The sequence below is a fragment of the Canis lupus genome, chromosome 23 (assembly GCF_011100685.1).
Source record: "Canis lupus familiaris isolate Mischka breed German Shepherd chromosome 23, alternate assembly UU_Cfam_GSD_1.0, whole genome shotgun sequence".
In the NCBI taxonomy this organism is placed as follows: domain Eukaryota; kingdom Metazoa; phylum Chordata; class Mammalia; order Carnivora; family Canidae; genus Canis; species Canis lupus.
In genome coordinates this window covers 51,960,642-52,032,730 of record NC_049244.1, presented here as the reverse complement: position 1 = coordinate 52,032,730, position 72,089 = coordinate 51,960,642, and the positions used below count along the sequence as shown (strand labels likewise).

The 72,089-nt window shown below is 44.5% G+C and overlaps 1 long non-coding RNA gene across 1 annotated transcript; it reads left to right on the top strand.

Annotated features, from left to right (window-relative positions):
* Positions 1 to 31,407: 31,407 nt before the first annotated feature.
* LOC119865451 lies at positions 31,408 to 69,238 on the top strand. Its single transcript, XR_005377281.1, has 2 exons — positions 31,408 to 31,799; positions 66,444 to 69,238. It is a non-coding gene; the product is annotated as an uncharacterized LOC119865451 (long non-coding RNA).
* Positions 69,239 to 72,089: the final 2,851 nt, after the last annotated feature.

The window sequence follows — 72,089 nt, the reverse complement described above, 5'->3', positions numbered from 1 at the left end:
TGGCCCAAGGCACCATCCTGGAGTCCTGGGATCGAGTCCTGCATTGGGCTCCCGGCATGGAGCCTGCTTCTCCCTCTGCCTGTGTCTCTGCCTCTCTCTCTTTCTGTGTCTATCATGAATAAATAAAAATAAATCATTAAAAAAATAAAATTAAAATAAATAAAAATAAAAACTTAGTCTTGCCCGATGCTCATTTAAAAGGGTCTAGGACCCCGTCTGGGAGAGTTTTGGGTCCAGACCTCCTTCCAAAACTTTTTAGACAAGTGGAATGAGGTGGAACTAGGCATCAAAGGAAGGCTTGGAAAGAGAGACTGGCCCTGGTCCTCCAATTGCCTTGGGAGTAATAGGAAAGTGTGATAGAGTAAGGCTTCCCCAAAAGTGTCTGCGTCCTAATCACTGCAATACATAAATATGTTACATGGCAAAGGGAAGGGAAGATTGCAGTGGAATTAAGGTTGCTAATCAGCTGAGGGAGAGTATCTGGGACCATTTAAGTGGGCCCATTGTGATTAGAAGGGTTTTTAGAAGTAAAGATGGGAGGCCAAAGCAGAGACTCAGAGAGACAGGACCAAGGAAGGAGAGCAAGCGCGCAGCACGGCTGTCTCTGAAGCTGGAGGCATCAAGGAAAGCCGTGGCTCTAGGAGCCGGGAGAGGCAAGGACAGGGATTGCCACAGGCAAATGCGGCCCTGCCCACATCTCCATGTCAGCCCAGTGAAGTCGGTGTTGGGCTTCCAGCCTGCGAGCTGAGAGATAGTCAACTTGTGTTGTAAGGCACTAAGGTTAGGGAAATGTATTACTGCAGCTAGAGGAGACACGTCTAGGAGTTTCTGAGCTATTTGTATGTGTAAAAGCCTCTGGGGGACCTTCTGGGCCTGCTCAGGAGCAAGAGTCCCCCCAAAACTCAGGGCTGGGATGCTTTGCCACACCCTCGAGCATGCTCTCCCTCCGGCAGACAGACCCTCACAGGCCATCCAGCAGAGTCCCCCACAAATCTCTCTTCTTATAAAACGGAGCCTATAGAAGCAATCTGCAAAATCGCGTGTTTTCCCGCATGAAACGTTAGTCAGCAATGAAAATCTTTTATTCTCCTTTGTCGTCTTCTCGTTATTATTTACTTTTTTTTTTTTTTTTTTTTAGTATTCAATGTAGAGGAAAGGACCATTAGTTTCAAGCTCTTGAAGTTGTTTGCTAATGCACTGCAAGGGAACAGCCTGAGCAATTTGAGCTTGTCTGTCAAGTTGGCCAAGGTGGAGAGTAATGTGGTCTGGGGTTCCCAGAGCCCATTGGACCTTTGACCTTTTCTGTTGAGACTATTGATCTAGGTTAATAGTCAGCACCCGTTGTGCTGTTTGAGGAGTTGTGTGCCTGTGTGTGTGATTCCTCATTGAGTACAAATGAGGCTCTGACTAACTCAGAGGGTAATTGGTCCTTTTTGTAGTTCTCCAAGATCAGGGTGGAGAATTAGAATAGATGGGTCCTGACAGGCAGGGGAAGATTCATTTCTAGTGTGTTTGCAGTTGTATCAGTGACACGGCAGTGGACGTGGGCGTGGAGCTGATTCTACCTTTCACGCCATGGACTAGCCTCACCAGAGCTGCCCATGGAGTCGAGTGCGGCCAGGAAGGGCCGGATAACGTAACTTCTGAGGTGGGTGGAGCAAGGAGGTGGGGGTAGCCCTGATCCACCACCTGTATGCCCTGCCCTGCCCACCACCTTCGTACTTTTCATGCCATCTAATTGGGTACAGGATGAGCTACACAGCAGGTCAGTGAACTGAATAAATAAAGAAGCGTGGTCACACTCTGACCTACTGAAATGCAGGCTACACAGCGGGGAGAAAATTCTCCTCAACGGTGTCAATTCCCATGACCGTCCCCTCTCTAGCCCTTCCTTACTTGGGGGAGATGTTCTCTTTTTCTACTCACTCTCGGAGAAGCGTTTATGTTGTCTTGAGCAGCTTCCCACCTCTCCCAGCGCATCCTTCTATCCTCCTCCGATCCTCCTCCCGTCTTCCAAGTGACTCATTCTAGAAGTCTAGCTGCACGTGACTCCTTCATTCACTCACCCAGCAGATACTCATTAAAAACCTACTATGTGCCTTGGACTCTGTCCCCCTTTCTACTTTCACTTGTCAGAACTATCCTGCTCCGACTCCCCCTTGGAGTCTGACATTGTGGAAGGCAGTGGTAGCTGAAAGGGAGGGAGGGGTATGGTTGACATGGGATGGGGACGGGATGCAGGGCAAGGGGTAAGTGCTAGAAAGACTAGAGAAAGGGGGATGAGTAGGTTGGCTAAACTTAGGAGACCTTTACTCACCGAGCCCTGTGACATCCACATATCACATGCTCCAACAGTTGCTTTAGTGACGAATAAACCTTGGAATGATTTGGGATGCTTAATATATATATAATACATATATATATTATATGCATTCTTTTTTTAAAGATTTCATTTATTTTATTTAAATTTTAAATTTAAATTTTATTTTTAAGATTATATTTATTTATTTGAAATATTTTACTTATTTATTCATTTAATTAATTAATTAATTATTTGACAGAGAGAGAGAGAGAGCACACAAGCAGAGGGAGCACCAGGCAGAGGGAGAGAGGGAAGCAGGCTCCCCACAGAGCAGGGATCCCGACGCGGGGCTCCATCCCAGGACCCCGGGACCACGACCCGAGCTGAAGGCAGACACTTAACTGACTGAGCCTCCCAGGCGCCTCTCTCCATATACACATTCTTAAACATATTTTTGAATCTTAAGGAGAGAAAACCAATTACAGTTAAAGTTCAAAGTATTCAATAAACAGTTGAGCATCTGGTGTAGGCCCGGCGCTGATAGTTAATGAGAGATAGAGGGAGACGCAAATGGTCAGGGGAGGTAGGGCACCTTGGGACTATCTGCAAAGCTCGGAGGGGAGGTAGGCTTTTAGGGGGAAGCAGGCGGCACCATGTGGGGCACATCCGGGCGGGCGTTCAGGAAACGCACAGACTGGAGACTCAAATTTCCTTCTTAAAAAGACAAATAACACTTGGCAATACTCCAATTTTCTTTCCTAAATTATATCTCCGTGCTAATAATGATATAATACGTAATTAGGACAAATGCTTACATTCTTTAATTTATTCATGACTCCCCCCCCATTCTTCTTTTCCTCCTTCTGATTTTGTTTTTCTTTGTGGTTTAGGTAACTGGTTTACTGATGCTCCTCTAATATATCCAAATCTAAACCTTTTGTTTCCGTTTATCTCCTCTGCATTCACTTTTTAAAAAAAAATTTAAAGTGATTTTATTTATTTGTTAGAGACAGAGAGGGCAAGCAGAGCAGTGGGGAGGGGCAGAGGGAGAAGGGGAAGCAGACTCCCCGCCGAGCAGGGGGCCTGATGTGGGGCCAGGCCCTGAGCCGAGCTGACGGCAGGTGCTTAAACTGACTGAGCCACCCCCGCACCCCTGTATCTGGGGTCACTCCTTTATGTGGGTGCTTGCAGGTTACACCTTTACCTTCCTATATCTGCTTTTTATTCTCCTCTGCTAAGATTCGCTCATACTGCCGCAGGTCCCTGTGCCTCACTGGCTGCGAACAGTGCCCCGGGTTCAAATACCAATGTATGCACCTGCTCTCCCACAGACGGACACCTGGGCTATTCCTAGGCCGATGGAAAATGCTCTCAAAGTCATGAGGCTGCACGTAATCACCGAAAGGCTGAGTCGGGAAGAGGAGCAAGGATTGAGGCCCGGGAGCTCCGTCTTTAGGAGCTGGGGGAGAAGGGCGGAGAGCAGCAAACGGACACTGAGGATGGCCTCCCCGCACGATGGGGAGAAAACCAAGGGAGCCCAGGGTCTTGGGGGCCCTGCGCAAAAAAGGGCATCGAGAGGAAGTGAGGACTGAGAAGCCACTATTGTCCGGGTCGTTGGTGACCCCAATAAGGCGGTGCGGGCCGAGTGGCCGAGGCCCAGGCCCTTGGAGTGGGAGCAGGCCCTGCCCCTCTTCTCTGAGATCCTTGTCTCCCCCTCCTCAAGCCCATCCTTCATGTCACGGCCCCTAATTACCTTCCTAAAATCAAGGTCAGATCACGGGACTCCCTGACATGTTTTTGGGAGCTGCAAACTGCGTGCCGAGCAGCGCTCGGACTCCCCAGGGTGACCCTAAGGTGCCGTCCCCGCCTGTGCCTGCGGGCCGCCCTCCTGTCGCCGGCGGTCCCCGACCACCCTCCCGGAGCCGAAGCCGGCCTCCCTGACGGCGCCCGCAGGCCCTGTTCCTGTCACGGGCCCTGCGCCCTGGGCCACCCAGCTGGGCCCGGGGGACCTGGGGGGGGCAGCAGGACCTGGGGGGGCAGAAGGCCCAGGGGACCTGGGGTGGGCAGCAGGTGCATACATTGGTATTTGAACCCGGACCTGGGGGCGGGGGGCAGCAGGCCCTTATCGGGGCAGCCCTGGCAATAGTCTGCAGCTCCTCCAGATGTTCTGCTGGACACAGACCTTGGGTCCCGGACGGTGGCTTGAGGTTTGGCAGTAAGTGTGCTGGAGAAGCTGGGGAATATAAATTTTTATGACAAATGAAGTGTGGGGGAAACTTGAGCGTGGCTGTTTTGCGATGACCCCTTGTCTACTCTGGCTCACAAGGGCACCAAAGGTCACGGGCGGGGTTCGCTGCAGGCAGTTCCAGACATGAATTCCCCAAAACATTTTGCACGGCGACAGTATTGGGACTAAGGCTGGCTTCTAGGGTGGCGACTTCAAGGGACGAGATTCACTTGGATCTGTAAGTTCTGGTATCTGGGTTAAAAAAAAAAAGAAAAAAGCAAGCCAGTATTCTTCTCTTGTAGTCACATCTTATTTTCCGGAGTGAATTTTTACATGCTAAAGTCCACATTATCTCCCGAGTATTTAAATCCTTTCTTTGTGACTTTATGACTTTCAATTCTTTCTTTTGTAAGCATTGTCTTTCAAGGCAGCAGCACTTGAAAATTCTATTAAAATTGTTTATTTAAAAAAAAAAAAACTATTCATAAGACCATTAACCAAGACCAGATTTAACACCAATTCCAGTGGCTGATCCCTACCCCAAATGGATATATGGCCATTTGTTATGATCTTTTGTTTACTGATTTTCAAGCAGTTTTCAATCTGTGTGACACTGATCAGATCCAAGCCAATTTGGACTAATTTTTCGAGTCACTTTTCATGAAGCAGTGCATCAAATGCTTTACAAAGTCCAAATGTGTAACATCTGCTCTCCTTTCCCTGATAATTTTACAGTTCTCTCAAGAAGTCAACCGCCTTATCAAGCGCGGAATGTGTTTTATAAGTCTCGGTTATTATTGCCCATGATTCTCTCACCTTTTAGAATTTCCTTTCTCAACTTTATTTGCCAAGTCTTGATAAAATACTTATTAGTTAGCCATCTGATACAATTATTCTTCCAGTAGTAACACGTTGTGACTCCAGGTTCACTTGGATTAGATCTATATATAATCTTTTCAGTTGTTATGATTTAAAAGATGCAAGCAATAAAATCTGTGTTAGTCATTTTTGTTCATATCCTGGGAGAGATGTTATTCAGACTTGATGATTGCTATATGTTTTGAGGTTTGAAGTATTCACTTACCTGCTCTTTGTCATTAGCTTTTTTTTTTCCCTATGTGCATTTTACAGTTCCCCATCTCTACCATATGTTAAATGGATATTACGCTTGCAACAGCGTGCCTTACAGAACAGGGAAGTGGCTGTGCACGTTCAGTAAGTCGACTCAGGCAGCCTTGGATAGAGATTGAAGTTCTTGACGCTTCCATCATCTCATTGATGTAGGTGAGCAGAGTTTAATAACATTTGCTTTCGAGGGTTTGGGGGTAATTGCTATGTACATAAACGGAGAAAAGTTTGCTTTATAATTAGTTTTTGAATCAAATTCAAGAAGATTCCATGTAAATAATGCATTTTTTATGAGTTAGGCCCCGAGGTCATTGTGTTTACTGATAGAGTTCAGTTAATTGAATAAATATGAAGATCTTGTATTGAGTCCCCTCGCATTGGTTAAAAGGTAGTGTTCCGATATCTTATTAACTTCTACACGTAAGTTACTGAATTAATAAACCGTATGAGAATATAATGATTCTATTTGATAGAATCACATAAATGAAGACTTGGTTATGATTTATCAAGGATTACTCAAGGATTAATTAACTGACAGCTAGAACTGCTACTTTCGACATTCTCAAATTTCCTTTGGTTAATCTTATATGCATTATAGATTAGTCAGTTTCTCCCTCTTTATATAAAATATTTAGCTTTTGAAGTGTTTTGACATATGGTAAACTTCAATAAGAAGGCAGACTTTTTCAGTTTCGAGAAATGTAAATATATCATTCTGTAAGAAATTCCAAAATGTTGGCTATGGGACAATGGAAACCACATGTAGTTTTCTCCCAATCTCAATATACAAGTAACTGCTTTCAACACATCTTTTCTGTCTCCAGTTTTAATATTAACTACTTGATTAAATGTTAAACAGAGCAAAGGCCATTCTTGTCAGGCGTCACTAATATTCATATTTTTTCCAGAGGATGGAAAACATTTATTTTTGAATATTTACCACTCTTTTGTTGCTCAGTGACGACTGGTAGTGGAATTCCGCTTCTCTATAATTTTAAATTCTCGAGTTGGGATTCACTGGCTGAATAAAAGCTATGGTGTTTTGTTTTTAATTACTAAATAGCAATTTTACATTTTTACTGTTAGAGCCACAATTTAGGATACCAGTTTTGGAAACAGATTCAAAACTTTTTCTTAAATCCAGGATAGAATTCTTCTGTTTTCAATGTTATATTTATAGATATTATAAATGTTCTGTTCATAACATTATAACAATGCACTGCTGACCATTGCCTTGTATGTCTACAAATAAAATAAATTATCGACATTTTAAACAGAGGTGAAAGGAATTCACATTTGTATAGCTCATGCTTTTCTAAATTTAAAATTTGATTTCACCTAAAAGGTAAATCTAAATCTAGAAAGTTTTTTCTAAGGGTAAATGATTCAAAGTTAGTAGGACATAGTTTATAAATGAATGTACATGCCTTTAGAGTCAAGGCCTCCAAGTCAAGAAATGGTATTATGTTGGAGGTCAAACAGAGAAACTCAAAGAGTAAACGTGTTTAGGAGTTGCTTTCTTTGTATAAATATTTAAAATGATGCATCAATATATATATCAAACAAAGAAGAATGCATTATTCTTTGTGAATAAGTAAAATCCAAAGTTTGCATTTTGCACCATAAAAATATGGTGACTCTGTTTCTCAAGATGCTGATCATATACGTGAAAGTTTTTTAAAAAGTCAGTTTTCTGTGTAGTTCTAAGTTTCTTAATTTACAGTGATACATTTCTGTTGCTCTCTTGTTATTTACAGATGTATATGTGTTGTTTAAAATTTTTCTATTTCAGGACACCTGGGGGGCTCAGCGGTTGAACTACCTTCTGCTCAGGGCGTGACCCGGGGGTCCTTGGATCGAGTCCCGCATGGGGTCCCCGCAGGGAGCCTGCTTCTCCTTCTGCTTGTCTCTGCCTCTCTCTCTGTGTCTCATGAATAAGTAAATAAAATCTTAAAAATTTTTTTCTATTTCTATTAAATCTATGAATCATTGACAAAGACATGGAAATACTATTAAATCAATACATTGTAACAGATGACTTGTATTTCTGAAATTTTAGAATTATTTCCTAATTAATTATGAGCTAATGCACTTTATTTTTCATTTTTTATATTTTTGTGGCTTAGGCCCAGCTGGGAGAGCACAAGATCACCACACAGATTGAACTAAAGCACTTTAAAAGAAGATTATACAAATAGCGTGAATAGATACGGTCAAATGAGAGGTTGAATATGGGCTGAGAGCTTTCTGATTTTTAAATAGAAAGTAAGTGAAAATTTGTGTCACAAAAATATTTCCATCTTTATGATATAAAACACGGGCAACCTTAAGATAAAATAATATTTAAGTCTATGCATTTTTTAAACATCAGAGGATTCTTTATGGATGGTGGATGAGCAACAACTCTGTTCTAATTACTTCACCAGACAAATTCATTCACTCTGGATTATTCTCAATCAAGATGTTTTTCTAGGACTTCGGACTAAATGCATCCTCCTTGTGACGTTAGCCTATTACTATTTATATCAATACTCACGTACCTTGTCATTTGTTTCCCTCTTCTGTTCTTACTGCTTTCAGCCATTTATCTATGCTGTGGAGGGAGGGTAGGATTGTGATGTGAAACGAGGATGGCATTACTGTGTTTTGACCAGAATAATTTGGAACTTTTTGCCTTCACGCTTTTCAAAGCATAGGTTTTGTCAAGATGTCAGGTCCGGTCACATCAATGAAGAAAGCAGCTTGTAAGTGATCAAAACTTTATTCTTATGAGATGTTTTGTAAGATGTATGTTGCCGCAAGGAGTTAGGTGAGACTCAAGGTGTTGATCAAGTCTAAGAAATACATTTTCAAGTAGGATATCCAAAATAAAAATAACAGTACATCTTAGGCTTTCTAGTACCTTTCAAAAAATAGACTCACATGCATTACTGCCACACTCATCTTCATATCATTAATTTGTTTTAAGTACATAAATTTAGAGAGATATATAAATATGTATATGTATTTATAGAGAGAGCGTGAGCAGGAGGTGGGGGAGAGGGGCCGGGGGAGAGAGAATCTTAAGCAGGCTCCATGCTGGCACAGAGCCTGATGAAGGGCCTGATTTCATGACCCTGAGATCGTGACTTGAGTCAAAATCAAGAGTCAGATGCTTAACCGACTGAGCCACCCAGGTGCCCCTAATTTGTTTCATGTATTGAATCATTCAAAATTATTTGGTTTTAAACTAATAACTTTGAGAATAATTATTCTTTCTGTCCTAGGTAAGATATATAGGTATTTGAATCAAATTGGTTGAAATCAAAAGAAACAAAAATCTCTATTTTTCTTTGTAGAGTTTAAAGTTCTTTTATTATGTCTAGTGGTTGCTGTAAATAGACTTTCAATTTTCTTTAGCGTCTTCATAGGGTAGGGACAGGAAAAATGAAGTCCTTTTTTTTTTTTTTTTCTCTTGCGCACCTCATTTATCTTAATAGTTAATCTTTAAGCAAAAATCTGACTGCAGCAAAATTTCTTAATTTGCAATTTAGGAGCCTCTGGGGGGTCATGTGAAGGTTCCCAGGACAAGGGGGAAGTCATATTCATTGATATGCCATTCTTACTCTCCCCTATGTGCTCCTGCTCGGGTCACCTCCACAGGTGTAAGACTAGAAGAGGCGGATGGGTAGAGAGCAGTACACAAGAAAGAGAACTCTGTGGAGTTTGGAAAATGATGGGAACGTTTGTAAAAGGGACCCACAGTTATCCTGTTTGTAAAGGACAGAGTGTGGTACCGTGCACCTTTATAGATTTAGGAGATGATGGTTGTCACTTTTGCACGTTGACTTCAAGATTTTTTTCTCTGTGGTATGCAGTACTAACGTGGAGTAAATGTATAAATTCAAAGTGTGTTTTATTTCCATGTTAATCAAGTCTCTCGAGTTAAAGAGTGTAAATTAGTGCCCAATTACCTATTTTGTATGCCTGTGGTATTTCCATGTTCTACTAATATGGTAATGAATCAGAATATTGATTAGATGGTTTTAAATCTCTCAAAGAATTGAATGCCATTCTCATAGATTTAAATTGTAAAGAAAATTTAAAAACATAGAGTGTGTACAGGAACTGATTTCTTTCTTACGATAGTAGTAATACACTTTTTTTGGGTAAAAACAGTACATGTTCACTGTAGAAAACTCACAACCTGTTAACTAGAGAAACCACAGTTAACATTTAAATAGAAATACTTCTTGTCTCTTTTTTCTATATCTGTGTACATACATTTTTACCATATTGAGCCCATGTAGTTCAACAGGTTCTTGTGCAATAAAAATAGCTTATTTAATAGTTGTTTAAAACTGAAACAAGAGTGTTGTAAAAAAAATTCCAACAGTACAGAAAAGTAAAAAGAAGAAAGTAAAAAAAAAAGTCATTTAAAACTCACCTTCTGAAAAAAAAAAACTCACCTTCTAGAGAGAATCACTGGTAAATTTTAGGGCAGTTATGAGATATGCCCCCAAATGAGGAGTTAATAATATTAATAACATTCTTCCAGATACTTGTCAATGTATAGATACTCATAAAATATTATGTACATATTGATGTTTGAAAATATACACTTTTACTCAATAATATGTGGGTATAATTCTGGGTCAAACAATAAAGGTCTATACCATAATTTTTGCTGAGTCATATTCTTTTATATAGGGAAACTTTATTTAAAAATTTTATTGTTAGATACTTATATTAATTGCCATTTTTTCTATTATAAAGAGTACTATAGTAAGTGTTCTTATAACTAAATATTTGTGTACATCTTTGATTAATTTCTTATAGCAAATCTTAGGAGTGATGTTGTTGGATCAAAGGCTGTACTTGTTTAAACTCCTACCTGCTATGTATGAAGGAGCCTATTCCCTAGAAATCTTACCAACATTGAATATTATAATTCAGTATATGTATTTACTTGCAAAGACATCTTATTTCTGTTTTATTTTGAATTTCTTTGTCTTCTACTGAGAATAAACAGTTCTCAAATTTTTATTGGCTATTTATTATTCTTCTATTGTGATTACCTATATGTATCATTTGCAATTTTAAAATACAGATATTCATCATTATGTATAAGTATATAACTCCTTTTTGTCATGTATTTGGCATTTTTCTTTAGTAATTTGCATTATACTTTTCAATTTTGTACACATTCTTTTTCAGTATATATAAAGATTATAAAGCTTTAGGTGGTTGGTTATATCAATATTTGAGTTTACGATTTTTGCTGTTTTTAAAATCATGCTTAGAAAATCTTCTCCTACTCAAAGATTATGCAACCATGTATTAAAGTTTTCTCCTAAAACTTTTGTCATTCATTTATTATGTTACCTGATTAATGTATCTGGAGCTCATTTATATGCAAAATGTGAGATAAATCCAACTTAATTTTTTTCTGACATCACTGTATTGCCTTTGAAATACACTAATTTTTTTGAATAGTTAAATTCAGCATTCTTTTTCTTTATGGCTTTCATCATTAGTGTAAGAATTAATAAAAGCCTCCTATCTCGAGTATATATGTGTATGTATACACATATAGGTATATGTCTGTCTTTATAGTACATTTATGGTTCCATTTTTAACACTGACATCATTAATTTATCTGAAATTTATTTTTATGTATTGTGCAAAACAGTTAATTTCCCCCTCAATGGTTGGTCAGTTAAATAAATATAATTACCAGACAATTCATATTTTGCATTGATTTTAAATCTTGACTTCATCACATAACACATTCTTACAACTATTTGTGCATATTTCTGGATTTTCTGTTCTATTCCATTATCTGTTTATTCTTGTACTATTTTCATGCTTTAAAAATTATAATAGCTTTATAATACACTTAAAAAACTCACGGCTTGGGACACCTGGGTGGCTCAGGAGTTGAATATATGTCTTCAGCCCAAGGCGTGACCCCGGGGTCCCGGGATCGAGTCCCACATCAGGTTCCCCGCAGGAAGCCTGCTTCTCCCTCTGCCTGTGTCACTCCCTCTCTCTGTGTCCCTCAGGAATAAGTAAATAAAATCTTAAGATTTATTTTCAGTTTGGGGTATAGTTTAGTATTGCACTGTCCTTTTAAAAAAAAGTTATTATTTAAATTTGAGTTAGTTAATATTAGTTTCGAGTATAATATTAGTTTCAGCTGTACAATTTTAGTGACCCAGCACTTCCACACAACGCCCAATGCTCATCACAAGGGCACATCTTTTTTTTTTTTTTAAAGATTTTATTTATTTATTCATGAGAGACACAGAGAGAGAGAGGCAGAGACACAGGCAGAGGGAGAAGCAGGCTCCATGCAGGGAGCCCGATGTGGGACTTCATCCAGGGACTCCAGGATCATGCCCTGGGCCGAAAGCAGGTGCTAAACCGCTGAGCCACCCGGGCTGCCCCACAAGGGCATTTCTTAATCCCCATCACCTATTTCACTTATCTCCCCAACTAACTCCCCTCTTCTAACCATCAGTTTGTTCTTTATAGTTAAGAGTCTGTGTTTTGGTTTGCCTTTCTTTTTTCCCCTATACTCATTTGTTCTTTTTTTTTTTTTTTTTAAGATTTATTTATTTAAGAGAGTGAGGAATGGCAGTGGGAGAGGAAGAGAGAGTTTGAAGCAGACTCCACACTGAGTGCACAGCCCCCATGTGGGGCTCAATCTCACCACCCTGAGGTCGTAACCTGAGCTGAAATCAAGAGACAGATGCCCGACTGCACCGTGCAGGTGCTCCATCATTTGTTTTGTTTCTTAAATTCCACATACGAGTGAAATCATACGGTAGCTGTCTTTCTCTAACTGATTTATTTCACTTAGCTATTTTCACTTCACTCCCTAACTTCAACCACATGTTTGCAAATGGCAAGATTTCATTCTTTTTATGACTGAGTAATATTCCATTATGTCTACATACTGTATCTTCTTTATCCATTCCTCTATTTTAATGGGCTATTTCCATACTTTGGCTATTATAGATATGGCTGTAAAAACGGGGAGGGGTGCACGTATCAGTGTTTTTGTATAGTATGTCCTTTAATTTACATTTCTTTGTAGTGATTTGGAGCATTTTTTAAAAAGTAGGCTCCATGCCCAGTGTGGAGCTCAGTGTGGGGTTTGAACTCATGACCCTGAGCTCAAGACCTGAGCTGAGATCAAGAGTTGCATGCTTAAACCGACTGAGCTTTCCAGGTACTTCTGGAGCATTTTTCCTGCTTGCTGACCATTTGAGTTGCTTCAGTGTGAATTATTTACATATATTCTTAAATCTATTTTTCTCTTCAGTTGTGTCTTTTTCCATAATTGATAAACATTAACCCTTTGTCATCTGTATTGCAAATAGCTTTGCAACTCTACTATCTATTACCTATGATATATTTTATTGTGTTTTATTATATGAATCTTTAAGTTTTAAAGACACTTGCAAGGTCTATGTTTAATTTTACAGCTTCTAGATATCCTGTCTTAGTAAAAAAAAGGTCCCCTACTAGTGGCTGTACCTATAATCTCCTACATGTTCTCACAAGATATGTGTTGTTTAAAATATTACATTTAAAAAAAATAAAAAAAATAAAATTTTACATTTAAGACATTTACTCATTTAATTTTCATATGTGGTATAAAATGAAAGTCTAATTTTATTTCTTCAGAAGTTTAGCCCATATGCCAACACTATTTTCATGAATACAAATATCACTTTTATTATATTTAAAACTTTTACGTATACTGAAATTAAATTCTGGAGTCTCTATGCTATCCCATTAGTCAATTTGTGTACCTTGTGTGAATACAATATTATGGTACGTATAATACAATACGATATTTGGACTAATACTGCAGTTATTTGATTACAAGAGTGAATGACATTCTCACACATGCAAGCATATAAGTAAATATAGTAACTTTGAGTTCTTGGGACAAAAACACTTAAGAACAAAATTCAGGCAACAAAGAAATGAATAAATAAATTAGCAAATGTGAAGTCAGGTCATAACAGAGCTCATGGGGAACATTAATTCGTTAACATTAAAAAAAAACTGTGACCAAACAAGTGTGGAAAACATGTTACAAAACAATGTGTATGTAAATGTGATTAATATTGACAAAGTAGAAGGAACAAAAACAAAAAATCAGTTGAGGGCTATTTGGTGATTTGACAATAAGTATAAAATGCCATCGGCCCAGCAATTCTACTCATCCATATACATGGAACAAGTAATTACAAGTTCCATCAGTGAACAGACCGGAACACAGTAAGTATAAAACGGGTACATTTAGCCAGGTGGAGGGAGTTAGAGAAGGCTTTGTGGAGAAAGGGACATTTTAATTGAAACATAAAGGATATTCAGGAGTTAGGATGGGAGCGGGATAGTGGGTGGGGAATATTCCGTGTAGGCAAATTATGAACATGAAGGCTCTTTGCGGGGGTGAGGAGGAGGGAAAGGCCTTGCATGTTTCAGAAAGAGGCCCAGAGCGGCTGGGGCTGGAGCACGGGGCGTGTGACCAAGAGCAGTAGGCGGGATGAGCCAGGCACGAGGCCTTGAGCAGGTTGGGTCACTCCAGAGGACACTGGGAAGTCGCTGTGGGGGAAGGAAAGCGTGGGGAACCCTCCTGAGATATGTTTTGAAAAATCACCCCAACGACTGCCCTTTGAGTAGACAAGAGCAGAAGGACCAGCGGAGATGGGGCGGCTACTGCGGAGTCGGGTGAGGGACGAAGCGCTGACAGTGGAGGGAGCGATGGATGGACTCGGGGACATTGGGGCATCCGTGGGGATAAGATCTGCTGATAGATGGAGCGCAGGCAGAGAGGAGGGTGGAAGAGCCAAGGAAGGCCTGATAGGGAACCCCGAGGGCGGGGGTGGGGGGCTGCTGTGCTGAGATAGGGACTCCGTAGTGAGAAGATAAGCGGGGAGACGACGGTCAGCCTTGGACCTGTCAAGATCAAAATAGTAGGTGGCAGATATGGCCGTGGGCACACAGTCTATGGGTCAGCGTGGGGCGCGGAGACGAGCGCGGCCTTGAGATAGAGTCGGGGGCTGCTGGGGCACAGAGGCAGCTGCGAGCGCCCAGCCCAGCGGTTGCCTCCGAGTCCTAAGCTACAGAACCAGACCAGCAAACCAAGTGCAGAGACACCCCGATACCCCGATGGCTGGGGGGGGGCTGGGGACAGGGGAAGGGCGAGCACAGGGACCACGTCACCGTCGCCGGCTGGAGGTCAAGCTTCCTGGGGGCCCATGGAAGCTTTGCTGGTGGCGGGGGGTGGGGGGGCGACACCCATGGACGTGTCACCTGCTGTGTTGTTCACCTGAAACCAGCACGACATTTTGGGTCAAACTGTCCTTTAATTAAAAAAGAAAGGGTGCATGGTGCAGAGAGGCGGGAGTCTGGGGGCGGCAGGGGCGGCTGGGTCCTGGGGGGCGAGGGCGAGGGGTCCTGAGGAGACAGCAGGGCCCGACACGCCGGGAGGTCAGGCCGGGGCTTGCCCACCAGGAGGCCTCCGCGGGAGGCGCCAGGGCCACGCGAGGGGAGGCTATGGGGCCTGCTCCCTCCAGGCCGCGGCTGCGAGGGAGGAGACAGAGACCCGGGGCGGGGGTCCTGGAGGGATTTAGTTTTGACTTTTCAAACCGGCCGATAGGAAGGCTCCAGAAGAGCGGTTAGAGATGCAGGAGGGGAGCCACCCTGGATGCCTGGGGCCTGGCGGCGCTGGGGTCAGAGGAGGGCAGGCTGAGCACCTCCGAGCGCAGGGCTGGGCCTTGAGGGCCAAGGGGGGCTGGGGCCGAGGGCCGCGACCATGCAGGGCCTGGGCAGCCGGGGCAGCAGGAGGCCCAGAGGCCGGGGCGCCGGGCAGCTGCCGTAGGTGGGAGCAGGCTCCGGAGCTCGGGGCGCCCCCCCCCAGTTACTGTCGGTGAAATCCAGGTGAGGACGCCCAGCAGCGCTCGGTTTGCGGGCCGCCTGGCACACGGGCCACAAAGCAGGGCAGGGCTGCGACGACTGGATCGTCCTGCTCGACGGTGCTGGGAAGCGGGTGTCGGGGCTAAACCCCTGGAGAGTGGGGTGCCACCCACAGTCCTCGGGCCGGGGCACCCGGACCCGCTGGCACAGGTGGCCTGGGTCAGAGGGCCCGGCCCGAGCTCCCGGACTGGTGGCTCTGCAGGAGGGGAGGGTGCGGGCGTGGGGTCGCCCAGGGTCGGGCTAAGTCCAGTTTCATTCACCACTAGGACGACCTCGGGTCAAGTCCCTGCCGGGCTCCAGGCTTCTCGTCCTCAAGGTTTCAGGTCCTGGGCGCCTTGGGATGTTGGAGGGCGCGGGGAGAGGCCGGGCAGCTCGCCCAGGGAGCGCGGCACCGGCAGCTCGGAGAGGACTCTCTGCACCCCTCCTGCTCTGTGGGGCCCGGATGGGCCACTTCTGGGGCGCGCACCAGCTCGGGTGGCCCCTGGCCAGCTGGGTGCCCCCGGCCGGTTGCAGAAGCCACGGCTGCAGCAGGTGCTCCTCGAGCTGCACCCACACGACGCTCCGGGCGCTCCTGGGCCTGCGGCCTGCTGCCCGCCCACCTGTGTGGATCCCTCCAAGCTCCTTGGAACAACTTTTCCCCTTCCTAAAACCCGCACTTTAACGAGTCTTTCTTCGGCTCAGTCAGAGGACACACGTCCCCAGAGTCCCCAGCAGGCCGCCGCCGGCCAGGGGACGCCAGGTGCGTGGTTCCTCTGCTAGGCCACCTCCCAGGGAACTCAAACGTCCTGCTTCATGAAGTCCAAAAAAATGCCACGAATGCATCCTCACTGTAAAAAATTAAAACACGAAGCCCGGGTGTAAGATGTGAAATGCCCCATTCTTTTTCTCATCCCTTCCGCTTCTTCTGGGTAACACCGTTAACACTTTGGGGAATAATTTTCCAGATGTTATTCTACGTATTTCCACACACATTGATTTTTGTATGGAGTATGTACATTCACATCTATATTTTAGATAAAAATGGGATTCTAGGACACCAGTTATTCCCAAACTGGCTTTTCTCACTTAGTAAATGTTGGAGATGTTTGACACGATGCATTTAGATCTGTCTCATTCTTTTTTTTTTTTTTAAAGATGTATTTGGGGATGCCCAGGGGTTGAGTGTCTGCCTTCAACTCAGGGTGTGACCCTGAGGGGTCGAGTCCCCATCAGGTTCCCTGCATGGAGCCTGCTTCTCCCTCTGCCTGGGTCTCCTCTCTCTCGTGGATGAATATACAAAATCTTAAAAAAGTAAATAAATAAAAGTAAAGACGTGTTTGTCTATCTGAGAGTGAGGGAGCGAGCGTGGTGAGGAGAGGCAGGGGGAGTGGGAGGCGACTCCGCGCTGAGCGTGGGGACTGACGCGGGCCGGGTCCCAGCCCGAGGCCACGGCCTGCACCGCCGGGCCCTCCACAGCCGCCTCCTCCTGGTTTGGCAGGTGCACGGGATCCTATCTAATCAAGAAGCAGGATTCCCATCTACGCGGAGCCAAAGCCGAGCTCCCGAGTCTCCTCCCAGTTTGCCCCCCATCAGCTGCAGCTCTTGGGGCGGCCCAGGCCTCTTCTCCTGCCGCCTTTCACCGGCTGCCTTTCCTTCTCCTTTGCAGCAGCTGCCATGTGACAGACGCGTGCAGACACCACCTCGTCCCCTGGGAGCGTGACATCCATTGGGACCAGGGATGGGCAGCAGGTGAACCTGCTCAGCCAAGGGCCAGGCGGCCGACCAGCCTTGGCGCCGACTCCGGGCCACAGGCCTCCCATGACCCTGCCGGGAGCCCCCCACCCGAAGTCGCCGGTTGTCCCCGTTGCCCTGCAGGTGTCCCGGACCTCGTTTGCCCTTTTCTGCCTCTTACATGCCTGTACAGCCTGAGGCTTCGCGGCCTCCCTAAGCACATCTTGCACTACACGCGTCCTTCTGTCCCAGGCTGCGGGCAGCGTGCCCAGGCTGGCCTCTGTCGCCCCGGTGCCCAGCTCTGCTGTCACCCCACCGTGGGCCCCACTCCGCCCTAGGACAGGTCTTCCCACAGCGACACCATAAGCCCCCGGGGCTCCCCTAGCCTCGGCCTGGGAGTCCACCCTGGGGTGTTCTGCTGTCCCTCCCGCCTCGCCGCACTCCATTTGCCCCCACGCTCCCTGAACTTCAGCTCCTTCCTTCCTGTCTCAGGGCGTTGGCACAAGCAACTCCTCTGACAGGGCCGCTTGCTCCGTCCACCCTCCAGCCTCCGCCACTCAGGTCCTACCTCATGTGCGTGGACGCCTGTGTCCCACTCGTCCGACTCGCGTGTACCTGATTCATACCTGTTTTCCCAGGCAGGCCGCATGGCCCGTCTCCGGCTTCTTCACTGCCAGGCCCACGGGGGCTTCTCGTCCAGCGTGTGCTCAACAGATGAAGACAGTCTATGCTTTGGAAGAGTAAAAGTTCTCTAAAATCCCTGCTGTGATGTGGAGCTTTTTCTCATGTGCGTGTTGGCCATGTCTGCGTCTTCCTCTGTGAAATGTCTGTTCATGTCTTTTGCCCATTTCATGATTGGATTGTCTATTTGCTGTTGAGTTGAATAAGTTCTTTATAGATCTTGGATGCTAGTCCTTTATCTGATACGTCATTTGCGAATATCTTCTCCCATTCTGTAGGTTGTTTTGTAGTTTTGTGGACTGTTTCATTTGCTGTGCAGAAGCTTCTTATCTGATGAAGTCCCAATAGTTCATTTTGGCTTCTGTTTCCCTTGCCTTCATGGATGTGTCTTGCAAGAAGTTGCTGTGGCCAAGTTCAAAAAGGGTGTTGCCTGTGTTCTCCTCTAGGATTTTGATGGGTTCTTGTGTCACATTTAGATCTTTCATCCATTCTGAGTTTACTGTTGTGTCTGATGTTAGAGAATGGTCCAGTTTCCTTCTTCTGCACGTGGCTGCCCAATGTTCCCAGCACCATTTATTGAAGAGACTGTCCTTTTTCCAGTGGATGGTCTTTCCTGCTTTGTCGAATATTAGCTGACCATTGAGTTGCTAATGAACAACTGGGAAATGAACAAGGGGTGGTGGAAAGGGAGGTGGGTAGGGGGCGTTGGGGTGACTGGGTGATGGGCACCGGGGGGGGGGGGACTTGACGGGATGAGCACTGGGTGTTATGCTATATGTTGGCATATCGTACTCCAACAACAACAACAAAAATACAATAAAATACAATACAATAAAATAAAATAAAATATAAAATAAAATCGCTGCCATGGCCCTGCTTCAGGAAGTGATGATCTGGTGCTGAGACCTTGCGCCCGTGACACAGAGCGAGGCAGGACAGGAGACCACGAGGTGGGGCCGGGGCAGGGCCCGGCCGCAGCCCTCCCAGATCACGCTCCCCCGTGTCCTCCTGGAGGGGTTAAGACCAGAGCCACTCTGTGGTGCAGTAAGGCATTCTCCCCTTACTGCATAGATACACAGAACTTAATTATACGCTATCATGTCATTAATTGTTTAGAAACTGACCCTTAAGAAATTCACTGTTTAGAAAGTTGCCTGTGATTCATCCTATAGCATGACGTTATTTTTCAGACAATCTCCTCATTGTCTTTATAAAAATGATAATGTGAGTTATCCTTAAGGACAAATACTTGACTCGCTCTCAACGGATTTTTTTATTGTTATTATTCACCTTGAGTAATTTAACGCCACTGATGTTTCTTACAACCAAATCATCACATCAGCTTTATAAATTGGATACAATTGAAGGGAAAGAGATTCAAGCCTTTGTGAAGGTTTTGAGGGATAGAAGATAGAATATGATCTCAGCTATAATTATAGTATTTCCAAGTTGAGACTATAATTTAGGGATTTAACCTTCATATTTCAAATTTAAGGGTTTTGTATGACTGCAGGAATCCACAAACAATGATGACATCCTCAAGAGGAAAGAAATTAGAAGGAAATAACTCTGCTAACTTTTCTATCATACTTAGGAGCCTGGTAGAGGAGGGCCAGTCTAGCACAATGCGCCAGGAAGGAGGCTTATGACCATTCTTGCTCTTCAGTCTGCAGTGCTGGTTTCAGCAGAATTTATAATCAGTTGGGGGTTTGACAGACTGACAACAACCTCTCTGCTCCCATTTTTATCTTCTTGATTGCTTATGTATTGCAGGAGCATGATATTTATTCTTCATAATACGCTAATCATAATTACTAAGGAAATCACTGGTTAGCCTGTCTGGTGTTAGGCGATCAAAAATAAAAGCCCAGGATGGAGACAAAAACATTTCATTAGAAAACAAAAGGAATCAGAACGGAACACACTTTGATATCATTATGATTTGGTTCCTACAAATTATTAGTAACAACTTGACTCGAAAATGTCACTGTAGACATACAAAGCCAGGTTGTGCAGTATGTGGATTGGAGTTTGCTCCCATCTGGGACTAGCTGAGAGAGTTCCCACGGAGGGCAGTAATAAATAGTGGTCACTCTCACCAGAGACAGCCAGTCCTAATTTAGTTCTGCATCTTCTGGTCTCCTCTATTTGCCTCCTTGTTTCTGTGTTTCCTGTCCACTTTAGGTTCCTGGCACTTTCTATCTTTTTTTTTTTTTTTCTCCACTCTCCCAGGGAACATTCTGTGGGAATATAATTCCATGTATTACTCCTCCTTGGGATAGTTACATTTATTATTTACTTTATCTCTAATTGAAAAATTACAGGTTTCTTCTCTGTTTAATTCTGAACATCGATGGCTTTTTTTTTTTCTTTCTTAAAATGCAGGGGCACTGTCCTAGTGTCTCTAAAAATAGAAAGTTGTCTACTTTGCCTTCTGGCAAAGTGAATTCTGGATCTAAAATGAAAGATGTTATGGAAGAAATAAGAAGATTGCTGCCCAGTGGTTGATAGCAGAGAATAGAGAAAGGTCCAGAGATGGTTTAGAAAATACTTTCCTTTTAAGACCATCTAAGCTCAAAAAGCCCAGAAAATTTATCAGTGGTAATATACTTGGAAATGCTTTAAAATACTAGGAAAATGCAAAAAGGACATCTAAGATGAAATGCAATGATGTAATTTGCAATCATTTTGCATGTAATTCTGAGAGATCTCTCCAAATAATCTAATAAGAATCCGATTTATGGGGAAAATCAACCCAACAAAATAAAATTGAACTTTCTCTCGCAGATAACTGATAAGAAGTAGCCTGAGAAGTAGTATTATTGAAACAAAAACTCATCATGAAGACCAAAATGCCGCAGATGTTCCACACTCGACCAGATTAAAGAACTGTTTGGAGTATTTGGGAACTGTAATAGACTGAAGATAATGATTTTGCATATCACTATGGTTGCCTCTGTAATTATTGGATAACGGTGTCAATACCTGTTTCTTCTGGATCATTTGAAAGTTTGAACTAGTTTGGAGGACTGGAAGATTTGTAGAAAAAACAGAGCCCACTATATCTAAAGGATTTGGAAATTTGATGAAAAGAGCTAATTATATATAACCTAACTGGAAAGAAATGAGAAGAAATGTCTGCAAAAGATTCTAAACAGAGTAATATTTTAAAGTCACTACAATAAAATAAAATAAAAAAATAAAATAAAATAAAATAAAATAAAATAAAATAAAATGGCGGTCAGAAAAAAGGGTACACGGACAGCAAACACACATGACGGAATGATTTAAGTTGAATCTGAAAAACTGAATAAGAAATCTACTACACTTTGGAATACTCTCCTATGGGCCCAATGGGAGTCCATTTTTAAAAGTAACATGAGAATAGAGAAAATTTATTTTCAGGAACCAACTACTTATCTCCAGTTTCGCCTTTAGTTTTGCATCGTGTTAAGTAGAACAGTGCACCTGGACTAGTATCATACTAGCAGGAGTTGAAGTCTCAGCTCTGCCGCTTACTAGATGTGTGATCTTTAGTAAATTCAGAAAGCCACAATTACTCTATATATTGGCAAATTGAGCGCTAATAAAAAATACAAAAAAAAAAAAAAAGCAAAAAAAAAAAAAAAAAAGAAAAAGAAAAAGAAAGAAAGCAAGCAAGCTACATTTACCAATGGGGATAACGGCACCTACCTCACTGGGTTGTTGTGAGGCTCAGAGGAGGTAAGGGCTGTGAAAGTGCTTTGCAAATACTAAGTAAAAGCCTGTACTAGTGAAGTAGTCTAATCCTTTTCTTTAGCGGAGCCAAACTAATATAACCGTAAAGCAGCAGCTTATATTATATTCTTCTGAAACTTAACAATTTCCAAGTAGGGTTAGCATTAGAAAGTTATTTCATCAAGGAACAGACTGTGGGAAAGTTAAGGCTGCATAGTCGTGAAGATTATGTGCTTATCAGTGGCCTGGTTTAATGGATATGCTACTTGTCGTGTACTGTCGCCCTTGAAAGACCCCGCTAATTTTCTGGAGGTAAATTTGGAGTAAATGTATTCAATTAACTTCTCCAAGAACATTTTTTGGCTGGTAACTCTTAATTGTGTTGATCACCAGATCTTTCTCTCGTACGTTTCAAAATCATGGTCACTCCTTAATCTCTTTTTCTCTATAAGGAAAACTTTTTAGATTTTGTCATCGAAAGTGCTGAAAAAGAAAAATTGGCATATATATTATGATGTATTGAGCCAAAACAAAAAATAGGAAAAACTAGGTGAAAAAAGGAACTTGAAATTTCTTTGTTCGATTTAATTGGGTTAATGAGACAACTGTTAAAATGGTTATATCATGTGTTGTGGATTTTTAAAAAGTATTGAATAGAATATAAATGATTCTCTTGGTGGGCATGCAGAGCATAATCCTTTGAGTTTATTCTGGTTCGGTGTTGAATGTCTTTACTTCGTATATCTGTCTTTTGCACTTACTTATTATGACAAGTTTCTGAATTCTTACATCACCTTGATTTATCTTATGTGAATTTTGTTATGAAATTTGGTAAATGAACATCAATCTGTTTAATTTCTTCTGAAAATCCCAGACCCTTTCCCCACCACAGCAGTAGGTTCAGATTCAAACTGCCTTTTTAATTGTTAGACCCTTCTTTATTATGTAACAGATATATTTTGCATGTAAAGGAAAAAAAAACTGTTAATTTTTTTAACATCCTAATCATAGTGTGTGGAGAGATGTTTTGTGGTCACCTACAAAGGTTTTCTAGTTTTCAAGTGAATATAGTCTGTTAATCCATTTATAGCCAAGACTGAGAATGTTATAATATCAATCTTTTCACATAATAACCAGTGGGTTGTGTGAAATACTATGTGACTATAATTTCACATTACAATAGGTAAAACACAAACAGTTTAAATTAATTTTTATGTTACATTTGGCTTTGGAAATAAGATGGGATCAATCTAGGTTTAGAAAAACAAGTGGAACCACTAGAGGAAGTACGCCAGATTGGTTGTGATTATTTCTCCCAAATCATTAAAAATAACATATACTTAAAACATTTTTTTTTGTTTTTACCCCATTCTTCACCACCTCATGTATGATTGAAATAATCACATCTAATTATTCTAGATGATGATACTAAATGGTCCTTTTCTAACTTATTGACATGGTTTTGAATAGAACATTTTTTTTTTTTTTTTGTAAATTGACTACCTCCTTAAAGAGACTCCAGGTGCCAAATGTGTATACATGTTACATTATGCTTATCAGTGGGAGAACTCTTGATTTTTTTTCTTAAATAAAGAGTAAAAGATGAAAAGATAACATGAAATGGACAACAGAATATAAACTGAATGAGTAGAAATACAGTTAAAGAAATACAGTAAAGGAAAAAAGAAAAAGTTAAAAAAAAAAATCGGGTCCCAGAAAATCACTTTAGGATACAATAGACAATATAATACAGTAAAAAAGAAAGCATAGGGATTAAAGTCCTGAAGATAAATGGGAAAAAATAACGAGCTGTATTTTAGGCAAGGCATGAATAAAACAAAGTTTATAAGAAAACAAGATTTATTGTAAAAATCAAGAAAAGTGTGAAGCTATTTGCAATACCTTAAGGATGACTGAAATCCAAAAATATACAGGAAGAGGTATACAAAAGCAAAACCATGAAAAAACATTTTAAAATTTATTATATATTGTCGCAATGATCTCTATTTTTGAAAAAAGGCAATAATTGGATTAGCACCTAGCACGAAGTAAGGTGTCCAGGACTAATTTAAATCCATAGGGTTTACCTATTTAAACTAATGCCATCAGAATGGAAGAGGAAACTCTTAAAGACATTATCTAGAGGTAAAGACCCAATCACCAGACATATTGAAAGGTAACTTTCTTACAGCAGCAGCAATCCTAAAGCCTTTTATAGAACCTAATAGCGGTTAAGCAGCATTCCTGCTGCTGCTGGAGGAGTTATAGCCAATAACGGTGTATTGACATTTATATGGTTATGATGCTCTGACCTGAACTTGCTTAACTAGCGCCCTGGTAATCGCCAAGTGTTTCACATTTACTGTAATGCCCAGATAAAAATAGCAAAGTTGATTAAATAAAGTTAAATGTTAATATAAAATAATAAAGTTAAGTACTTCATATAAGGTTGTTCCTGGCCATTTGTTTTCCTCACTGAGTAAGTGAATGCAATTTATGAAAAAGTAGTCCTTCATATTATTTCCCTAAAGTTAGGCAGCATGAATAATTAGCCTTTACAAAGCAGTTATTAAAGCTTCACTCGCCTTGTAAATCAGGTGAAAATGAGGAGCAAGAGGAGAAAGTGAGATTGTTTTCAGACCGCTGTTTCTGTGCATTTTAAACTACTAGGTCTCCAGGCTTTTGTATGATTATTGTAACATATTAGATAAGGAAATTCGATTTATTTAAAACCCCCTTTTAAACATTTTCATCCTCTTCAACGACCAAAGACTCAGTACAAAGTTGAATATTTACTTACAGTTCCATTAAGTTTTCCTCTAAATCAGGCATTTCCCTCACTCTCTTATATTGTGATAATAAAGGTACTAATGGATGCTTTCATTGATGGGCCCCCTACTTAAGGAAAATGAAAACTAAAAATGATTCTGGTTCTTTAAAAGTTTATCCCTATGGCACCATCGTGTAAGCATACATATGGGACAGTAAAAATGGAAGACGACACATTAAATGACATTATTATAAAATGCAATACTCTTGGAATGATCCCTTATTAAATTAGGCTCTATGATCTGAGATGAATTTCCCCGATCCCTAATCCATCACTGGAGAAATATTAAAAGATAGGTCTCAACTGGTATTAGAATCGCACTCAGTCTCTACTTTCATTATTTTGAATTAGGGTGCTACTGGGGGAAAGCCTCTTAATGAGAATTAGAGTGATTCACTGGCCTTCTTTTGGATTTTGACAAGTAAAATATTAACTCTTCAGTCACAGCTGTCTGAATTAAAATACTTGGCAGCTGCAGATGCACAAATTAAATTGGCCTTTATGTTTCCATATTGCTGACCTCCTTAGAGGCAAAAACATCAAACCCAACAATAACAAAAAAGTCACAGTGTGTCATTTCTTGGAAGAAAATATATTTATTGAAGTTTTTATGTTTGCCTCGGTTTTAACATATAATTGAACAACTCTAGGACCTTTTTGAAGTGGAGTTTTGTTTTAATTATAAATTACGTAAACTTCAGCCACACATCAGTTAGTCTAAGCCATTAACCAGGTGTTAAAATAATCAGCGGAGTTATTTGGTTTTTTTTTTACCTGTTTAAATCCCGTTAATGAGATCTGTGAGCTGAATATCAGAGTAAATATTTGAGTTCAGCTTCAGGAAGTTTAAACAAATGTTTCCTTGGAAATATATACAAAGATTTATCCCTCCCTTCTGTCCAGCAATAGATTGAACTGAAGATGCGGAATTAATTTAGTGGGATAGACGAACCTCAATCGGTTTTTCTCCTAAACGTGGTGTTTATCTTTTTCTAAATATGGTGTTTAAATATAAACCTTACCTTAAAACCAAACAAATAAACACAGCCTAGATGCAAAAAAGGTCATTGACACCTGTGTCTTACTCAATGGAGTTAGTGATTTGAGTAAATACTTACTCAACATAGTAATTTATACAGTAATTCTAAGGATGATGAAAAACATGTGGTCTGTCATCACACCCTGGTTTCTGATTCCTCGGCCTCTCTGTAGTCACTGCAACATCATCTTCCACTCCTCTCTAATTACTGCTCATTGATCTGAACTTGTGATTGGTTGAGCAATGATTTGAGATGGACATTGATGAATGAATCTCACCCATCTTGCTTTACACCTCCGGTAGTGTGATGAACTCGGGGACACGTGTGGTGAATCTAGGTTTCCCCTAAAACTGAGAACAAAGAGGGTCAGGAAATCCCTCCCCACCTGCCTCCCCACGAGGCCCAGTGTATGAGGACGCACTGTCCTTGTGAGAAGTTAGGAGAACCTCAGGATTCGATGAACTGTAGTTCTGGAGACAGAGCGACGTTGACATGCCCCCTGAATCACGCCTCTACATCTCGGGGCAGGTGTGGACCAAATGCTGAATTACGGATCCTCTAATTAGTTTTACTTGTGTACACTGTTCCGTAGGCACAGACGTGTGCATCGGTCCAAGGGTACTGGTTCATCGGGAAGGATGCTAGGCAGGATAATAAGCGATGGAATTCAATGTTATTAGTTCATTCCTCAGTGCATTTAGGATCTTACCAAAACTTCTTCTTCTTCTTTTTTTTTTTTTACCAAAACTTCTTATTGGATTTTTTAGAGGTGATATCTTAAAATGTCTATTTTCAAAATAAATAAATAAATAAATAAATAAGTAAAATAAAATCTCTATTTTCATTTTAATTATTTTGACTAAATTATAACTGCTTTTTACTATGCTTAAAAGGAAACATTGCCAAGCAGAATGCTTTTTTTTAAAAAAAAAAATGTAAGTATATAAATGTATACTTACAATAGACCAACATATTTAAAGTCTTATTATTTGTATTCTTTTGGGGAACAAAATAGGATAAGCCAACAGTGTCTTGGGAACATTTCTGAATATACATTAGTGAAAAATATGTACTTCAAATGGATTGTTCTTAAGTTTATAAGAGAAAAAATAACTCGGTAGAAGATATAAAAAGTGAATTTGTATTGTATGTGATTATTGAGATGGTGTGTTGTTGCATAAAAATATAAAGTTGTTAGTATCACTGTATGTGTCTTGCTTTGTTTCAAGTTTCATTTTAGCCTGGGAATATGTATATTTAAAACATTTGGTATACGGGAACGCCTGGGTGGCTCAGTGGTTGAGCGTCTGCCTTGGGCCCAGGGCGTGCCCCGGGGGTCCCGGGATCCAGTCCCCGTCGGGCTCCCCGCAGGGAGCCTGCTTCTCCCTCTGCCCGTGTCTCTGCCTCTCTGTGTGTGTCTGTCATGAACAAATAAATAAAATAAAATAACACAAGTTTGGTATCCCCTGAAATCTTAGGTCTCACTTTCTTGTAATCACTTACGTCCAGTCATCGCGTAAAATAACCTGTTGCATTGAGAACGCATCCTTAAAATTATTGCTCAGTTGTTCCCAAAATACGGATGGGCCTCGCGGGTTTATCGGCAATTCTCATCCCATCATTAGTGAAAACTCGGAATACTGCTCGGATGAAAAATCATTGCCCCAGTTCAAAGGAGAATGTGGCTCTGCAGAAATAGGTTAACGTACAGGAGCCTGTGTCCAGATGGCATCACAGTCTACAGCCAACACCATTAGGCCCAACCACAACCACGACCGCCCCTAGTCAGCGGCCTGTCTGCGGGGCCCTCGGTAGTGGAGCATCCTACAGACAGATCACCGAGGCGGGAGGCTCAGTCTGTGAATTAGTTCTACCAGAACTACTTAATGCATCTTTTCTGGAATTAAATGTGCATGGAAGGCTGCCATAGGGCAAGCCACAAGGTGGTTTAATTTCTTTTTTAGAACACATTAGTAGAACTCGATAAAGGGTCAAGTAATTTCATCCAAGTTGCCACTAGTTAGTTAAGAGAAAATGACAGTACTTGAGGCTGACATTGTTACATTTCCACAAATATATTTTATAAAATAGCAGTTTAAAATTTCATTTTTTTGCAGAAAGACTGATTGCCTAAGGAATACTTCTTAGCTTTAAAAGATTACCTCGCCTGTAGCTAAATAGGGCATTTTGATTAATATTTGCTATTTTGAGAGTGGGTTGAGGTCTGAAATGAGATGGTTACTTTGCAGGCAGGAGTGACTTTGGTTCCAAGGCTCCCCCAGTTTCCAGGGAGGCTGCACCGGGAGTAATTTCAGCGAATTGCGAGCGGACAGTGACTCCGCAGGGAGCCCTGGCAATCACGGCGGAAACAATGTTTACATCGATCAGCTGTCACGGTGATTTATGGCTTCATTTTGCTGTAATGGAGAATTAGTGGAAAGATTATCAGGGACTCAACACTTTGGCTTGTTACCCATGTCCAGACGAGCAATTTGTCTCCCTGAAGCAGCGAAATACTTGTGACAGCTCCAACACTTGCTCTAATTCAATCAAGAGAAAATGTTGGAATTAATTTGTTACAAGAAAATTTAAATATGTTCAGCAAACAGTAACCGCAGAGCAGAAGGCTGATTTATTGTGCTCGGCAAGATATCGATCCACTTCGATCTGGCCCATGTTGAGGTTTTAATGTGTAATAATTTCCAATTTAAAGCTCCTTTTCAAGATCACGGGTTTAAAGAGAGGGCAGGCTGGGTCTCAAGACCTGATTAGGAGCCTGTTGCGAGGGCTTTGTCAAAAGCCTGTTTGAATGTAAATTCCTGGTTATCTTCTGCGCTATCTTTAATATTCTTGACGTGGGTTTTATTGTGTGTCAAACCTCGGCCGGCTGCCTGCCCCCCGCTAACGAAGCATCCTGGGGAATGAACCTCAGGCCCCGCGCGACATCTCCAGACGCCGAAGCATTACACGTCGGAGAAGAAGGTCCCGCAGCCTCCCCGTGCCCTGCCCGCAGCCCCGGCGAGTGAGCGGGAGGCCCGCGGACGCGCGTGGGACCTGCGTGCGGCTTCTCGGTTTGCAGGCCCAGGCCCGGCGGGCGCCAAGTGCATTTGCTGCTTTCCGACTTGCCACCCCCCGCCCCGCTTCCCCCCTGCACCCCTGCTCCCCTCCTGCTCCCCCGCTCTTCCTACCTCTGCTCCCCTCCTGCTCCCCTGCTCTCCTTCTCCCCGCCCCCCAGCTCCCCTGCTCCCCCTCCCCCTGCTCCCCTCCTGCTTCCCCACTCTCCCTCCCCCTGCTCCCCTCCTGCTCCCCTGCTCTCCTTCTCCCCGCCCCCCCCCCAGCTCCCCTGCTCCCTCTCCTCCCTGCTCCCCTCCTGCTCCCCTGGTCTCCCTCCCCCTGCTCTCCTCCTGCCGCCCCCCCACTCACCCCTGCCCCCCAGCAACCCCCTCAGCTTCTCTGCTCTCCCTCCCCCCTGCTCCCCTCCTGCTTCCCTGCTCTCCCAACCCCCTGCTCCCCTAGCTCCCCGCTGCTTTCCCCAGCTCCCCCGCCCCCTCCCTCCCAGCTTCCCGCTCTCCCTCCCCCTGCTCCCCTCCTGCTCCCCTGCTCTCCCTACCCCTGCTCCCCTCATACCTCCCTGATCTCCCTCCCCCTGCTCCCCCCGTGCTCCCCTGCTCTCACTCCCTCCCTGCCCCCCTCCCCCCTCAGCTTCCCCCGCTCTCCCTCCCCCCTGCTCCCCTAGCTTCCCGCTGCTTCCCCCAGCTCCCCTGCCCCCTCCCTCCCAGCTTCCCCGCTCTCCTCCTCCCTGCTCCCCTCCTGCCACCCCCCCTCCCCCTGCCCCCAGCTCTCCCCATCTTCCCCGCTCTCCGTCCTCTCCGTGCCCCCCTGCGCTCCCTACTCCTCCGCCTCCCCCTCTCTCCCTCACCCCTGCTCCCACTTGCTCCCCCCCCTGCTCCCCAGTTCCTCCCTCCCCCTACTTTCCCCCATCCCCCCGCCCGGCCTGGGGGGGGGGCGGGCTCTGCACGCGGGCAGTTGCAGCCTTTATTTATTATTTATCTTTATTTTTTTATTTTTTATTTTTTTTATTTTTATCATTCCCCCCCCCCCCCCCCCCCCCCCCCCCCCCCCCGCTGCATCCTCTAGCTGAGCCCAAGCTGCGCGGGGCTCGCGTCCTCGTTAAGGTTCGGTCCACCCGGATGGAGCCGCGGCCTCCCACCCCCGGGTCGGCGCAGGGTCGGTGCAGGGCGCAGGGCGCAGGGCGCAGGGCGCAGGGCGCAGGGCGCAGGGCGCAGGGCGCAGGGCGCAGGGCGCAGGGCGCAGGGCGCAGGGCGCAGGGCGCAGGGCGCAGGGCGCAGGGCGGGCGTGGCTCACCTTGCCTTTTTTCATTTGTTTAAGATTTATTTATTTATTCATGAGAGAGAGACCCAGAGAGAGGCAGAGACGCAGGCGGAGGGAGAAGCAGGCTCCGTGCGGGACCGACGCGGGACTCGATCCCGGGACCGGGTCACGGCCTGGGCGGAGGCGCGCTGACCCCGGGGCGGGGTCCCTGCCTGCTGGTCTTTCCGTCCATTGCTTTATTGATGTGCGACTGACTGTAGCGTTGTGGGAGCCTCGGGGTGCGACGCGAAGGACGTGAGGGCCACCACCGCGCCCGGGGGCCGCCGCTGGTGCGCGGCACAGTCCCCTCGTGTTGAGCTTGAGGCGGCCTGGGACACGGGCTCCACCTGCGCACTGCCCGCCCCGGCCTGCACCGCCCTGCGCCCACCCTGCACCCACCCTGTGGCCACCCTGCAACAACCTGCACGCGCCCTGCACCCACCCTGCGCCTGCCCGGCCTGCGCCCACCCTGCACTTCCCCGGCCTGCCCAGCCTGCGCCCACTCTGCACCCACCCTGCACCCACCCTGTGCCTGCCCAGCCTGCGCCCACTCTGCACCCACCCTGCACCCACCCTGCACCTGCCCGGCCTGCCCAGCCTGCGCCCACTCTGCACCCACCCTGCGCCTGCCCGGCCTGCCCAGCCTGCGCCCACTCTGCACCCACCCTGCACCCACCCTGCGCCTGCCCGGCCTGCCCCAGCCTGTGCCCACTCTGCACCCACCCTGCACCCACCCTGTGCCTGCCCGGCCTGCCCAGCCTGCGCCCACTCTGCACCCACCCTGCACCCACCCTGCGCCTGCCCGGCCTGCCCAGCCTGCGCCCACTCTGCGCCCACCCTGCGCCCATCCTGCGCCCACCCTGCGCCTGCCCGGCCTGTCCAGCCTGCACCCCCTCTGCACCCACCCTGCGCCCACCCTGTGCCCACCCTGCGCCTGCCCGGCCTGCCCAGCCTGCGCCCACTCTGCGCCCACCCTGCGCCCATCCTGCGCCCACCCTGCGCCTGCCCGGCCTGTCCAGCCTGCACCCCCTCTGCACCCACCCTGCGCCCACCCTGTGCCCACCCTGCGCCTGCCCGGCCTGCCCGGCCCAACACAAGGGGAAACGTGGCTGCTCTTTTTCCGTCTCATGGTTTTACTGCTACAAGCAGCACCCTTAGCTGCTGTCCCTGTGGTTCAGTATTTGACTCCAATATGCGTATTTTGGGGCCAGGGAGCAAGAATGCAATGCTTAGCCTACAACCACCCAAAGTGAGGTTCTTGGGCCTTAGCTTAGCCGGCCTCTGGGCACAGATCTAGGTGGCAGCCACCCGCGGGGACCCAGCCTACTCACCGAGGGGGCAGCTGCACACGTCCTGCCCTCCCAGGAAGGCCCCACCTGACCCTCCCCTCCGCTGGATCAGGGTTGCCACCGCGGACCGCGGACCGTAAGTACAGCAGAAGCAGCTCTTCTGAAGTATCTGGACGTTGAAATGTTTCCTTGAGACGTTTGAGGTTGAACCACAGAGAAATACACGGATGTCCTCCCGCGGAGTGGGAGTTGGCCTGGGCGCCCAGCCGAGACCGGCTGCAGAGCCCCGCAGGCCCGCAGGCCTCGGGCAGCACACCCGGGGTTCCTGCGCTCGTGGGCCCGTGGGAAATCCACCCATTTTCTTATTTGCTAACTTGGAGCTGTGACCCGGGGAATACCTCAGAAAATGAGTATTTAGAGGTCGCGGCCTCATCATGACTAAGTCAAATGAGGAAGTGCCCAGTACATCCTGGTGGCCGGGGAATATTTGTCGAATGAATGAATGAAGAAGTGAATTTGACTTTTGGTGAGTCGATGTGCTTCCAGTTCTTTGTTTCCCCTCATTTTGTCTTCTCACTTTTATTTTCCTAGTCGCCCATAGGCATTTCTTTCCTTTTTTCCCTTTAATATGGAGAAAGCTTTGTGAAGCAGTAAGAGCATCTCACTAGTAGGTGCACAAAAAGAGAAGTTAATGCCCAGTGAGAGAGGGCTCTAGCCCATTCCTGGCTTAGTGAGGCTCCAATAACTCTCACCTACGAGTGTCTAAACCTGGGCTTCTATTTCTGGTAGTAAAGCCATGAAAAAGCCCGGTTTCCTAAATTCTGGAATTCTGTTAACGGAGTTTCTGTGAAACGATGGTTTCCTGGCACACGTTCTACATCCCACGTCGTGTGTTGTCTGTTGTTGCTGGACTTCCTGCTTGTTCTCAGGTCCAACGACTGTCCCTTTGTGAGGCATAAACCCCCACCCTGTGGAAGGTTAACAGCCCCTGCCAGTGATGACCCTACGCTCAGTGACAAAACCACGTTATTACAATTTGGAAATCCATTGACTGGCACAGATACTAAGTTTAAAAATGGTGAGACCTTTTTTTTTTTTTTTTTTGATGGAATATAAAGTTAGAATTAATTAATGGAAGTTTTCCCCGAAGTACTAAAAAATCTAGAAATTCCTACAATATAATAAAAGCAAATGGATGAGAAAGACAGTCATGCTGTTTAGGCCTGTGATACAATTACTACTTTTAACCGCCTAGTAAATCAGCAGGGAAACGCGAATCGTTTAATGACATGAGTTTTGTAGTAAATTTGCAAACGCTAAGCTGCATGCCGGGTGATACCCGCAGCTGTGAGCGGGTTTGTGTCTCCTTAGACGGTGACTGTCGCTTTGTTGAGGAGGTTGCTATGTTTTGGGTAGAAGTACTTCGTTTTCAAGCTAGTAGCTTTTGTTTCCCGGTTGAAATTTCGAACCAACACTCGGGCTCAGGAAAGTCTCCTCCACCTGAGCAAACTGAACTTGAGGATCATTAAAGGAGGAAGAGAAGGCCGCGGGCCAGCCCTGAAGGTGCGTGCGCTGCGCTGGGGGAGGATGCGGGAGAGGTGTGTGCCCTGCGAGCTAAGCGCAGCGACAGGATGCAGGCCTGCTCCGGCCTGGCCTCGGGGCGCTTCCCTCGGGGGTGCCCGCGCCCCCTGCCTGCCTGGCTGTGCCACCCCCGCCGGGGCCACCCTCTCCCTCCAGCCCGCACACCTGTGGCCGTGCAGAGCGCTCGCGTGCCCCCGAAGGCTTGCAGGTTCGTGCAAATTCTTGCCTTAGTTCCCGATGCTAAAGAGGGATCGATAAGCTGTTTTTGTTCCTGATTATGACACAGTTCATAGGCTGTGCATTCCGAGGTGAGAGGGGCTTTAGGGGATTATTTTGTCTAAACCCTGTCTCAAATGTAGGATCCCACTGTTAATACCATAAAAGATGCTTATCACCTGATTTTACCGCAGAAAGTTGAATTTATGGATGACGTGGTTCTGTGTTTTGCTGTAGCTGTTCCAGCAATAAACTTGTCTAGAAAAAGGCCGTCACCTACTAGGGATCAAGTTGTGTCAGTCGGGCTCGATGCTGAGCACAGGCTCTGCTTCAGGTTCTCGCTCTTCCTCTCCCCCCTCCCACCCCTCCGCACTCTCTCAAGTAAATAGATACATTGATTAATTAATAAAATAAATCTCAGACGGTCTCAAGGTGATCCTTCATCTTAGGGGTCAAGTCTAGCGTGTGCCGCGTACAACTTTGTATTCCAGGCCTATTCATTTATCTCTTTATGGAGAGAATGTAATTTATCATATAAATCCTGGAACGAAAGGTTTAGTCTTTCAAATTTAAGCTAAATGAAGCCTCTTGTAAAATGTGAAATTGAGAGAAAGAGGATTATTTTATGGACCAGAAGGAGAATGACAAGGGAAAGAAAGAAGAGTGTTCTAGTAGGAGCGAGGCTAATGCCACCTTATTTAAAGAGTTTCTCCTGGGTGTTAGCTGTGTCGTCAGAGGTACCTTCTGACAGCTTGTCACTTCTTTTGGGTGGGCCGAGGGGCCACAAGGAGGCTGTCAGGAGGACCCCACAGCGAACAAAGCAGAAGTAAAGGAGGGCAATGTCTGCATAAAAGGGCAAAAACATGGTATTTGCTTTGAATCTGCAAACTTAGGCCCACCCAAGGCTGATTTCAAATGTCACTTAAGGACGTACACAATTATGTGCATATTTTAAAAATTAGATTCTGGGTTTTATAGACGTGTTACTTCACTGACTGTAACAAAAGGAGAGCTTTTTCAAGGCTTTTATTCTAATAAGATTTTGGAAGCCAAACTATTGCTAGTCTATGTTATCATGGTGGTGCGAGATAAAAAAAGTAGATTACAAAGCCTAAAGAAAACATTTCTAGAACCACCAAGCAAGCTGCACCCTGATTACATGCACTGAATATTGTTCTTGGCAAGAAAAAAAAAAAAAAAAAAAAAAAAGAAAAGAAAGAAAGAAAACAATGAATAAACATTTATAAGTTTCCTCTTCCTCTTTTTTTTGAGCATATGAAACACTGATCTAGTTCTAAATACAGATCTCTCCAAAAAGGCGTCCTCGAGGTACTAACACTTGCCCCCATGCCTCCTCTCCATTTGTTTCCCCTATTCTCTCCCCCCTGGGGCTTGACCAACTGCGACAGTCTCTGGCTCATCCTCCCCGTGTTTCTTTTTAAACAAAGGAGGGGACACATGTTAATTTTCTTATTTCCCCTTGATTTTTATAAAAGGTGTCATATCGTAGGGACTCTCACAATATATCCTAGAAGAATCCACCACCTCAGGTTATAGAGCTTTTCCTCATTCTTTTTAGTGCTCCCACGTGTGGACGGACCTAGGCGGGTTGACTCTGTCTTTCTCCCACGTGTGAACCGTTAGGTTGCTTTTGAGTGAAAGTTATTTAGTTTTTTATTATTTAGTTTCTCCTTTGGATTTTGAATTTGGCAGTGGATTTGAGCAGAACGTAAAAATAGATCCTGTCCTTCAAACCTGGTGACGCAACACATGTCATGAGCGATTTCACTTTTGTCCTCGTCTTACTTTGCTGAAGATTCCATCATAGAGCTATTGTTACGTTTCTCTTGCTTTTTAGGAGCTGTTGTGACTTCTGTGGGGATATCTGGCTGTTAGTGTGCTGGAACCTGCAGACTGGAGGAGGAGGAGGGGGAGGAGGAGGAGGGAGGAGGGGGAGGAGGGGGGTCTTGGTGATCGTTGTGAGAATCCACACAGACTAAATTTATGTGATATTGTGTTTGTAAACCAACGCCCAGCTGGCTGCCTGGAGTTCGAGTTGACTGTTTTCATTTCAGGTATTTTTCACATATGGAAAATGCAGCTTTCCTTTGGTCTGAAAAAATGTTAGGCTTGTTTATGGGCAATAACAGTTGCCAGCCTGTTATTTCAGAACCTTTAGGGATGAGCAGAACGGAGTAGAAATTCCACGTACAATTCACCTTATGAAATAGTTAACTTAGCAGCAGGGCTGTCGCTACGCGCATCTCCCAACTGTAAAGCTACCGGGTAGGCAAAGACGGAGATGGCCCTTCTCAGGTTCGTATTGGGTCTTCAGACTAAATATTAATTAATATTTGTGTGAAGATATCTAAAGTATTTAGATATTTAAATATCTAAATATTTAAAGAAAAAATATGCGTTGCTATTTGAATATAACTAAGTCACGCCACAGGGGCACCGGGGTGGCGCAGGTGGCTGAGCAGCCGACTCTTGATTTCGGATCAGGTCGTGATCTCAGGGGCCTGGGATGGAGCTCCTCGCTGGGCCCTCTGCTCAGTGGGGAGTCGCTTGAGGATTCTCCCTCTCTCCATCCCTCTGCCCCTCCCCCTGCTTGTTCTCTCTCCCTCTTTAAAATAAATCAATAAATCTTTAAAAAAAAAAGTCATGCCACAGAGAGGGAAACCAATACACAATGTAAGCAATGAAAAAGAAACTGTAAATTTGAAGATTGTGATGCACCAGGAAGTATGTCCAACAAGAAGGGTGCTGTCAGGATGAATGCAGGTGGTGAGGAAGATCCTCCTGAAGCACAGAAAATGCGGGGTCTTCGGTCTGAGCCAGAGGGCTGCCTACATGCGGGCTGTGGGGAAGGTCTGTTTTCTGCAGAGACAGAAACAATTCATGAGGATTACGGTGTTTGTGACTTACTATGAAAGGTTTTGCTGCAATATGCATTCTGATTTTACCAGTTAGCCTCCATGGAGCCTGGCATGCAGTCAAAAGGGGGTCCTTGGTTGTGTTTTTGAGTATCTGCTCCCTGCGAAGGTATAAAATTGTCATTTTCTTGTGCGCTGATGAAGCAGGGTTCTGGAAATTAGAAACTGAGGGCCAGTTCCTGATGACACAACCACCTCCTCCCCCCACAAAAGCCAAGTTAGTTTGCATACTTTTGTTACCAATACATAATACATTGAAGTTAGAATGTGAAGCCCCCAATGAGATTAAATTCATCAACTTATTTTCTTTAAACCTCAGTGTTTTGGTGTCTCCAAACAAGGCGCTTTCCATTTAATTTTTTTAATTTATTTTTAACTTCTATGGTAAAAATTTCCAACCACATATAAAAGTAGAGAGAATCGTATGATGGAATGAATCTGAAAGGCTCATTAACTCCGTTTCAATAATTATCCAATATTTGGCCAGTCTTTTTTCACCTGTTTCCCCATAACCAGGCCCCACAACTTTCTGTTTGATTCTGATATTTTAAAACAAATCCCAGACATTATATCATTTAATGTGTAAACACTTCAGTGTCACTAATAGCGAGGATTCCTCCTCACACTTAGCACCATTGCTACATCTAACAGAATAGCCATCATCTACTACCAATTTCACACTTAAGTTTTACCATTTGTCCCAAAAAGTTCCTGCTGTTGTTGCTTTGTTTGAATCAAGACAAAAAAAAAAAGGCTCATAGGTGCCCCTAAAAACAGAGACTTAAATAGATATTTGTATACTCATGTCCATAGAGTACTATTCCCGATTCCAAAAGGTAGAAACAACCCAAGATTCCATAGACAGATGAGGAGAGAAAACAAAATGTGGCATGCACATACAACGGAATGTTATTTAATCTTAAAAAGGGAGCAGGGGCACCTGGGTGGCTCAGTGGTTGAGAGCCTCTGCCTCCGGCTCAGATCGTGATCCCGAGATCCTGGGTTCGAGTCCCATGTCGAGTCCCCACAGGGAGCCTGCTTCTCCCTCTGCCTGTGTCTCTGCCTCTCTCTGTGTCTCATGAATAAACAAATAAGATCTTTAAAAAAAAAAGGGAGGAGATTCTGACATAGGCTCCAGCATGGATGAGCTTTGAGGACATTATGCTAGGTGGTATAAGTCAGCTACAAAAGGACAAATACTATATGACTCCGGTTCCAGAGGTCCCTAGCATCGCCAAATTCACAGAGTCAGAAAGCAGAATAATGGTTACCAGGGGGCTGGGGGAGGTGGAACGGGGAGGTATTGTTTAAGGAGTACAGGGTTTCAGTTTGGATGATGAAAAAGTCCTACAGATGGACAATGGTGATAGGTTGCAACACAATATGGATGTATTAATGCCACTGAACTGTGTACTTAAAAATGGTAAAAAATGGCTCTGTTTATGTCTATATTATCACAGTAAAAAGTTAGCTTCAATCATTTTTCAGTTTCCACTTTTAGAGATTTTTCCCCCCCTTTTTGATTTTTTTCATTATAAAACAATTGCATATTCCAAAGTGAAAGTTATCAAGCAAGTTTCTTTCATAATAACCAAGACATACCTCTTGCTCTCACGCCAGTCTCCACCCTGTTCCTTTGATTGCCATAGAAATAAGCATTATATTATAATTCATTGTTTTTGGTTTGTTCTACTATTGTTTCTTTTTGAAAATATATGGAAATAGCTACCTGTATAGATATTTGTGACTTTTTTTAGTGTAAAAATGGCAATACTCTGCAAACACTGCTCTGGACTTTGTGTTTTTCACACAAGGCCACTGAAAAACTAAGATTAGAGAAACTAGAATTACAAGTCACAAGGGAAGGCTTGGCTTCTCTGAGACAATCGTGGGAAAGGACTTATTTCTTCTGGAAATTTAAATACTCATCTTAGAAGCTTCAGTGAGGAGAACCCTGGGTGGCTCAGCGGTTGGCACCTGCCTTGGGCTCAGGGCGTGGTCCTGGAGTCCTGGGATCGAGTCCCGCATCGGGCTCCCTGCATGGAGCCTGCTTCTCCCTCTGCTTGTGTCTCTGCCTCTCTCTCTCTCTCTGTGTGTTTCTCATGAATAAATAAATGAAAGCTTTTTTTTTAAAAAAGAGGTATTTTAAAAGAAAAAAGAAGCTTCAGTGAAATCAGAGCACAAAAATAGGCCTTTAAGATCATATCCATGGAAATTTATATAGATCTTAATTAGTCTTTTTTAATTGTTTCATAGTACCCTTGTATGGAGACAGAAAACGGGGGAAAGGAAAGGAAGCTATGTATTGAGTGCTAGTTATTAGCTGTTGTTCTGTGAATATTCATGTGTTTATTTTATGTAATCTTTACGAAAAGCTCTTTGATGTAATATTACTCCTATTTCATAGATGAAGAAATAAGCTTGGAGAGATTGGAAAACTTGTCAAAGTTCCCTTAGTAAGAAAATGGAGTAGGGACTTGAACTTGGGGTCTGAATTAACTCGATAACGTATAGCCGTCGCTCTCCGCAGCTGGAGCCAGGCAAATCTTGGTTTAGAGGGTAATGGGAGCAGGCCGCAGCCCGGAGACTCCGTTGGCGTCGGTAGAAACCTGCGCGCCGAGGGAATGCAGCACCTAGGTCACAGCACTAGCAGGCTGCCTCCAGGTCTTGGAGGGTTTGTCGTCAGAGAAGTCTGTTGACAGGTAGCAAGGACTACTGTCCTGGGCTTAGACCCGGGTGCTGTTTTGGTGCTGGGAAGGAGACTGGCGGGGACAACGGGCCCAGACGGCAGCTCAGCCTATTTGTTAGAGCCAAGGTCATCTCAGAGTGCAGTGAGCCACGACGGCGGAAAGCTGAGTCCTCCCCCTTGGCCTGGACTGGAGCCGCTCACGTCACTTCCACGCGGGGTCAGTGGCAGCCTGAGGGGCCGGTGGATAGAGGAGAGATGGACAGGCTGGGCCCTGGCACCCAGTAAGGATCCTGCTGACTCTGACAGGTACCCGGCACCAGTGTTCTCCGGCTCTTCAAACCTGGAGTCCGAATCTAGTGCCCCGGGTTTAGAGTAGACACTGGCTAGCTCTCCAGGGATACAGGAAGGGCTACTGTGATTATATTAGGGTTCTTCAGAGAATCAGAGCCAATGGAATATGTGGCCAGACAGACAGACAGACAGACAGATATTTATTAAAAGGATTTGGCTCACACAATGATGGAGGCTGTCAATCCAGAATCTGCAGGGCGTGCTGGCGGCCTGGAGACCCGGGAGAGCCGATGTTCCCGTGTGAGTCTGCTCCCGGAGAGCCAGGAGGAGCTGATGGGCAGACCAGGTCCAAAGCTGGTCTCCTGGAGAATTCTCTCTTGCTTGGGGCTGCTTGGGCTTTTTCTTCAATTCAGGCCTCGAGCTGCATGAGGCCCACCTACACGATGGGCGCAACTTGCCGTCCTCAAAGTCCAGCCATTTATTTATTTATTTAACAATTCGATAAAAAGATTTATTTATTTATTTATTTATTTATTTATTTATTTATTTATTTATTTATTTATGATAGATGTAGAGAGAGAAAGAGGCAGAGACACAGGAGGAGGGAGAAGCAGGCTCCACACCAGGAGCCCGACGCAGAACTCGTTCCCGGGACTCCAGGATCGCGTCCTGAGTCGAAGGCAGGCACCAAACCGCTGAGCCACCCAGGGATCCCCAAGTCCACCCATTTAAACATTAATTTCATCTAAAACATGCTCAACAGAAACACCCAGAATAACGTTTGACCCAATATCCGGGCATCTCGTGGTCTAGCCAAGTTGACATATAAAACCAAGCATCACAGTGATCTTGGTAAAGTGGATTCATTCCATCAGGCAGGATAAAATGAAAAAAGGGTTTAAAATCAATGAGGAGGGATCCCTGGGTGGCGCAGCGGTTTGGCGCCTGCCTTTGGCCCGGGGCACGATCCTGGAGACCCGGGATCGAATCCCACGTCGGGCTCCCGGTGCATGGAGCCTGCTTCTCCCTCTGCCTGTGTCTCTGCCTCTCTGTCTCTCTCTGTGTGACTATCATGAATAAATAAATAAAATCTTTAAAAAAAAAATAAAATAAAATCAATGAGGAGATGCTGATCCCCAAATCATAATCCCAGAATGTTGGTGCTGAAGGGACACTGGAGATGATTTATTTTAGCTGTTTATTTGCAGATGAGAAAACAAAGGCCCAGGGTGATTAGATGGATTTTGCCCAAGATCCCACACTCATTCATTAAATTAAATAAAGAAAAGAAATACTGATTGAGCCTCTTCCGTGTGTCAGGGGCGGTGCTAGGCGCTGGTCGGACAGTGGTGACCAAGACAGACACTGTCCCGCCTTTACAGAGGGTTTTTGATGAAAGGTCACTTACGCTGAGGTTTTGGGGTGGGTAGGAGTCAATCAGGGGTCACAGATCAGGGACGAGATGAGGGAATCACTTTTCACACATAAGGACCTGAGTGGGCAGGAGTCGAGTAACTTTGAAGAGCCGAGAGAAGTTCAGAATAAATTGAAAGAGGCAGTTAAAAGACTTGAAGACGCTGTTTACATTGCACTTTCCCCTAAAGATGGTCATTTTTCCCCCACAGCTATTTCTTTTTTTTTTTTTTCCTTTTTTCTTTTTTTGCTATTTCTTTTTCAAAGTGCTTAGCAGTCTGAGCAGACCCGGTCTCCTGGCCCAGGACAGCAGGTGTCACCACGCCATCCGGTGACTCGGGGAGCTAAGGCATCCAACACCCCAATACCTGGCCCAGGGCCACGGAAAAATTAAGATTAGGGAAACTGGGATCGAAAGTCACAAGGGAAGGCTTGGCTTCTCCGAGGCCATCGTGGGAAAGGAACTTGCTCCTGGAAATGTAACTAGTCCCCTCCGAAGCGTCAGAGTCAGAGTGGGAATCAGGCCTTCTCCCGGCCCCAGCCGCGGTGGTTCAGGGGTGGCTGTGACGCTGATCCCTGGACCGCGTGCGGCTCGGCAGGAGTCCCAGGGCTGAGTGCCCGTCGCCCTCGCAGTGGCCCTCGGTGACCTGCCGGGCCCGAGCGTGGGCCGGGGCCGCCCTGTGGCCCCAGGTGCCCCGATGGGCTCCGCCGCCGGCAAACGGGCTGCCCTGGGTGATTCACCGGGACGGAGGCTCCGCTGCAGGTGTCTGGTTCCCCGCCCGTCCCTCCGACTCTCATTTACCTGTGGGTTCTCTGAATGTGTTGAAAACATTTAACTTTTATAATTCTTTAATTTTTAATAGTCCTGTGATCGTCGCTTAATTACGCTTTAAGAGAGCCTACGGAAGAGAGCGAGCCCGGGGCTTACTGGCAGGTGCTCGGGTCTTCAGCACGTCTGACGAGCCAGAGACATAAAGACACGGGAAGACGTTGACGTCTTCTGGAAGATGAACCACATGTAATGGGCTTGGGCTTTGCTCGTGCTGGGAAAAGGGATGATTTTTCAAAACCACAAGATGTTCAGATGTCATTCAAATGTGCCCGTTACAGCTAATGCGTGTCTGTGATCGCTCTGAGCCACTTTTCAGTTTTCACCAATTCATTTTCGAATATGGGGTGGGAAGCTCTGCCCATCCCTGTTGGTGTGAGTGGAAGGACGGTAGGCCTCGGGGAAGCAGAGACCTTGGTTCGGGTCCCGGCACGAGAGTCTCCTGGACATACGATCGTCCACGCGTCACTTAACCTCTCTGATCTCAGTTTCTTTATAAGCTTAGTGGGGATAACATTTTCCTCCCCGGAGATTTCTTGTGGGTTAAATGTAATGTGAAAGCCCCTGACACGACCCCACCCCTCCTTGCCAGTTCTTCTAATACTTTCCCTGGAAGTTTTCTCACTCAAGTCTCAAGCCTGAGAGTAGCTAAAATGTATAAAAATGTGGTGATTTGTTCACTTCTTATAATTATATTTAAGCATCGCATTTTATTTTTTTTAGGACTTAGAAAACGACACAGGAATTATTAAAGCAAGGCATCTATATCATCTTTTCAGTGTTTTGAAATGATTTCATGTTTCACATTAAAGGCAATTTGGAGGGCAGCAAATAGGCCACAATTAGAGAAAATTGAAGTGGATCATAACTTATTTAATATTCCTTTTTAGGCTAAGAGTCAAGTACAAGTGAGTTCTCGTGTATTTTTATCCAAACCACATTCAGAACTCGACTCGTATCTTCCTGCTAACTTCTATTATCTGTACTTGATATTCACATCCACAAACCCTTCTCTTGCTCTTTTTCCAAGTGAAACTAATTCAGAATCTTAAGGGGTGTCCTTGTTGAAACTGCAGAGCAACGATTTCCAACGTGGAGTGAACGGTTCAGATGGCTTATTGACATACGTAAGAGAAGAACTGAAATGCAATGGTAATGATAAGAGAAGGATTCCTTATATGTTTCAGAACTTCGTGTTACTCAAGATGTACTCATATATTATTTAATTGCTCCTTACAATGACTCCGAGAGGTTCTTCCACAGTAAAAAAAAAAAAAAAAAAAGTAAAGGGTGAAAGCCACCAAGCTTGTATAATTCTGATGCCCAAACCAGGCAAGATAATGCAAGAAAAGAAAATTGTAACCCCTTCCATCTATGAATATAGATGCAGAGATCCTAAATAATGATTTTAAATTATTTTTTACTTTCTCACTGAAGCACAACTTATAGAGATGTATATAATCTTAAGTGCACAGCTCAATGAATTTTTATATCCGTGGACACCAGTGTAGCCCCAGATCAGGATATGAAACAGTTCTAGAACCCATCAGTTACCCCGTACCATCTTAGTTAATACAAATGGAACCATAGTATATATATTTTTTTGTTTCTAGCCTCTTCTGCTCCACATTAGGTCTATGAGATTCATGCATGTTGTTGTCTATGCAGTCGTTTTTCTCATCGCTCTGTATTTTTCCATTGTATGGTGGTACCACCATTTATTCATTCTACTTCAGTGTGTATTTGGGTTATTTTAAGTTTTGGGCTCTTATGGACAAAGCATCTATGAATATTCTTCTAAATATGTTTTATAAGTATTCATTTATTTGGGGGTGTGAACCCATAAATGGAGCTGCTGAGTCATTGAGCAGACAATTTCCTAAAGTAGTTCAACCAATTTACACTCCCCACTATTGTATGAGAGTGTATACAGTTGCCCCACATCCTCCTCTCACAATATCTTGGAATTGTCAGTCCTTTTAGTTTTAGTAATTATGGTGGAGTAATAGTGTCTCATTTTGACTTTATTCTGCTTTTCCCCAATGATTAATGATGGTTAATATAGTTGAACTTCTTTTATATGCTCATTAGCTGTTTGGATATTCTCTTTTATGAAGTGCTTGTTCAAATCTTTGCACATTTAAGAAATTGAGTTGTCTTTTTCGCATTGATTTGTAGGAGTATTTTTGTTGGGGGGATACTTATCCTTTATTGGATATATGGATTGGGAATATATTTTCCCAGTCTACGATTTGCCCTTTTACTCTCTTAATGGTGTCTTTTGATGAACAGAAGTTCTTAATTATAATGAAGTCCAATTTATCAATCTTTTCTTTTATGATTAGTGCTTGTGGGTATTGTTGGGGAGAACTTTTCCTACTCCAGAGTAATGAAGATATTCTTTTATATTATCTTTTAAAAGTTTTATTGTTTTATCTCTCACATTTAGGTTCTATGATCCATCTTAATTTTTTTGCATGTGTGAGGTAGAGGTTAGGGTTTACCTTTTCCAAGTGGATATTTAACTGACTCCTCACCGTCTACTGAAAAGACTATTCTTTTCCTGCTGAAATTCAACGGTGCCTCTGTTTGTAAGTCAGGTAACTGTATATGTGTGGGTTTGTTTCTGGACCCTGTTCTGTTTTGGCCAAGACATTTATCTTTGCACCGTCTTTTACTTTTTTCATTGTTTTAGCTTTACAAAAACTCATGATACATGATAGTACAAGCCCTCCAGTTTCTTCAAGATTGCTTGGTTATTTTAGGTCCTTTGTATTTTCACATAAAGTTTAGAATCAGCTTCTCAATTTCTTTTTTTTTTTTTTTTAATTTTTTTTTATTTATGATAGTCACAGAGAGAGAGAGAGAGAGAGGCAGAGACACAGGCAGAGGGAGAAGCAGGCTCCATGCACCGGGAGCCTGACGTGGGATTCGATCCCGGGTCTCCAGGATCGCGCCCTGGGCCAAAGGCAGGCGCCAAACCGCTGCGCCACCCAGGGATCCCAGCTTCTCAATTTCTAAAAAAAAACCAACCAAACAAACAAAACAACAACAACAAAAAATGCCTTCCTGGCATTTTGATTGAGATTGCATTACATTCTATGACAAGTTAGGGAGAATTGACATCTCACCATTTTCTTTCTTTTTCTTTAGTATTTTTTAAATTAAATTTTTTTTTTAGTAATCTCTACACCCATGTGGGGCTTGAACTCACAACCCTGAGATCAAGAGTCCAATACTCCTCTGACTGAGCCAACCAGGTGCCCCTCACAATTTTCTTTAAGTAGAAAAGTGTTTTGATAAAGTCTAACCCCTATTCACGATAATATATTTTTTTAAACAAAGGAGAGAAACATATGGAAGCATAAATGTCTAGGACTATAGAAGTTAACCTTAAAAATGAAGTACGGAGGAGACTTTTTCCCAGCCAGATGTTAAAGCATACTACAAAGCCGTAATAATAAATAAGGTATGGTATCGATCTAAGAGTAGACAGATCAACTACTGGAACGGAAGAGGCAGCACAAAGACCAAGTGCAATAGGAAAAGGGGCAAAAGATATGAGCAAACATTTTATAGAAGAGGAAACCCCAAAAGGCTTACAAGGATTACATACAAGTGATGCTCAAGGTCCCCGTCAGGCACGTGCACTCCGCGGGCCGGCCGTGGGGTCCTGCACACCCGGTGCAGAGCGCTTCCCCCAGAACAGCGGGGAGCAGCGTGTTAGTCCCTCGTGGGGGGCCGGGAAGTAGCCCCGTGTGCTGCAAAGCGGAGAAGCGAAGTGTAGTGAGCGCACACCCTGAAGTATTATACATCAGTTTTAAAAAAGATTTTATTTATTTATTCGTGAGAGATGCAGAGAGAGAGAGAGGCAGAGACACAGGCAGAGGGAGCAGCAGGCTCCGTGCAGGGAGCCCGATGTGGGACTCGATCCCGGGTCTCCAGGATCACGCCCTGGGCCGAAGGCAGATGCCAAACCACTGAGCCACCAGGGATCCCCTGTACATCACTTAAAACCACTTTTAAATGTGCACGTAGCAGAGCGGATGCCACTTCAAGAGGTGCGGCTTCGTGAGAAGAGTTTGGAATGAAAGAAAGCAGCACAGGTAACCAGGTGAGGCACCGCATTTCGCATTCTGCACCCAGGACAGGAATATATTCGACAAGAACGTGCCACGAAGGAGATGCACTCTGGATGCGTTAAGATGGTTGCTCATGAGGGGGTTTGGGGCTGGGATATGGGGCTAAAAGGGAAAAGCTAAACAAGCTGGGAACACCATGCACCCAGATATGGGGCGCACCCAGCCAAAGCCTTTATATTATCACTCAGCCAACCGGACAAGCCTCCTACGTACCTGAGGGTGAGGACGGCTCTGTGGGCACAAAGGTGACTCGGACATTATCAGCCATTGGGGTAAATAAACAGATACGCTCACTATAAGGTGCAAGTCCCCTGGATATCACGAGAGCCCCGGTGAGGGATGCTCTCTATCCCGACAGCGCTCCTTCTACGTCAGCCCTAAACAGAATCTGGAGGGACAAGTGGGAGGTAGTCCGGCTAAGACCAAAGGGAAGGGTGTCTTGAGAAAGAATTATTATTCGCCCCCTTTTTATTTTTGAAAAATCTTAACGAAAAGAAAAACCCTAAGAACTAAAAAAGACAACAAACCAGCAAAACTCTCAGAAAGTACCAAGAGTAATATGATAAATATGCTTATACGCATGACCTAAAATGGACAATTGTAGCATATTTGCTTCATCGTTAAAAGTATTTTATTTTATTTTATTTTATTTTATTTTATTTTATTTTATTTTATAGATGTTATTTATTCATAAGAGACAGAGAGAGAGAGAGAGAGAGAGAGAGAGGCAGAGACACAGGCGGAGGGAGAAGCAGGCTCCATGCAGGGAGCCCGACGTGGGACTTGATCCCGGGACCCCAGGATCACACCCTGAGCCGGAGGCAGACCCTCAACTACTGAGCCCCCCGGGCGCCCCAGAAAGTAGAATTTCCTTTCATCCCAATTCCTACATCTGTCGCCTTCCTCCTTCCCTGTTTAGTGTGGATCCTTTCAGTCTATTTCAAAATAGTCTGAAAAAAAGCTTTTAATACGCTTACACTTCTTTAAGAGGAATCTACTGCAATACTGTCTACCAGAAATATAATGCACTTCACATGTATAATTTAACATTTTCCAGCACTCACGTTTACAAAGCAAAACGTACACATGCACCACAGTAGAGCATGTTCCGTGATGACAGACTGAAATGTAATACCGTCAAACATCAAGGTTGTGTTTAATGGAAATAGCATTTCACATCATTTTGGTTATTAAAATTTAAATTCATTAAAATAAATAAAATGAGACAATTCAGTTTCTTCGTCACACTGGCTGCATTTCAAACGCTTAGTAGCCACTTGCCCTTACTGGGCAGCACGACTCCATAGGTGTTGCTTGTATATCTTCTGAATTTACATAAACTGAACACTCTATTTACCTTTTTGCAATTTGCTTTTTGCATTTAACGTTATGTTTTGGGATATGTTCACGTAGGGTGCCATGTGGACCCCGTGTACTCTTCTGAACAGTTGTGTAGTATTCCATCAGAGATGGACTCAAATACCACAGCTTACTGTACTATACAATCACCAAATATTTTTTATTTAAGCAATCCCATTTTATGGATATTTCGATGATTTATAGTTCTTGCTATTATAAATGATGCTGCAGTAAATTTCTAGTCTGCACCTCTTTGGTTGTAATACATAGAATTCCTGGGCCATAAACCATACTATAAACCATACTAATTTTTTTAAAGAATTGGTTTATTTATTTGAGAGCGAGAGCACAAGCAGGGGAGCAGTAGGGAGAGGCAGAAGAGAGAAGCAGGCTCCCCACTGAGCAGGGAGCCCCATGTGGAAATCGATCCCAGGACCCTGGGGTCACGACCTGAGCTGAAGGCAGATGCTTAACCGACTGAGCCACCCGGGCACCCCAACTTTGGATTTTATAATCCATTTCATGCTGGTATGGGAATTCCAATCCCTTCACGCCCTTAGGTGACATATATTGTCACACTTAAGAGCAATGGAGACGATGGTCTTCGTTTTAATTTTTTTGGCTGGATAATTTAATCAGCTAGCTCAGAAAGACAACGGATGTCACGGTTTTGTTTTTTTTTTTTTTGTTTTTTTTTTTGTGTAAATACCATATACTGAACATATCAACCTAACCTGAAAAATATGCTATTTTAAATGACTCCAAGAGAAACAGGGAAATGGATAAAAATGAATCCACCAAAATTCTTACTTTTAAAAGCACAGGGTGAGCGCAGGAAAGGTGCCTTATTCATTTATATGATTATCTGGTCGCATGTCATCAGAAAGGACATGAGAAGGGCGAATGGTCTTGTCTTCTAAGGGATGGACCCAATGACTAGTTTATGGTCAATAAGTAGGTGTAGAAAAGAAGAGAAGAGATACGCGTGCCTGGAGAACACGTGATCACGACGAATTCACGCCCTGTTAGCGTGTCGGTAGTCGGCCTTCAGGCCTCTTGTTCCGCGGCCCAACATGCCCGGAGCGTGGCCGGCAAGGCCCTGCCCGCGGCCCTTCCCTCCGTCGCTCCAGGCCCGCGCGGCCCTCTCCTCCCGCCCAGCCCGGCGTCCTGTGGGCAAAGCAAGTCCCAGGCCCGCGGCCTTGCCCGGCTGTGCTCCCCACGGAATTCCCCCGGGGCGTGCTCACCCCTGCGGCCTCCTGACGGCTTGGCCTGCGTCTCCTGCCCTCGGTCAGGCTCCGAGGCCCAGGCCCCTTGGTTTTGCCCTCCTCCCCCCGAGCTCCCGCCGCCTACGGTGCCTCTTGCCCACCCCACTCTCTCTTCTTAGAGCCTTTGGCTCTTTAAGTACTTGGGATGAATGAATGAGCATCGAGGAAAAGAGCAGCTTCTGTCGTGCTCAATATCCTGGCGTTGGCTTCGTCGCGGACTGCAGTGATCACGGAGAGTTTCGGTGTTTCTCCTGAAAATTGTTAAGGGTCTCGGGGGGCGGGGGCCGTGCTCAGGCTTGTATGCACTGTCAAGTATTCATGGAACAAAGACTGTGTGTAAGTGTTGTGGTGGGGGGCGGTGAGTCTACACAAGGAGCATCCATCTAAACAAGACATGGCTTTGGCCCCAGTTTACAAATTAGCAGACTTGGGGGAAAGTAAGCGTACCTCTCATGCCGTCTAAGGGAATGGGAGGGACCTACATTTAGAAAGTGTCTAGTGGGACACTCTGTAGGGTAGGGACTATCATGCCCATTTGGTATCTGGGGAAACGGAGGCTTCAAGAAATTCATCAAGGGCCAACCCTTAGGTCTGTGTGACTCCAAAAGGCAACCTTCCCGTTTGGAAGCAGGGAATTCCAGAAACATACACAGAATGAGTAAATACGGGAAGCCCCGAGCCCTGTGTGACGCACCGTATACAGTGCAGAGCAACGTTGAGGAAAGAGCGGATTAAACCCAAGACATTTCTTTTGTTCGGTCTGACTCTCAGACTGAGATTTGGCTCCTCTTGGCTCCTGACTGTTTCCCTCAGGCAGCATCGGTCTCCTGCCTCATCCTGTCCTCTTTCTTAACTTTCCCTTCGGAGAAAGCTTCGAGAAGAAGTGACATTTAAACTAGGGTGGGTAGTGGCCACCAGGTAGACCAGGAAGGGCGTAGAAGGTGCTCTGGGAAAAGGAACAGGATGTGCCAAGGCCTGAAAGGTGCTGCTGGATCTTGGGGTCAAGGTTGTAACGAGAGGAGAGTAAATGAGTTTCCCGGGGTGGTCAGACATGAAGCCTTTCAACAAAACTGACTTGCCCGACTGTGTCCCAGGACTCGGCATGTGGTTGTGTAGACCGTGCACCACACAGGAGCGCCCGGCGGGTGGCTGTGTAGACCGTGCATCACACAGGAGCGCCCGGCAGGTGGCTGTGTAGACCGTGCATCCCACAGGAGCGCCCGGCAGGTGGCTGTGTAGACCGTGCATCCCACAGGAGCACCCGGCAGGTGGCTGTGTAGACCGTGCATCCCACAGGAGCGCCCGGCCGGTGGAGGCTAAACTTGTGCTGTCCAGGCTGAGGGTCCAAGCCCTGGGTGACTTCAGTCCAGAGGAATCGAGGACCATCTATCTAATCTACCTGGACTGGGGGATTTTTCTAATTTGTCTTTTAAGAAAAGTTCTCTTTTTGTGATTTATTCCTCAGGAGGGGACACTTTTTCCTACCTTGTGCAGAGTCTCAGGTTGGCCGATTTCTGCCCTGCCTGGTATTGTTTAGAAATTCCTGTTCTCTAGGAAGAGGAGCTTCTCCCACTGATCTCAGTTTGAGTCTTTGGCAGGAAAGCAAATACCAAACCCAAGCCGGTAACACGGACAGTGAACACATTTTATCTTTCTCCTGGGAAGGAAGTATTTGCCACTTTATCCCCTTGGCTGTTCCTCTTCCTTCCTCTCAAACTGTTTGCTCCAAAGAATCCGAAAAAAGTAGAAGATGCAAGCCAGAGCTGGCTGCTGTCGTCTGCCCTCTGCGTAGCGGGGTGAGGGTAAGGCCGCGACCCAGGCGTCCACAGCAGGACACTCGGGATGGAGGCTGCCAGCTTGGGCCGCTCAGGGCGCAGAGCCGCCTTCCTCCTCCCCCTCCTCCTCCTCCTCCTCCCCTAAGTGACCAACACCTATTCGGATGGATGCACACTCTCGTTCCCTTTTGTCTGCTCCCTCCCCCCCCCATTACCTGTACGTAGTATTACATATCTTTTAAGTTCGAGTATTTTGAGAATTAATAGTATCCCCTTTTCTGATACGAGTTTAATGCAATCACAAAGTTCCACTGATTATTCTATCCACAAAAGCAGGTTTTTATCAGCATTATCAAAGGTTGGTGTTTATATTTAAACTCTGTTTTCACGGTGGAGGATGCAAAGTCCTCTCGGCCCACGAAGCTGTCGGGACGTCTTTAACGTTAGTCCTTAAGTGAGTCAAGAGAGTCTGAGGCTAAAAACGTTTTTACAGTTTTAAGTGAGTAAGCCAGGGGCGCCTGGGAGGCTCCGCGGTGGGGCGTCGGCCTTGGGCTCAGGGTGTGACCCTGGGGTCCCGGGATCAAGTCCCGCATCGGGCACCCTGCAGGGAGCCTGCTGCTCCCTCTGCCTGGGTCTCTGCCTCTCTCCCTGGGTCTCTCATGAGTAAATAAATCTTAAAGAAAAATTAAGTGAATAAGCCAGATTCCACAAATTAATCTAAAATAAACACAATTTCTATGAAGGCATTTTAGTTCATTTTTTTTATATCCAGTTTTTGAAAAAAATAAGTGCATCTCCGAATACTGTTGCCAGTTTTCTGCTTATGGAGAAGAGCTGAAAAATAGGTAAGTGAAAGCAGCATGCATTTTGAAGGATGCCCTAGAATGTATTGCATAACTGTTTTTCCTGCCAGTGGACTTCTTATACCCTTTAACAAAGAGCAATATAAAAATTACTTTGTGTTTTTCTGAGTAGACTAGTTGCAAGGCAGGGATTACAAATTCACCAGAGTAAATCCCTGAACCTACCTCTCTAGTTGGTAGCAGGAGATTGAGTGTAAGTATCGTTATGCAGCCAATAAGAATGGGTAGACTAAAAGCCCACATCTATGAAATACCCATTTTTTACAGAGGGTTTTACAATTTGCGTTAGTGGGAGTGGGCTTTTTAAGGGGCGATTATAAAATAAATCCTTGATTATTCTATCCCTTTTACAAATTTTCTCCTATTACATTTTTGAGGAAGAAATATGATTTTGCTTTCTTTGATTAATTCTGTTCCTTAAGGCTATTCAATATGTTGGCTAAGCCAACCTGTAAAGGCTCACTAACACTAATGGCTTCCAGAAATGGGGTATTTGACTCTTTATAGAATAAATTCTGGCAATATTTACTTAAGTATATCATCTAAATGTTGTTATGGACTCTCATTTTTGCCTGGGGAGGAAAGACAGATTACTTCCTCCTAGGATTTTTGGAAACAAATACTGACTTTTACATATTTTAGAAGTATTTTTCTCCAGTTTTTTTTTTTCCTAAAGAAATTTGATTCTATAGAAGTGCTACATTTCTTATTTTTTATTCATTGAAAATAAGGAAAAAGAGCAGAGGATATTCTTATGGTGTCTGGAAAGAATTTGATTTTGCAGAATTTCTAACAATTCTGCCCGGAAAGGGCTTCTGGAGGACAACTTGAAGCAATTTTAGGTATAAAACTATTACTTTTCACTGGTCCTTCTTAAAATCAGTTGAACTAGAGAACAGTTGGTACTGATAGATTGGCTACAGCAGTAACCAAGTTTTATCTATGAAAATAATAAATATTACATCATTGCACTTTGATTGCCTTCTATGGCCCTACTTCTAAGTCCAATATCCACAAGAGAGAGCGACAGAGACAAGACAAGGAATAAAAACAAATAGGGTAGAAGGAATCATCCGGTTACCTTGGGTAGCTCATGGTACGGATGAATCAGCAGATTTTACAGACATCAATGACTCTGTGATGTTGATTACATAATTGACTCAGAATTTTGTAGTATTGTGCTTAAGGCACAGGTGACGGACTCTGTCTAGGGTTCAACACCTTATTGTGCCATGTTCTATCGATGCATCGGTTTTCTGATGTGTTAACTGGGATAATAATACACATATTTAACATTTTTTGGTGAATTGAATGAACCAATTCATTTGGTGTCCAATGCCAAGTGCGTAGGGCACAGCACACGCTCAACTCAAGAGCTAGTTTGTTTAGATCAATACTCAGGGATGACCGAGTCCTTCACTAATAAAGGGACCGAGGGATGGGCAGTGGTCCCAGTTGGGGGGCATCAAACAGGGACATGCTTACAGGACAGGAAATGGACTCATTCTGAAGTGCCAGCCGCCGCGTGTGGATGGGGAAGGGGACGCAATGGTGTAGACCTGCAATCGACATGCGAGTAACAGGCTTTCGAGTCTAAGTAAATCCTCCTGACCGGGGTCCGAACATAGGTTTGCTTGGCCGCATGCGGGTTTGTAGAGAAAAGTGAAAAGGAACGGGGCTGGTTAGATACATGGTCAGAGGAAGGTTGGCTTAATTAGAAACAATCTATTTGGAAATAGGGAACTTTCATGTTCTTAAACCAAACAATGAGATTATGAAACAGGTATTTGTGAAGGTGATTCCGGCAGCAGCATCCGGGCTGGATGGGGAGACAGGAGGGTCCGTGCAGAGTGTTGGTAGTCCAGGGCCTGCACAGTGGTTTCTGGAAAGTACTACGGAATTAGAAAGCAGGAGAGCAATTCCAAGAGGCAGTTTGGATATGGCGCAGCTCGGTAACACGCCCGACGCGGGAATTAAAACAGCAAAGCTGAGAACCCCTTTGCTTATTATTGTATCTGCTTACCTATGCGGTAAATAGAACTTTCCATCCTACCGCATAGCATCCGTATTGGAAATAGAGGACCGGGTGGTCTTCGTCTAAGAACTTAAGGCTTCTGCAATGGTGCTAATCCTGGCCTCGGTCACTCCAAGGGAATCGCTGTTGAGCAAGTGCAGGGAGGGCAGTCATTCTGCACCAGGCGAGAGGACTGTGTGTGGGTGCGTGTGCGTCCACAGAGTGCACACGTGTGTCTGCTCCTGACTGGCTGGTGAGGGAGCGAGGACGTGAGAAGGGTGGAGGAGACATAGAGAATGGCCAGGAACTGTTATGAATGGAGATTTCCGATACAAAATGTGAGTTTTTGTATGACGTATTCTTTTTTCAGTGTTCTCGGACTTCCAGGCACAGGTGCCACATTTGCCAGGAGTGTTTTCCTGCGTGCGTGCGAGCGCGTGCGTGTGTGCATGTGTGCAATGATGGAAGGGGATGGAGATCTAGGCCTAGGTTGATGTAGTGCGACGAGGACCTGGCCGGGGAAGGCAAAATGACCCTCACGCTGACGCGGCTGGGCGGAGGGGGCTGAGTGCCAGGCGGGTTTATGGCACTAGGAGTCTGGGCACGGGCCGATCCCCAGATCCCCAGGGAAGGCGTGGGCTTCCCACCGTCGCGGGGCATGGGACCCGACCGGAGAGGGTGACTGGCTGGACCCTTGCGGGGACAAAGTGGACTCTGCGTGCTTGGCTTAGGAGGGCAGGCGGCGGCCGTGTGTTTCCGTTAGCATTCGGTGCCCCAGGCCCGCCCCGCTGGGCCCCAGCTGCCCTGCCGGCCTCGCCCTGCCCTACCCTGCCGGCCTCCCCCTGCCCTGCCGGCCTCGCCCTGCCCTACCCTGCCGGCCTCCCCCTGCCCTGCCGGCCTCGCCCTGCCCTACCCTGCCGGCCTCCCCCTGCCCTGCCGGCAACCCCCTGCCCTGCCGGCCTCGCCCTGCCCTGCCGGCCTCCCCCTGCCCTGCCGCCCCGGGCCTCCGGGGAGCTGAGCTGCCGCCCGGCTGACGTGGCGTCTCCGGCCTCCTCGCAGACGCGGAGATGGGCCGGTGTGGGAGCCTGTGTCTTCCCGACTTACCTCCAGGACTGGGAGTCCCCCTCCCCCGACTTGTCAATAAAGATGACAGCTAGAGATGATCTCTCTAAGGCAGAGTAACATTTTAAATTTTTAAGTACTTAATGTATACTCCCAGAAATGCTGGGAAGGAAATCTGAGGCACTAGATTTTTTTTTTTTTTTTTAGATGAATGCTTTTAGGAATCTGTTTGGAGTCATCTCTGGGTCTTTGTCTCTCATTTCTGTCTAATTTTGTGGTTATGATGCTATTTGAAAATAAATGTCACAAAGCACAAACCAAATAAATATGTCATCTGACTTTTTAGCTTTTAATTATTTTTAGTGTCGTATTTGAATGATTTTCCTGCCTTTTAACAGGCTGTTCTGCTCCTGAAATAAATGGGGGATGTGGGTGGGGAATTAATTGTAAAGAAAATAGAATTATGTGGGTACGTGGCTGGTGACAGGTTAAGGGCAAATTTATCGAGTTTGAATCCTAGCTTTTCTGCCTCCAAGCCCAGTAACCTCAAAGATGCTAAGCCGACCCGGAAAATGGGGTTAACAACAGTACCTACCTCACAGGGCTGCTTCCATAACTCACGTGAGGTTCCCAGAACATTATTGGGCATCTGATGAATGCTCAGTTAGTAGTTTTTAATATTATTAACAACACTGTTTTATTATTTATAAGAAAAATGAGTCTACTAGAAAAATCAATCTCCTCATTTCATGGCTTTCCTCTGTTTTTGACTGAAAGTGTTACTTTCTTGGTTGTGCATCAGAACCAGTGCGTTACGGGACCCCCCCCCCCCCCCCCGGGGCTCTGCGGCTGAGCGCCTGCCCTCGGCTCAGGGCATGACCCCAGGGTCCCGGGATCGAGTCCCGCGTCAGGCTCCCCATAGGGAGCCTGCTTCTCCCTCTGCCTCTGTGTCTCTCATGGATAAATAAAATCTTTAAAAAAAGAACGAGTGGGTTAGTTTTTTTTTTTTTTTTTTTCTAAATTTAAACTCAATTAGTTAACATATATCACTAGTTTCAGAGGTATGGGTCACTGATTTATCAGTCTTCTTTTTTTTTATAATTTTTATTTATTTATGATGGTCACACAGAGAGAGGAGAGAGGCTGAGACACAGGCAGAGAGAGAAGCAGGCTCCATGCACCGGGAGCCCGACATGGGATTCGATCCTGGGTCTCCAGGATCGTGCCCTGGGCCAAAGGCAGGCACCAAACCACTGTGCCACCCAGGGATCCCGAGTGGGTTAGTTTTTAAATGACTATTCGCTGTTTTCACAAATTCATAAATGCATACAAGTCTGCAAAACTTGTGCCTACTGTAGGAATGTTCTATTGAGCTTGAGGCCGGCCCCCTCCCAGGTCCTCTGCCATGGGGAGCTCGGGCACAGTAGGTGCGAGGTCTCCCCAAGGGTCTTCCGAGAGGGGGTAACAGGTTTTTGAAAATGCAACGTGGTTTCCGTTAAAGCATGCTCGGGTGTATGAGTGCTGTGATGGGGACGACGGCCCATCCCCGCCGCAGGCCGGCCTGTGCTCCCCACCGCGAGTGGCCTGGGTGGGGCGCGGGGCCCAGGCCTCGGGTGTGCGGTGAGGCCGTGGTGCTGGTTCCCCGACGGCCCCGGGGTTCTTATGGGTAAAATCGGGGCCGGGCGGGGTCGGAGGGGACCAGGCCGCTGCCCTGCAGGTGGAGGCCCCGCCGTCAGCCCCCGACCCGCCTCTACGGGGGTGCTGCCCCCGGGGGGCCTGCCCCGCTCTCGGGGTGCCCCCCCCTCCGTCTCGGCCGCAGGATCTTCCGGAGAAGAAAGCGGGTCCTGGCCAAGCATTGGGAGAGGCGTGTGCCCCGGGCCCCGGAGGTGCACGCGGGCCCTGGAGGCGGGTCACGCACAGGTCACACGGCGGGTCGCGCACGGGTCACACACGGGTCACACGGCGGGTTGCACGGTGGGTCACACACGGATCACACACGGGTCACATGGTGGGTCGCACCCAGGTCACACGGTGGGTCACACACGGGTCACACACAGTCGCACGGTGGGTCACACACGGGTCACACGGCGGGTCGCACGGCGGGTCGCCTGGTGGGTCGCACGGTGGGTCGCACGGTGGGTCACACACGGGTCACAAACGGGTCACACACGGGTCGCACGGCGGGTCACACACGAGTCACACGGTGGGTCGCACACGGGTCACACATGGGTCACAAATGGGTCACAAACGGGTCACACATGGGTCGCACGGCGGTCACACACGGGTAACACAGCGGGTCGCACGGTGGGTCGCACGGCGGGTCGCACGGCGGGTTGCACGGGTCACAAATGGGTCACACATGGGTCGCACGGCGGGTCGCACTGTGGGTCACACACGGATCACACACAGGTCACACGGCGGGTCACACACGGGTCACACACGGGTCACACATGGGTCGCACAGCAGGTTGCACGGTGGGTTACACACGGATCACACACGGGTCACAAGGTGGGTCGCTCCCAGGTCACACACGGGTCACACGGCGGGTCGCATGGCGGGTCGCACGGTGGGTCACACACGGGTCACACACGGGTCACACATGGTCGCACGGTGGGTCACACACGGGTCACACGGTGGGTCGCACACGGGTCACACACGGGTCACAAACGGGTTACAAACGGGTCACACACGGGTCACACGGTGGGTCGCACGGCGGGTCGCACGTCTGGTCACACGGCGGGTCACACGGCGGGTCACACAGCAGGTCACACACGGGTGACACGGCGGGTCTCCTGGCAGGTCACACACAGGTCACCCAGTGGGGTCCCCCGGGGGCACCCTCCGCGGGGCAGCGGAAGCGGCGGGGCACGAAGCTCTTGGCTGCGGGGTCTGGTCCCCGCCCCGCCCCGAGATACGTAAGCGACAGGGCCTCTGCGACCTTCAGGTCCATAAAGGACAAGAGGGACAACGGGGCAGGTCGCGAGCGCCGGCGCGTGGGGCGCGGAGGGCGACGGGGGCAGCTGCGGGGCCGCGGGCGGGGGGCGCGGGGGGGTCCGGGGGGGGTCCGGGGGGCGGGGGGCCCGGAGGAGCGGCCGAGCTCCCCCCAGCCGCGAGGACGCAGGAGCGCCGGTGCGGGAGGAGGCTGGAGCCGGGCCGGGCGGGGGGGCTGAGCGGGTCCGCCGGCAGGTGCGGCAGGTGCGGCAGGTGCGGCAGGTGCGGGGCGTCGGGAGGCGCGCGGGTCCCACCCCGGGCACGGTCGACAGCGCACGAGGAAAGAGCTGCCGGTCGCATTAGTAAGATGCGCGCGTGGACGACGTGGTCCTCCTGCAGACCGTCCCGCGCGGGTACAGGCCGCGGGGGCGGGGGGCACGGATCTCCCCCCAGGACCAGGACAGGAACGAGCTCCTCAGGCTGAATCTAGAGGATGCGACACCAGTTCATGAACAAAACAAACCCACCACCACGCGCGCGCACACACGTGCACACAGGTGCACACTCTAGTAGAACCACGGAAAGCCTGCACCGCGGGGTGTGGGCCTGGAGCTGCAGCAAGTGCACTTTTGGGGCGCCGGAGGGGGTGGTGGCTGACGCCTGGTTTAGGCCGAGGTCGGGATCTCAGGGTCCTGGGATGCAGGCCCCGCGCGCTGCTCACTCGGTGTGGGGCCTGCTGAGACCTGCTCTCTCCCTCCCGCTGCCACCCCCCCGTGCACCCGCTCCCTCTCTCTCTCTCTCTCTCTCAACAAGGTACAGTCCCCAGGTGCGCATCACCCGCCCAGCCTGGACCGCTCAGGGGCTGACTACAGGATTTTCACACGCTTACCCTAGATGACTGTAGGTTCCACATCCCCAGAGTTAAATGTCATGGAAAACTCCACTCTGGGGTTTGTGCTACATGACGGGGACCTGGGAACGAGCTCAGGGCAATGCGGATTGCCTGACCTAATCTCCCACGCGTCTTCTTAATGAATGAATCCATGTAGGATTGGACTTGTTTTTTTTTGTTGTTGTTTTTGTAATTCAGAGATGGTGCAGAGTGGTGAAGAGCGAAAGATTTGAAGCCAGACAGATCTAGGTTAGAATCTCGGCTCAGGGGCGCCTGGTGGCTCAGCGGTGGAGCATCTGCCTTTCGCTCAGGGCATGACCCCAGGGTCCCGGATCGAGTCCCACATGGGGCTCCCCGCAGGAAGCCTGCCTCTCCCTCTGCCCGTGTCTCTGCCTCTCCCTGCATCTCTCATGAATAAATAAATAAAATCTTACAAAAAAAAAAGAATCTTGCCTCAATTTCATGCAATGAGCATATGAACAAATTCTTTGACCTTTTCGAGGAATGGTAATAATATTTACTACAGATGGTTTTATGGAGATTAAGTGAAATGGCTGATATACAACTCTTGGCACAAAATATATACTCAACAAAAAAAATGTATTCTCTTAATAATATGGTAGATTTGAGTACAGCATACGACGTAGATGCTTGCTCGAAAGCTAGCGAACCCAGAATCTATTTTTACCTTAATGTTGAGTAACATAGGACTCGGCGTACTGGTACTTGATAAATGGTCGTTATGAATGTGCATTGATTGTTAAGCCCTGTGACCTTGGAAAAATTATAGTCTTCACTTGACCTCAATTTCCACATAAAATAGGATTAACCTATATTTTTTCAGCATTTACTGTGCTCTGAGTCTTATTAGAGCACCTGGTTTCTGAAAGAAGGGTTAGGACTAATGTACAAGGAACTGGGAGAGGAGAGCGCAGGGCTGCACCCCTGCAGGCGCAGCAGGAGCCGGGAGCCCGGAGAGTACCGGCCTCTGGAGCCTGGTGGGGGGGGGGGGGGCTGGGTGCTGCGGCCTGGGAGGTCCCTTGGGCCCTTCGAGGAGCGGAGGCCGGGGGAGGCCGCAGTGCTTTGGGGCTGGGACCCAGCTGCGCCGGGGCGCCCAGGCGGCCTCCCGCACCTGGAGCAGGGCGCGCGCTCTGCTGTGGGTCTGAGAACCACACTGGAACATTCGAAGCTGTAATCATTGTCTTCAGGTGAGGAGAGGTGAGTAGATGTCGACTAAAAGGGAGTAGTTTCTAAAAAATATTTTATTTATTTATCCATGAGACACATAGAGAGAGGCCGAGTCACAGGCAGAGGGAGAAGCAGGCTCCCTGCGAGGACCTGATGCGAGACTCGATCCTGGGACCCTGGGGTCATGGCCTGGGCCGGAGGCGGGTGCTCCACCACTGAGCCCACCAGGCGCCCGGAAAAGCGGGGATTAAAGTTGGAGACATAACTGGAGGCCAGGACAGAATCCTCCCCGAGGATTACAGAGGCTTCAGAGGAGATGGGGTATGCGAACCCCTAAACCTCTTTCCTTCTCGTGGAACTCCGCAACCATCCACAGAAACTTCGGTTTTCCTGTTTCACTAGAATCTGAGTCCCTTGAGGTGAGGACCAAGTTTTGTTCCTTTCCCTCTGTGAGCACTGAATGCCGACACCTGACACTGAGTGCAAAATGCTCGGGAGGCGGATGGAAGTTTCTGGAGGTTCTAACCACACAGTGGTATTAATACTTGCTCTCCACTACGTTGATTCCTGCTACACATCTTGTCTGCTTGTAAAAGGCCTTTCGGTGTCCTGCGCGCTGAAACAGGGTGCCTGGTAAGAAACGGGGGTCAGATTTCAGAAGGAGAAAGCCCCCTTCCTCGCAGGCACTGAGGCCAGGCGGATCTGATGTTCGGGCAAGAAATTCAGATTTGGTTTCCGGCGGTGGTCACGGAGAGAGGATCACACTGTGCTTTCATTTTCTGATAAGCTGCCCACAACCTTCAAGTGCAGAGAAAGAGTTTTTTCCCCAGAAACAAACTTGAGGAGGCAGTGATCACATGGGAGCTCGTAATATTTCAATTAAATGTTCCCGTATAGGGAGGGATATTCAACTGGATACGGGGGAGCATAAAATAGGCTCCGGAGAGAGCTGGCACTGAGACCAACCCCGTTTCTTCCGGCTTTCCAGATGGTTCAGGGATGAAATTTACCCAGGGTTTTTTGTTTTGTAATTTCGGTGTTTTTTTTTTTTTTTTTTTTTTTTGGAAGTGCTGTGCATCTGGAAAAAATAACCACAAATTCAATTGTTTAAGAAGTAAAGATATTTAGGTACAGTTAGAGGATGGAGTTCATATTAAATGATTTTGCTTTGAAACATGGTAAATAACTTGGAAAAGAGCATAAAACACTTTGCAGGGCCATGGCTCATAAATCTGTAACATTGCTTTTATTAATTTGGAATCTTCACGAACTGAGATGAAGAAGAGAGTCCTTGAACTGATTTCCACATTATGCTGATTTTGTGATCCTCTGTGTACTAGAAGACCACCCAATTCATCTCTGTTGTAACTCACACCAGATTTTGTCCTGGATTTGAGATCTCTAGCTATGACACGCAACATATTTAAAAAATCTGTTTGATTGATAGTTTAATCATTGTTCACCATTACATCAGCAGCCAGGCCTCGTATTCCAATTTTGAAGGATTGTTTTGCCTCTGTCCCCGTGTCACACAAAGTACTTGTGGCTTGCCAATAGTAGATCTGATTGCAGCTTCATGGGTTTCAGACGTAGCTGAAAGTTTAAATTTTACGTACGCTCTTGCGGTTACCTTTCAGACGGCCTGTGATTTCCAGTCCTCCTGCTGTGAAATAAAGTCGACCTCCCAATCGTTTTCATTGTGCGCTCTCGCCTCGTCCTTTCTTTCTTCCGTATTTACACGAGTGTCAACAATTCTGTGCTTTTGAAAAGCTGGTGGAAAAGCCAGCCAAGCCACCCCTTGCCTTTTTGGAGCTGAGCGTGTAATCACTTTTTCATCCGGGTGTGGTCGCAAATCCTTCCCTTTGGTTAGTGTCATCATTCTAGGTTTTCTATGGGATTTAACAGTCGTGCAAATCCCCGTGGCTTTCAATGCTGAAGGAATTCAACTGGGCCTAAAAAAATATCACTGTTGCTAAGTACGATGTTTAATTGAACTTGATTGTTTGGATTCATCCATCGACGGCACACGCGGCTCTCAGGCCAGGCGCTCAGTAGGTAAAGCCGGCTGGTGGGGGCCCGGCTTCTGGGGCGTGTCCTCTGACGTCCTCATTCCCTTTATGACATTTTTGGGTTTCCTCAAAACTCTCTCCTCCCACACCTATAGCAAGCACCTCGCCTGATTTGTCTTTTTTGGGTATATTCCAAGTTTTGACTTTAAATAAGAACCTTCGCCGAAGCGTAATTGCTGTACAACAAGCTGCCCTCGGTGACAGTATAATTCGATGATCTTTGACATACGTGTCCCCCGGTGGCCACTACGACCGGGACAATGCACGCATCTACCACCAACCAAGCCTTCCTTCTGCTTCTTTGTGATTTTCCTTCCCACCTCTCCCTGCGCCCCGCTCCATCCCAAGACCGCCTCTGTTTCCTGTAACCATAGATTTATTTTTTATTTTCTAATATCTTGAATGAATTGAATCAGGTATTATGTATTTATTTTTTGGCTTTTTCCATTCATTTGAGATTCATCCACGCTGCTTTGCATAGTAGCAGTTCATTCTGTTTATTGCTACTACTATTCCACTGTACAGACATAACCACGATTTGTTTATCTAGTCGCCTGATAATGGGGATCCGGTTTGTTCCCAATTATTGGTTAATACAAATAAAGTTTGCTATGAACGTCACACACGAGTCTTTGGACATGTTTTCGTATTTCTTGAGCATTTGCCTACAATATTCAAATGGCTGGGTCACATGCCAGATTCACCTTTAGCTTTTTAAGAAACTGGCAAACCCCTTTCCAAAATTATTGTACCATGTTACATTCCCACCATCAATGTATGAGAATTCCAGTTGCTCCAAACCTTTGCCAACTCTTGATATTGTCAATTTTTTTCCCACTTTTTTTCTTTTCAAATTTTCATTTAAATTCTAGTGAGTTATTAACATATAATGTAATATTGTTTCCAGGAGTAGAATTTAGTGATTCATCACTTACTTGTGACGCCCAATGTTCAACACAGGTGCCCTCCATAATACCCATCACCCATTCAAGCCCGTTCCTCACCTGCCTCCCTCAGTTAACCCTCGGTTTCTTCTCTCTCTTTCTTTTTTTTAAAGATGTTATTTATTTATTCATGAGAGACACAGAGAGAGGCAGAGACAGAGGCAGAGGGAGAAGCAGGCTCCATGCAGGGAGCCCGACGTGGGACTCGATCCCATGACTCTGGGGTCACGCCGGGCAGATGCTCAACCACTGAGCCTCCCAGGCTGCCCTTCCTTCAGTTGGTTCTCATAAAAAATCCCTTATGGTTTATTTCGCTCTCCCTCCTCCCCTCTTATATTCGTCTGCTTTGTTTCTTAAATTCCACATGTGAGTGAAATCATAATTGACTTATTTCACCTAACGTGATACACTCTAGCTCCATCCATGTCATTACAAATGGCAAGATTTCATTCCTTTTGATGGCTGAGTAATAGTCCATTGTATAGACACACCACATCTTCTTTATCCACTCATCTGTCAGTGGACATTTGCGTTCTTTCCATAGTTTGGCTGTTGTTGGTAATTCTACTATCAACACGGGGGGGGGGCATGTGTCCCTTTAATCTGTATTTTTGTATCCTTTGGATAAATACCTAGTAGTGCAATTGCTAGCTGGTAGGGTAGCTCTATTTTCAACTTTTCGAAGAACGTCTATACTGTTTTCCAGAGTGGCTGCACCAGTTGGCATCCCCACCAACAGTGCAAGAGGGCTCCCCTTTCTCCGCCTCCTCACCAACACCTGTTGTTTCTTGGGTTGTTAACATTAGCCATTCTGACAGTTTTAATTTTATATATTCTAATAGATATATAGTGTCATCTTTTTTGTGGTTTTAATGCTTATTTCTCTAATGACTAACAATGTTAACTATCTTTTCATGTGCCATTTATGCATCTTTTTGTTGAAGTGTCTGTTTAAATCATTTGCCTATTAAATAGTTGTTTTCTTAGTATTGAACTTTGAGAATTCTTTATATTCTCTTGGTGTCAGTTCTCTAGCAGATCTGTGATTTGCAAATGCTTTCTTCTAGCTCATGGCTTGTCTTTTCATTCTTTAACAGTGTCTTTCTTAGGGCGAAAGTTCTTAATTTTAATAAAATTTAGCTTATTAATTTGTTCTTTTGTGAATCACGTATCTGCTATCGTAGCTAAGAAATCTTTGCCTAAACCAAGGTCACAAAAGTTCTCCCCTATAGATTGTTCTAGAGTTTTTATAGTTTTAGATTTTACATTTACGTTTACAATCCACTCTGCGTTGGTTTTTGTACTGGTATGAGGTATGAATCTAAGTATCTTTTTTTGCATATAAGTATCCAATTGTTTATTGCCCTATCCTCCGCTGGCTGAATTGCTTTTATATCTTTGTCAAAAAATTAATTAATTATAAAAAAATAGAATCAGACCTATAAATACAGATAACAAACTGATGGTTGCAAGAAGTAAGGGAATGGAGAAAATACATGAAGAGGAGTAGGGGATACAGGCCTTCAGTTATGGAATGAAGTCATGGGAATAAAGGCACGGCATAGGGAATGTCTGGCAGAGATGGCAGTGAGGGCCCCGCAGCAGAGGAGAGGGCAGCGCCGCCAGTGATCGTGGCCAGAGCTGTGGTGCCAGTAGTAAGGTGAACGGCTAAGTGCCAAACTCCGAGCTTTACCTGGAACAAACGAACCTTATGAAAGTAGCAGTAACAAAGAAATAGACGCCTCCTCCTATGTGGATCCACTTGGCCCTCAAATAGAAAGACCAAAAACTGCAGCCAAAAAAAGAATTGACAATCGACGAGGATGATCTTGCTGATGAAGAATTAGGAGATGATTTGCTTCCAGAATAATATACACTTTAAAATTTTACTTACTAAAGGAAAGAAATTGCCTGACAAGATAACACTTATGTGAAATGTTGGATTAAACGCCCAGATTTTAATTTTGTACGCTGTCAAAACCTTGAATAAGTGTATTCTATGAGATGGGTCTAAGTTTTGTTTTGTTTTGTAGGAAATAAAGATATGTGAAACTAAACAAACCAAAAAAAAGAAAAAAAAAGACGGGTTGTAATAGCATTGTGAGGTGACCGATGGGAGCTACACTTGTTATGGGCATAAAGTGCAGTGTAGAGAGATGCTCAATCACCGGAAGCTAATGTAACATTGAGTGTTATTTGTAACACTCAATGTACAGTGTTATACTGTATTCAAATAAAAATATTTTAAAAACGAATTGGGTATATATGTAGGTCTAATTCTGGACTCTGGAAGTCAGGTTGCATAAGTTCTTCACCTTCGTGCCTCCTTTTCAAAGTTTGTTTTTTGTTTATTTTTGTTTTTGTTTTTGTTTTTGCCTATTTTAGGCTCTTTCCACTTCTATATAAATTTTAGAATAAGCTTGGCAATTTCTACACAAAAGCCTACTGGGATTTTGAGTGGAATTACATTGAATCTGTAGATCAGTTTGGGAAAAAAATGACAGCTTGAGGATATTGAGCCTTGCTCATACATAAACATGTGGTATCTGTCCATAGACTTAAGACTTCTTTAATTTCTCTAAGCCATGTCTTGTGATTTTCAGTGTATAAATCTCATATATCTCTTTTCGTCAAGTATTTCATATTTTCTGTATTATTGTAAACGATACTGTTTTAAAAAATGTTAATTTCCATTTGTTTGTTGTGATAGAAATACAAATTTTTAAAAGATTTTATTTATTTATTCATGAGAGAGACAGAGGCAGAGGGAGAAGCAGGCTCCCTGTGGGGAGCCGGACGTGGGACTAGATCCCGGGACCCCGGGGTCACGGCCTGAGCCAAAGGCAGATGCTCAACCGCTGAGCCACCGAGGTGCCCCTATACCTGTTTTTCTTATATTGACCTTGTTCATAGGTTCTGCAGGATTTTCTACATGAATTATTATGTAATCTGCTAATAAAAATAGTTTTACTTCTTCCTTGCCATGTTCTGATTTTAGAGGGAAAACATTCAGATATTCATCATTAACTAGATGTTCACTATAAATGCTCTTCATTAGATTGTTCCTTTCTAACCCAAGTTTTCTGAGAGATTTTATAATGAGTGGATGCTAGATTTGGTTAAATATTTTTTCTGCATCTTTTGAGATCATGTGGGTTTTAGTTTTTTAGTCTGTTAATATGGCCAATTATATTAATTGATTGTTTGAATATGAAATCAAACAATCTTAGGATAAAACTCAGTTATGGTGTATTATATTTTTATATGTTGTTGGGTTTGATTTGTTAAATTTTATCAAGAATTTAGTAAAATCTTGTCATGAATTTTATGTTTATGAGTGATATGAGTTTGTACTTTGCTTTCTTTGAATTGTGTTTGTATGGTTTTTGTATCATAGTAATTCTGGCCTGATAAATTGAGTTGGGAACTTTCTCCTGATTTCTAAATTTCTTGACAAGCTTATATAAAATTGGTATTATTTCTTTCATAAATGTTTGGTAAAATTCATCAGTAAAGCTATTTAAGCCTGAAGTTTTTCTGTGGGAAGATTTTTCACTGCAAATTCAATTTCTAGATATAGGACTATCTATTAAAAAAATAGATTCTTTCTTCTTGAGTGAGCTCTGGTAGTTTGTATCTTTCAAGAAATTTGATTATTTCATCTAAGTTGTCAAATGTATTAATATAAAGCCATTTATAACGTTTTTAAACTATCTTTTTAATATCTGCGAAATCTGTAATGATATCATCTCACTCATTTCTGATATTGGTAGTTTGTTTAGGTCTTCCTCCCCCACCCCAATCAGTATAGATAGAGGTTTATTGATTTTATTAATTTCCTGAAAGAACTGGTTTTCATTTTGTTAATTTTTCTCTATTCTATTTCATTGATTTGTGTTCTGATCTTGATTTGCTTTCTTCTGATCACTTCGGGTTTAATTTGCTGTTCTCTTTCTAGTTTCTTATGGTAGAAGATAAGATCATTAATTAGAGGCTTTATTTTCTTCTAATACAAGTATTTAGTGCTTGAAACTTCCCTCCAGTTATCGTGTTAGCTTGTATTTCACAGATTTTGATATGTTGTGATTTCATTTTCACTTACTTCAAAATACTTTCTAACTTCTTTTATTTCTTCTTTGATCCATTGTTTATTGAAAGTGTGCTATTTAGTTTCCAAAATATTTGGGATTTTCTGTCTTAATTTTAATTTAATTCTATTTCTAATTCTATTTTGTTCAGGGGACATACTTCGTATGATTTGGATCTTTTTAAATTAATCGAGACTTGATTTATGGCTCAGATTATGGTCTCTCTTGGTAAATGTTCCATGTGCACTTGAAAATAATCCTGTTGGTGTTGGGTACAGTCTACAATTTTCAGTTATGTCAAGTTGGTTGATATCCTGTTTTGAGTCTTCTGTATCCTTACTGATTTCCTACTTATTCTATCAAGTATTGACAGAGAATGTTGAGATCTTTGTCTACAATTGTTGATTTGTTTAGTTCTTGCAATTTGATCAGTTTTTGCTTCATACATTTTGAAGCTTGTCATTAGGTATATAAGCAGTTAGGCTTGTTATATCCTGTTGATGACATGACCCTTTTATCAGTATGAAATGATCCTTTTTTTTTTTTTGCCCCCAAGTAAGTGAAGCCTTTAAAGATGCCAGAAAGGGGATAAAAGGTAGCTGTCTCTTACACTTCCCTTCCAGGTGACTGGCTGCAGAGAAAGGCTTCGTCCTGGTGCCTCGTCCATGCTACTCCATGGCACCTCAGGGGTAGAAGATGAGCTCAGGGAATCTGCCTAACCTGGACCCTAGTCCCATTGGTGCCGACTGAGAAGCACTGAACTGGAAGGTCGCCGTCCCATGCTGCACTGTCATGTCTTCCTGCCCAATGTAGCTGAGCTCACTGCCATCCAGAACGGCCCTGGCTGTGTAGAAGGTGTCCTGCTCTACCTGCACAGGGTGTTCAAACCAGACCACGAGGGGGTTGCTGGAGCCATCTGAGACAAATGTGGTGAAATGACTCCCTTTGCAACTGGTGATCCTCTCTGCTCAAAAAAGAAAGAATATTTACTATGTCTGTTATTAATGCAGCCACTCTAACTTTTTAAAATCCATGCTAGGGTAGTATATTTTCACCGATCCTTTAACTTTTAACCTAGTTGTGTCTTTATATTTGACAGTTGTGTTTTTTTAATCCAGTCTAACAATAGCTATTTTTTAATTGGGTTATTTAGACCATTTATGTTTAATATGATTATTGCTACAGTTGGGTTTAAATTTACCATCTTGTTTTTGGTTTCTATTTTCTCATCTGTTCTTCATTCTCCTCTATTGTCTTTATTTGCCTCCATTTGGGTTGAATATTTTTAATGAATCCATTTTAACTTTCTCGTGGGCTCATTAACTTAATAACTTTGAATTATTTTAGTTGCCTTAGGGTTTATAGTGATAAGCTAGAGGTGTCACACTGCCCATATTGGATGCTGGACTTTATTTAGTGTATAAAAACTTCTCAACAATGTACTTACATTTCTCCCATCCTGGACTTTGTGCTGTTTATATCATACATTTTATTTTTACATATGTAATAACCTAACAATACATTGCTACCATTTTTGCTTTAAATAGCCAATTATCTTATAAATAGATTTAGAAATAAGAAAAAAAGATCTTTTATGCTAACCCTTATGAAACTGGTGCTCCTCTTTCCTTTGTGTAGATCCATGTGGTATCATTATCCTTCTGCCTGAAGGACTGCTGGTGATAAATGCTTTCAGCTTTTACGTGTCTGAAAAAGTCTTTATTTGTTCTCTATTTTTAAAGATATGTTTGCCATGTATAGGATTCTAGGTTGACTTAAAAATATAAAGAAGATATTGCTCCATTGTCTTTTGGTTTACTTCCAACAAGAAATCTGCTATCTCCCTTATCTTTGTTCCCATGTATGTAACATATCTTTTTTTCTGCTGGATTCTTAAAATTTTTTCCTCTTTATTAGTGGTTTTAAACAATTTAAATATGATATGTCTTGGTATAGTTTTCTTCAATTTTCTAGTGCTAGGGTTTGCTGAACTGCTTTTAAACTACTTGGATATGAATGTTTATATTTTTTATCAAATTTGAAAGAATTTGGTCATTATTTATTTAGATTTATTCAGGTAATTTTTTTTTCTGTCTTCTATTCTCTTTCCTTGTTTTGGGGGATGTCAATTACATGTGTATTAGGCCACTTAACATTGTTCCACAGCCTACTAAGGGTGTGTTCACTTTTTTTTTTTTTTAAATTTTCTCTCTGAGTTTCATGTTGGACAGTTTCTATTGCTATGTCTTCAAGTTCACCAATCTTTCCCCCTCCCCCCAAATGTCTAATGTACTCTTAACCCCATCCCACTATTATTCTTTTTAGACATTATAGTTTTGATCTCTAGTTTGACTTGAGCCTTTTTATATTTTCCACATGTCTATTTAACATGTTTAATCTTTCTTTTAGGTTCTGGAACACACAGAAGAACATACTTACAATAACTTTTAATGTTTTTGTCTACTAATTCTATAATTTGTGTCATTTCTAGTCAGTTTTAATTGTTTGATTTATTTTCTGGTCATGGCTTGGTTCTGAGCAATGCTGCAGCTCTACTAACCAAATCAGACCCTCTGGCTTGCACTTCAGTTCACCCTGCCCTGTGGGACCCAGTGATTTGGAACTGACAATCCACTTTGAGGCCAGCCCTCCAGCTGGGTGGTCTTTCCAACCAGTCCCTTTATGCTCCTGGCTTACTTCCCTCTTCTCTGCTCCGCCACTCCTCTTCTGGATCCTGGTAACCAAGGTTGCATAGGTTATGTCACTCAGTGAAAAGTATTTTTCTTTCTTTTGCAAATTAACCCCATTTATTTATTTTTCACAGATAAGATATATTATTTTTCCAGATTATAAATATAAGACATACTAATATGGGCAACTTGAAAATTTTGAAAAAATATAGCTCTCAAAATTAAAATAAAAAATATAGCTCTCAAAAAATTAGTAGCATTTTTTAATACTTCTCTCCATTTTACATGGTTGATCTTACACTGTATGTACACTTTAAATTCTGCTTATTTTCAGTTATCATTTCTTGTGTCACTAAAAATATTTTAATGATTAATGCTCTTTCATCATGGAGGCATGCCATAATTTATGTAACTATTTCTCTACAATAGGACATTTTTATAGTTCGCTTCCATTTTTTCCCCTATTATATCTTTCTGCAGAATTTCCTCCTGAATTTGGGATTATTTCTTTAGGATAGATTCCCAGAAATGTAATAATAGGAATGAACCTTTTCAGGCACTTAAAATGTAATGCCAGATTACTTTCCAAAATGGTTATAACAATGTACACTTAAACTCAATCAGCATTTGATGGAGTTTTCAGTTTTATCTGATGAATGTTTTTAAACTTCACAGGTTTCTTCATTAAAGTGAACGATAATATTTAATAAACTTGATATCTACCTGAATTAAACTGTCAGTTGAGGAATTTATTTTAGGTAGCTAAAAAAAAATAGGGGAGAATTTTTCTTCTGCTTTCAGATCAGTTTTTAAAAATTCACTTGCATCCATTTTATAACCAAAACCAAGTACAACCTTTTGTTTTCATTTGGAATCCTACATTTGCATGAATTTGACAAATCAAATCATAGAATGAGCATGTTATATCTTCCTTAATTTGGGTGAGAGTTTTCTTTCATGATTAATGTCAAGAGTATTTGGGGGATCTGCTTAAGCCTGGTAGAAGCCTTTGATTTATTATGCTATTTGTTTTATTTATTCAGGATTTCTATCTTGCCTACTACTAAGCCAGATTTGAGGTGACTTTTACATAACAAGATAAAAACAGTAAGATAAGGGATACAAAGAATAGAGAAAAAATGTTAATGGGAACCTAAGTTAATTATTGTATCTGGATATTGATTTTTAAATCAGAGTTTTGTGGCATTTTTGCACATTAGTTTTTTAATTTTTTAAAATTTATATTTATTTATTTATTTATTTTTGGCCTTGGGCTCTGCAGGCATCTTATAAGAACTGAGCGGGATGAGAGAGCAAGTCAGACACTGGCTGGGGAGGTTGTGGTACTTCGGCATCAACCTCAGAGTCCTCTGGGGATGCTGGGGTCTCACTTTCTAACGGGAATGCTATCATCTATCATATTCACATTGTCCCAGGAAACCCCGGAGAGGGTACCCTTCCCTTAGAGGACACCTCTCCAGGAGCTCTTGTGGCATTTGGTGGGCAGCATTTCAGACTACCAGCTTCCGTGGTGGGATGACAGTTTGTCTTCGACTTCAGCAAGGGTCCTTTGCACGGTGGTGCAGCAGGAAGTGGAAGACCGCGGCCCTGCCACTGTGCTAGGGAGTCATTATCGCCAGACAGAGTAGAAGTGGGGACTGCAGATAATGGGCCTCTCTGGCTGTCCAGAAATCATTACAGGACTGAGGAGGAGGCAGCAACTGTTTTAAATCCCATTAGTGGGGCTGATGGGCTGTCTGGGACAGGATGCCTATCCCTGAACCAGCAGCTTAGAATAACTGCTCCTTATTAACCCTCTAATGCTGGACCTGTCATCGGTCAGGCTGCAGCTCCATCACTTTTCCAAGAAGGAAAGGATATTGTGTCAGGTGCCTCATACATTATCTCATTTAATTCTAGCACCCAACTTCTGAGGTTGATATTAACTCCTCCTGGCGAGTGAGAAGCCTGAGCTCCCACGCGAGGCCACGCAGCCAGTCAGTTACAGAGCCGAGGTTTAACCCGGACCGGCTGACCCTAAGCCTATGTTCCTCTCACATCCCAGTGGCTCTCCAACGCTGTGTGTGGGGTTGGGGGGGTGCCGGGGTATTGTGGCTCATGAGTGCTCTTCCCGGTGGGTGACATTTATGACTTGGGATCTGACACGGCCTTGACACACACATTTTTGCCATCTCGAAATACTCACATTTCTCTATATAGACTCCATTTTCAGAATTTGTCAAAGCTCATGCCATTTTAAATTCTTCTTCCCCTTTCCATAAAAAGCTTTCCTTTCTATTTTTTTTGTTCTGCAGAAACTTAGATACGATTAATTTTGTAGGCTGATTGCCAAGTATGATCTAATAAAAGGAAGATGGAGAGGAGCAGCATATCTCATTCTTTATTTTTCTTTCAAGGTTTTATTTAAATTCAGGTTAGTTCACATATAGAGTAGTGTTAGTTTCAGGGGTAGAATTAGTGATTCATTGGTTGCGTGTAATACCCAGGACTCATTCCATCAAGTGCCCTCCTTAATGCCCCTCATCCAGTTACCCCATCTCCCCCACTTCCCAGCAACCTTTTATTTGTTCTCTATATTTAAGAGTCTCTTCCGGTTTGCCTCCCTTTAGTTTGATCAGCTAATTTAAGTTTTTCCAAGTATCCTCTGATTTTTTTTCTTATGCTTAAGAGTTTTAATGTTACAAAATGAGTAATTCTAATTGTGGCTTTGGGGGGTAATTTTTATCTGTTTAAATGTCTACAGATTATTACTAAGAATTTTAAATCATTTTCAGGATAGAAATAATGATTACAAGGTGAATATCATAATGATATCCTCTAATAACTTTGTGCTTTACAGAGTTACTTGATAGCTAAAGGGTCACCGTTATAGGATATGCCGAATGTAGGTATCTTTAAAAAATGTTCACCTTTTCTTCATTATGCTATTTTGGGCATTGAATAATTCATTGCCAAAGCATAAAAATTCCTCAATAATAAAAACATGGTTTTAGTTAAGGACCACCTCATTTTTTTTTTTTATCAGACTATCCTCAGGCTTGCAAAGCTAGATTGTATAAACTTGTTTATACTGAAGAATTGCCATAGTGCCAATTCCAATGCTTTTGCCACTTTGGTTCCACTTACTTTACAGAATAGTCATGAGGCAAATCAGTGGCCAAAACAGAAATAGTATACAGAAACAATCTGACTCTTAAGGAGTCTTTTTCCATGTGGTAATCAATGCTTAATTATATTCATTCCAGCTGTCTATGGTGCCATGCTAAGCCAGTTAGACTTTGTCTTCAACTTCTAAGTAATTTCTTTAAAGTAGTTTCCATGGCCAACATAGCTTGAACTCATGACCCTGAGATCAAGAGTTGTGTGCTCTATACTGAGCCAGCCAGGTGCCCCTGTCTTCAATTTTTAAGCAGTAGTGTTAGCAAAAAACTTTCATTATTTGGAAATCTTTTGGAGTGTTTGAGACTCCGAGATATTCTTCAAACTCAGCTACATGTTGGGATGAAAGAATGTTTTGGGCATGAGGGTAATAAACTACGCAGACGTGGGAATCCACAA